The following is a 72089-nucleotide window of genomic DNA, read 5'->3' on the forward strand; positions in this document are numbered from 1 at the left end:
GTTGCAATGTGCAGTGTTGTTAGCATCCTCATGCATCCTTGCAAGGGTTAGATCGTGGATGAGGAATGCTGTATGTTCCGAAATATGTTTATGATGCAGAGTATGAAACAAGCTACTTGGCTTTTTACCGTTTTTGTGCACTCAAGCTCAAAACACATGTATTGCTACGCCAACAGTCTGGTATTATGTGATAAGCAACAACTATATGCAGTGAGAAATCTGCAATTTTTTTTAATAGGAAATAATAATCTATAACAGTTTTATAAAAGTAAGATAATTTTATACGTTTATGATTTTCTAGACTTAGACAAACAAGTATTTTCTCATGTAGCGTTGTATAGTAAAAGAATCTTAGGGTAGCTGATATGAAGCTAGAAAGGAAGCTAAAGCTAGACTACAAAAGACAATTTAAATTTCTATGCCATTCTTGTTATCAAGACATGTCTACATTTAGTGAGTCAATTCCTAAAGGTCATTTGTCTCTTATTCTAACGAAGAACATTCTTAAATTTGACAGTGAGAACTAGAACTAGAATTCGATGTAATTTTTTTTAACCATATGGACTGTTACTTTTCATGTCCGTTCAGGTATTTCAAATGTCTGCCACTGCTTTCTGCACCTCTGTTTTTTTCTGTATAGTCTATAAAATACTCGTTATATATATATATATTTGTGATTTTTTGTTTTGTTTTTTAATTTAAGTTTCGAATTGTTTAATTTGTAGATTTTTTGGATTATACATTTGGGAACCAAAAAATGTTATTTTGTTGATTCTATATATAAAATTAGTGCTAGTTTATGTTTTTATTCTTCATGGATTTTGCCAGCATTATCTCTTCTTCGTGGAATATGTTTTCTTCAATACCTTATTGAATTGATAGATACATCCATTTTGAAAAAAAAAAAACGCATCACAATAAGTTGTAATAGAATTAAAATGTTCAACAATGTAAATCAAATGTCTGTGACCCCATCAATTCATATGGCTCTCAACTTCTTTAGAAGAAAAGTAACAAAATGCAGAAACTTGTTCTTTATTTTTTATTACTGTGTCAAGAAAATGATCTCTTTATGAAAACGAAAGCATAAAAATTTCCAATACGAGAAGAATGAATTACTAAACAAAAACAAATAAAGAAAAGGAAAAAGAATAAATATACTTCTAATTATACTACCTTTAACCTTAAATGGAATTCAAACTCAAAAGACAAGAGAACACTTAGTATTAAAGAGAGAAAATATACTTTTGAAGGGTTTAAAAGACTTCTCTTATGATCTTGTATTTATAATAATAGAAATGTGTTACAATGAGAAGATGAAAGATCAAAAAGACTATACTAAACTTCTAGGAACAAAGTTAGGTACAACTCATAGATATAGTAGGAAGTAGTTCTCAGTACACTGTCTCAAGTTGTATGTACTAAATTTGGAATAAATAAACTTAATTGAATACTAAATTTTTAAGTACAAATTAGGTATAACTCATAGGTACAATAGCAAGTAGATCTTAACATAATGCTTCTTCGTGGATTGTAGTACATATTCAAGTATACCATCTCAAGTTAGAGCATACAAATTGTATGTATCAAGTTTGGAACAAATAAACTCAATCGGAGGTTCCCTTAAGGATTTGGTTAACATGTTTACAAGTTGGTCACTTGATCCAATAAACTTAGTACAAATTTATTTTGACAATATATATATTTTTCAAATAAAATGGTAATCAATTTATGTGTTTATTCTTTCGTAGAATACTAGATTTGGTGCAATGTGAAGAGCAATTTGGTTATCACAGTACTTCTTCATGGTTAGAATTTAACAAAAGTTAAGCTCTTAAAGTAATTGTTTCACCTATATAAGTTCACAACTAAAATGTCATTGCCTTATATTCATCTTCAATAGTTGGTCGGACCATTACATTTTATTTCTTACTTTTTTTGGAAATAATATTTCTTTCAACGAAAATACAATATCTTGTAGTAAAGCCTTTGTTAGTAGGAGAACTTGCTCAATCAATATCACTATACCCAGTGACTTAGATGTTTCTTTTATCTTGATATAGTAGGCCTTATCCTGGAGTCTTTTTTAAGACTTTGGTCCAAACCATGGACCCATCACAAGGAACATGGATCAAAGGGTTCAAGAAGGTTGGGAAGACTCCATAACAAGAGAAGGGTCGATCACATTACATTAGAAATTGGAACATCAACTACTAAGTGAGATCTCGCTTAGCTACATCAAATGTCGCTTAATGCAGACTTTTAGAGAGCACTCAAAAATACTTCTCACATGATCATCACCCAGAGCTTCTTGCCTCGCACCCAGCGAGTTGCTTTTCGTCCAACGGTTGCTTCTTGCGCCTAGTGCCCGCGTCAGAAGTTTCCAGCAACATGTTTTGCTCGTTTTCCTCACATCTTTAATGAGTTTTTCATGCAAAACCACATGTCTCGTAATCCTGAATCACGACTAATGATTAGGAGAGTACTTTAGGGTCGAATTGGAGGCTGAATGTGCTATAAATTCAATTCTCAACCCTTGTAAACATCACTTTTGAGAATATAGAGAAATGTTGTTAAGATTACTTCAGCCCTTCCTCTTTCAATAGTCACTTGCTTAAGAGCTTCTTAAGCCACCTCTAGCCTCCTCCCTTAGGTAGGTTATGCCTTTCAGGGAGAATTCACCACAACTGATTTCAATTTCTTCAATCACACACACACCTCCTTTATTTTCATCTTTTTGTGGCATCCATTCCATGAGTGTCCTAGCCAATTGAGGTCTTCAAGTGGTAATTAGTTTTTTAGGTACCTTAGAATATGAATGATGGTATTTCAATGACTAATACATAGAGCCTACATGAACTGACGAATAACTCCAACTACAAAAGAGAAATTAGGCCTCGTAATATTAAGATGAATTAGTTTTTCAACTAGCCTCCTACATCTTTCTGGATTAAAGAATGATTCACTTTCTTTTCTCATTAATTTTTTATTTAGGTCCAAAAGACTATCTACTGGTCTACAGTCAATCATACCTATCTCTTGTAGGATATCAAAATCATACTTTCTTTGAGAGGTTATAAGACCATCTCTTGACTGAGCTACCTTAATACCTAAAGAGTATTTGAAGCTCCCAAGATCCTTGGAATTAAAATGTTTACATAAGTACTCCTTCAATTAAGGATATTCTAGTAACATCATTTCTTGTAATGACTATATCATGAACATATATTATTAAGTAAACACATTTCCAAGAGAAATATGACAATACAAAATTGAATGATCTGCTTCACTACATTTCAGCCCAAACTTTTGAACAATTGAGCTGAATTTACCAAACGAAACATGATGGAAACCCATCTAGGGAGTTTGATAGAGATCCATCTAGGGAGCTACAACTTGAACCATGGTTAGGTGAATGGAAGAAGAAGAAGAAGGACTTTAAGAATTTCCATTCTTATAGAAGATGGTGTTTTCAAGCTTGTTATTCCCTTCTCTTAAACCTTGTAAATATGTACATAAGTCTTTTCTTTAGGCTTTGTATTTTGTCCAAGTTCTCATGTCATTTAGGCTTTCTTTTTGGCCATTTCTTTGGATTTGCTTTTGAGATAATCGATTATTTCACCTGATAATCGATTATTCCGAAGAATTTTCAAGTAAAGATGAAATTCTTACTTAAATAATCGATTATCAAATGAAATAATCAATTTTTTCAGTTAGTTTTTTACCATCAGTCATAATATCTTTTCAACATAATTTTGAGTTTGTTACTGTGTTCCATTTAATATGATAAGTGCTAAATTAACCGCCATAAAAAATGTCTACTATGGCATGTCTTCCTAGACTTGTCATATTACATTTTAAATATAATTTCAATTTTATCACTACATTGATATATATGACAAGGTCTCCAAAATTACGTTATAATAAATTTTACTTTTATTATGTCACTGACCAATTTAGTATAACAAATAGATTTCACCTATGTTTTCATAAAAAAAAATTTCCTTGATAAAAGTATGATAGAAGGAAAAGTCGAAAAATAAAAAAGCTATACACAAAATTAGGTACAACTCATACAACATGAAGTTATTCCTACTTTCTATCCAACTCTTAATACTTGTTAAAACTCCTTGTTGCGGAGGAAATGAACAAAAAGAACGACAACGGGTGAGTTTTTAATTATGGACCAGGGATGACTCTAAACAAGCAATGAGTAAATGACTATAAAATAAACCAAAAACTTTACAAAAAGACCATGTGGTCGGTGTGCACAAGGAAAGAGAAGATAACAAAGTCTTCTAAAGTTATATTTCATCAGAGGAATAATATTTTTCTCCAGTAGTTTTCCAATCTTTATCTGTTGCTTTCGACAGATTTTCAATAATAAAGATGTTACGGAATTGGTTATTTTTCTTTTTCTAATAACATTCTCTTGACCCAATAAAGTCCGACAAAATTTCTAACTTATTCTACGTATACTTTTGTGACTAACATAATTTGTAAGTTAATTATCAGAAAATTCCAAAAAATCCTACATCTCTAATTTTGACTATCTTATATGATTATCACTAGTGCAGAAACGGCTTTTTACGTCCGATATTTTGGCCTTTTGACGTCCGGCGTACGCCGGACGTCTATGCGGTAGACGTCCCTCAGACGTCCGTCGTGCCAGGACGGACGTCTATATGAACGTCCGCTGCCTGAGGACGGACGTCTATATGAACGTCCGCTCTGCCTGAGGACGGACGTTTATATAAACGTCTGCTGCATCAGGACGGACGTTTATATGAACGTCCGTTTCCTGAGGACGGACATTTATTATAAACGTCCGCTGCCTCAGGACGGACGTTTATAATAAACGTCCGCTGCCTAACCACGGACGTTTATAATAAACGTCCGCTGTCTGAGGACGGACGTCCATATAAACGTCCGCTGCTGTCTGAGGACGGACGTCTACCTTGCTGAGTTCTTTTGGTGTAGGGCTGGGGTGGGACGTCCGTATGTGCACAGACGGACGTCTATAGACGTCCGACTGTACACTAACGGACGTCTAGTGGGCGTTTTTTTTTTAAAAATTTGTTTGTTTTTTCAATAGAACCACACCTGAAAAACAGAAAAATGTCCCAGAACAATTCTCCAATAACATAAATATGCGTTTTATATAAACAAATTTCTACTTAATGTTCAATCCACTACCAAACTATTAACATAAAAATAAAACTAAAACCAAACAATGTTCAATCAAGAAGAAATATAACTATTCCTAACTCCATCTTTGTAGAAGATAAGCGGTCCACTCCTGCCTTATCTGGTTAATTGTGTCCTCTGTAATAGGCGATGTAGTCTTGAAGCGCTGCAAAATTCAAGAAAGATTCATTATTGTTTCATATATAGTTGAAGATGATTTTGATTTGTAATGTATTGAAGGTATACATCATTACCTCATTCCAGTCATCTGTAATGACAGCTCGAATGATGGTCTTAATCCAACACATCACATAGAAGCCACATTCCCATGAATCTACTTGCTGGTTACACTAAAATAACAAACTAAATAGTTAAAAATTTAGATCATTCAATAACATAAATGAATTAGAAACTATAAATGACTTACAACCTTTGGATACAAAATTTGAACCAATTGACCACGAGATTTACCAATAACTCTGTACAGATTGAAAACACAAAGTATAATTAATATGACTATTTTATCATAAAAGTTGAAGGTTAACATCAAATTGAAGTCATTTTTTGGAGAAACACTTACCCTTGAAGCATGGTTCTCAACTCAGTTTTCATCCTCCTGTGCAACGAACAAAACCATATAATTTTACATTGTTTGGGAATGATGACCATCAGCTGCCAGTGAGACCTATCACGAAGGACAAATAGTTATTCAACTAATTAAGGAAACTATAATAATAAACTGACCACATATAAAAACACGTACCCGTCAATGTATGGCACAAGGTATACGTCTCTTTTGGACTCATCCATCCATGTTTGCAAATAATGTTGTCTGTTTTGAAGTGTGTTACCAGACGGTTGAATGGTCTGAGGTTCAACAAATCCGTACATGGAAGACCGACCTTGGTCTACAACGATTGTGTCCATGTACCTAAAACAACAAAGTTAAGTCGTTAGAAACTATATAAGAATGTAAATAAAAGTAATATCAAAGACCAAATTGACTAACTTACATGCACCACAGCTGAATGATGGAAATATTCAACATCCTGTCTCCCTCAATCACCTCCAATGCATCAGAAAATGTGATATAAACTGGCACCTGTGGGGGAAGACCAAATACCCTCAAATCCCAGTATAGTTCTAATGATGCTTTCTTCAATCTGGGTAATTTTGTCACTAACTTTGATATAGGATCATCCTCTGCTTCAGCCATGTCATCATCTTCATGTATGACTGTATCATGAATTGGCTGCTTCTGAGCACGTGTGAACTGAAGATAAGAATTTACGACAAAGCTTTATAATATGAAGATAATTAACATAGAAATACTAAGGAAAAAGACATTATACCTGTGGAGTCGCGATGTGGGACATGATCAATGCTCTAGGCCAGGCAATAAATGTTCCTATGGCTTCCCCCACAAATTTTCAACCAACAAGCTAACCTGAAAAGTTGATTCCAAATGAGAAGGAGGGAAGTGGAGGACTAAACGGCCTAACTCGCAGTCCAAAAAGAGGTCAAGGAAGCCGTCCAAGAACACGCAAGAGTCTGCAAAAAAACGGACCCAAAACAATTTTTAATCGGTTCAAATCAAAGACATTTCATCACATAGCAATGTAATCGGATTAAATGTAATTTTAAACGGTCCAAAAGTGAGAAAACGCACCTGCAAATCAATGGCGCAGCAGCGTTCTGCGGAGGAAGACGATGAACAGTGGTTGCGCGTTTGCGGAGCAAGGTAACTGGTCACGTTCGCGGGAGCAAAGGTTTTATAATCTTAGACGTCCGACACTCTGGGGGACGGACGTTTATAATAGTATAGACGTCCGTTTCGTCACTAATATGACGTCTTTGACGATTTAAAAATCATATTCGCGGGTGCTTTAAACGTCCGTCCTGGGTCACGGACGTCTATTGTACTGAACAACTGAACGTTTCAACTCCCAATGGCAGCCCATAAACGTCCGTCCTACCAGGGCACGGACGTCTATAATATTATAGACGTCCGTGCCCCCAGACTGGACGTGTAAACCCTAAACCTAAACCTGCAGAGAATTAAATACCCAACCACCCCTGTCAGTACATAAACGTCCGTCCTGGGAGGGCACGGACGTCTATAATATTATAGACGTCCGTGCCCTCCAGACTGGACGTGTAAGGACTAAAGACAATTAAATACCCAACAACCTGTCAGTACTTTAAACGTCCGTGATGCGGGGACGGACGTCTATAATGGCTGCCATGGTATTTGAAACGTTCAGCTTATAAACGTTCAGTTGTCAGCATATTAAATTCATATCATTATAAACGTCCGTCTCAACCTGGGACGGACGTTCAAAAAGCTACACACAGAACAGCCTATTAACCTTATGAACGTCCGTCTCGGCCAGGAACGGACGTTCACTAGTGCACATCATTTTCACTGTTGAGCTTTTAAACGTCCGTCACCTAGGACGGACGTTCATAACACTATAAACGTCCGTCTCGGCCAGGGACGGACGTTCAAAAAGCATGTCTGTCAGTCCTCTGAACGTCCGTTCTGAGGACGGACGTTCGCGCACTCACAGGACGGACGTTCTTTGTTAATGAACATACTCGCCAAGCGCACGGACGTCCGCTCACCCAGGACGGACGTTCAGAGATTGACTCTGTCAGTCGTCTGAACGTCCGTTCTGAGGACGGACGTTCGCGCACTCACAGGACGGACGTTCTTTGTTAATGAACATGCTCGCCACGCGCACGGACGTCCGCTCACCTCAGGACGGACGTTCAGAGATTGAAAACGTACGCCTATAAAACGTCCGTCCGCATGTGACGGACGTCTATAATACTATAAACGTCCAGCTCGACCCAGGACGGACGTTCAAGGATTGACAACGGCAGCCTTTAAAACGTCCGTCCGCGTGTGACGGACGTCTATAATGTTTAAAACGTCCGTCTCGACCACGGACGGACGTCTAGAGGTCCACTTATTTACTATTATGCCACCGGTCACATATATACGTTGGGGATTCGTGGGACGGACGTCTATTGGGTGACGTGAAAAGCCGTTTCTGCACTAGTGTATGGCTAAATTATTATTGGATTATATTTTATATTTAACTTAATTATTATTGGATTATATTTTATATTTCATTAAAAAGAGATAATTAAAGAAATTAGAACTGTAACATACTATTATAAAGCTACTAGTTTGGGTGTTGTTACAATAACATGTAGGGATGAGTGATTGTAGAATAACTTATGTAGAGAGAGATGTGCTCCATAATGATGACAATGAGTTAAATAGAAAAAAAAAAAAATAAGGTGCGCAGCTTGTTTAATTATTAAATTATAGATAAAAGAAGGAAATGAATTTGAAATATATTGTTTATTAACCGTAAGGCTCATTATTTATATCTAATGTGTTTTCTCTTTAAAATAACTGTGGACATGTTTTTACAAGATTTTAAGAAAAGTAAAATAATATTTAAAATTAAAAGTTTGAATAAATTTTAGGGTTAAATATGTTTTTAGTCCCTAAATTATTGGCCGTTTCTGATTTTCGTCACACTTTCAAAATAAGGTAAAATTTGGTCCTCATTCTTTTCGAAACCTTAGTTTTAGTGCTCAAAACTTTGGTTTTAGTCCTCAAAAACTAACCTCGAAAACTACCAAATTTTTAACTGTGTTAGTTTTTGAGGACTAAAACCAAAGTTTCGAAAGAATGAGGAACAAATTGTAACTTATTTTGAAAGAGGGACGAAAATCAGAAACGGCCAATAATTTAGGGACTAAAAACATATTTAACCCTAAATTTTAAGTTCACGATAAATTTGTATATTTTTAAGTAAGTTTTTATTAATTTTTTATTGAATATTTAATTTTTTTTATATTTTTCAATTAAACATATATTATTTATTTTTTTTTCGTTTATTATTATCCTAAACTGTGAGATTTTCTAATTAATATAAAATAATAAAATTTCACATCTTTTAATACTAGAAGACAATAAAAATGATAAAATAAAATAATAGTCAAGTAATTATGAAAATAGTGAATGAAAAAAAAATCAATTAAAAATATTTTTAAAAAAATTATTTTGCAATGAAAATAATAATAATAATAAAATCTTAATTGAAAATTCTCAAATTTATGAAATACTTAAAACTTAATTAAACTTAAATTAAAATTAGTTTATATACAAATTATAAATATATATATATATATATATATATATATATATATATTATATATAATGTTATATGATTTAAATTGTCTATAAAATAATTTTAACCTATAAAAAAATTATCCAACTTTTTCTTTTGCTTTTTCTTTTCTTTAAACATTTATAAAAAGGTTTGTTAACTTTACTTAACAGTATAAGTTTTTACTCCTTAATTGTCTCCTCATTGAGGATTGCATAAAACGTATTTGCACAAGCAGATACTTTTTTACATAAATAAAACAAAAAATAACAAAATGCCAAAGTTATAAAGCATAGATAATTACAGTATTTATGGTAAATTTGACTAGTATTTTTTTATTAGATGCACATAAACTAAACAAATGTGAAAACAAATCACTAAACTCTACTCATAACATAAGCTAAACTTTATATATATATATATATATATATATATATATATATATATATATATATATATATATATATATATATATATATATATATATATATATATATCCAAGATAATTGTTTTAACCATAATTCTTTAAGATAATGATATTTTAACTTCTATTTTTTATCATTTTTAACTTCGTGTTAGTATGTGATTAGTCTTCAATTTAAAAAAAATGACATTAAAAGAAATGAATTACAAAGTATTTTCACTGAGAGTTTGAAAAATGAAATTTTTAAATTCAAAAATATAAAATTAAAAATAACAAAACTCTTGAAATCCTTAATTCATCTCTTTTCACATTTTTTTTTTAAATCAATCACAAAGTGACATGTGACAAAGTTAAATATCATTATCTTAAACAAAAATAATCCCAAAATATTAAGGCTTTGTCCACTTGAATGGATTTGGGAAAGAGTGATTAAATGCATTTGAGAAAAATTGAAGGTAAATTTTTTGTTGTTTATTTGAGTGGATTTTAAAGGTAAGTGATAGTAAATTTGAAAGTAAAGTTTGTGAAAATTAAGATAGAATTTAATTGATGTGACAGATTAAAAAAAATTACTTCTAAATTTATTCTCACTTACCTCAAAAATCCATTTAAATAAAAAAAAAAAAAAACTTTACCTTCAAATCTTTTCAAGTGAAAAGGGATAAGGCAACCATTCTTGCATTCAAGCTAACATGAGAAAATGATAAAAAACAATGAAGATGCCCTCATGAAATTTTGTGCTTTTAATAATTACTATTCTAGAACCTATAGAAAACTAAGAGCTTTGACCTAAACCCTGAAAAGAAGACTTTGGAATGAAGCAAGAATTTATTGCCTGATCAACCAACTCCGGCTGAGAATTGAATGAGTAAAACTTTAGTGTGGATTTAACATAATAGAAAAATATGGTGCAGTGCACCTATTTTAATTTCACAAGCTTCCCTACTTCTTTCATCTTTCGGAGAATTTGACATTTTCCAAATATCATTCAAGAGGTTTCAAAATGAGTTCACCACTTATTGGAGTTGTGTTAAATTAAAAAACAAAAGATCTTTCTAAAACTTTGATGAAATTGAATCTAATTTAAAAAGTTCTCACAAGTTAAAAAGATTTGGAGTGCGATGAAAGTGACCGAGTCAAAATCCACTACCAATAACTCTTTGTAATTTTTTATTAAAATTATTTACTATTAATACCTCGATTTATTTTAAACTAAAATGTTAGTTTAATAATATATGATACTTAAATTATTTATATACTTTATTTATTTATTTAATTACGTAAATTTTTGTTCGTGTTACAATAAATTTATTAAACAAGTTTGAAAAAACAAACATATACTTAAACGAGTCATCGCATTTAAATTTCTAATCCTTGAAATTTACAAAATTTTAAAGTCACTTATCAATTAATTGAATTGAGTTCAATTGACTAATTTTTATTTCAATCTATATAAATCATCTTATGTAATTGAAGTAAACTCACTTTGATACCCCCATGATAAAACAATGTTTGCATAAACATTCATATAGAAAAGTTAAATTCAATTAAATTTTACATAATTTGTAGTCATCATGATATAATCTATCTAAAGTTTTCTTACAAATTGAACAAAAAAACATGACAACAAAGTCCATTCCCTCCCACCTTTCAGTCTCACACGAAAAAGATAGTCACACATCTATTCTATCATTACATAACAAATCAACTAATATGTTAATCATTGTAATGGTGAGTGTTGCAGAAGGTAACTTTTTACAAATTATACTTACAAAACCAAAATTGCTGCCAAAAGAACCAGCTAATGAAAAGAATGATGAAATTCAGGTAGAAGAATGATGGTGTCAATTTCAGAATCAAAAGCAAGAATGCAAGCACCTTGGCCATATCTGCAAGCAACAAAAACTCAACCAGAGCCAGCCATTGGCTTAGCTTCACAAGATCTTTGAAATAAGCTCTTCCATTATGTACACAGTGCCCTCTCATGGATTCAAACTAGCACGGCTAAAGAAATCTGTGCTATAATTTTGACTACCAAATGCCATTCTCCGAAATAATCTTATCTCTTCAGATTGTTGTGCAGAGTCAAACACCTCACTTTCCCCAAGTTGCATTCCATTAGTTAGATCAGAACCTCCTAAGCTATCAAAAGCTCTAACAACCTATGAAACATAACAATTCAGGTAAACCATGTCAGTAGTTTGTGCATTTGCTTGTTGGTATAATCCAAAACAACATTTTGCAGTTTTTCCAACATCTAATGTCTACCTGTCCCATGCGAGGTCTCTTTGAAGCTGAATGCCGCACACAAGCTGCAGCAACCTCAATCATGCAATACAATTCACTCTCAATGTAATTCTTTTCTAGCCTTGGATCTGCCAAACTACTGAATTCCTCAGTATCAATTGAATGACTTAGTAAAGGCCGAGCCTGAAAAATACAGTGGTATCAATATGTTTGAATTTCACAAGTTTGGACAGTTTCTAGCTATTAAACTGTATAATTTTATGCTTTCGTTCATGCATGCAACTATTGACACAACACACTTCGACCATGTCAACCGAAATGTTCTTTTTCACAGGTAGAACTGCAATTTCTAGTGACATTAGTTCTTCATCTTTCTTCAGCTAGATTCAAGGGAAAACAAGTCATAATTTAATTGAATTATGAAGGGCCATGAAAGTTTCAGATACAAAACTGTGAACTACATTATGCATGCTAAACTTGAAACCAATACATTCCATTCTTTTAGCTTGATTGAAACCATGGCTGTTCTACAAGTTTTGCAAATAGTAAGCATTTTGTCATCCTTATCATACTTCAGTAACTATGATAAGTGATGCAATTTCCAAAGGGAAGAAAAGCAAATTCAAGAAATAGACTTTAACCCCAAACATATGTTTTAATAGACACTGATATTAGGCTTCTCTCTCAAGATTCACAAAATTATAGCAAAGCAATACTAGAAAAAGAAGCATCTTTATGTACCCATTCAACCAGGCTTTCATCTCCCAAAGGTTGGGATACATCTACCGGCTTCCGGCCGGTAATTAGCTCCAAAAGCACGACTCCAAAAGAATATACATCAGACTTCTCAGTCAATTTACCACTTGAAGCATATTCAGGGGCAACATACCTTACATGAGGGTGGAAATCAATGTTAATACAGCATTTTGCTCTTAATAGTCTGAATGGAAAATGAAACGGTGAAAAAGAAAAGAGAAGTTTGGAGACATATCAATGAATGCTCACCCAAAAGTTCCCATGACACGCGTGGTAATATGCGTATTTGCATCAAGAGCTAATTTGGCTAGCCCAAAATCTGAGACCTGACATTAAAAACTAGAGTATAAGATTTGGATTGATACAAATAGAACAAGCTATCAAACTTTGAATATGTAGAATGACAGATACCTTAGCTTCATAATTGAAATCTAAAAGAATGTTTGACGACTTGATATCCCTGTGAATGATCCGAGGGTTGCCTGAAATGTTCATGGCATTCAACAGGATTAATAATAATACAACATCTCTAAGCATTAGATGAGTCAGCTACATGCATCAGTTGATGCCATTGAGTTCTAAAATTGATCCATGCCACAAAAAAATATCTATATTTGACTGATTTTAGGAGTTTGCGTGCAATTCAAGACAGGGAAAAACAAAATAAGGATTGATAATTACAGTCTTCATGGAGATAAGCTAGTCCACGGGCTGCACCAGCTGCAATTTTGACACGGTTTGCCCATTCTAGCACAGGCTGGTTTTCCCCTGAAGATTACAATTTCAGTCAACAATCAAAGATAATCAAACTGAACTGAATCATCCCTTCATCACTGAGATGGATTTTACCATGTAGATGAAAGTAAAGGTTATTGTTAGGAACGTAGTCATAGACAAGTAGTCTTCTGCTGTCTTCAATGCAGTATCCCACTAAAGAAACCAAATGGCGATGATGTATACGACTGATAATTTCCACTTCAGCTTTGAATTCTCTCTCTCCCTGACCTCCACCAATCTTCAGTTGTTTCACTGCTATCTCTCTTCCATCAGGAAGGTGCCCTTTATACACACAACCAAATCCTCCCTCACCCAAAAGATTTTGACTTGAGAAACCATTTGTGGCCTTCATCAGTTCTTCATATGAAAACCATGACCTTGAGTGGCCTAGTCCACCAGGATCAGATGGTGTGTACACAACATCACTGCCAGAGCCACTTTGCACAAGAGGAGCTGAAGAGTGTGTCTTAAAAAACGATGAATCTGCACAAAGTCACAAACTTGAATTAAATTAAATGCTAAACTTTTTCAGAAATTCTCTGCGGAAAAAAGATGCGAATTTTTACCTGATTCAGGAGAGGAGGCAAGAGTGGATGGCATGACATAACCACCATTCACAGGAGTCTTTCTCTTTTGCCTTCTCATGCACCATATAAGAACACCAATGAAGCCAAGAAGCAGAAATCCAGCTACCACACCAATAGCTACTACACCAACAGTGCTGATACTACCTCCAGGAGAGCCTGCATCTGCTGTCGGGTTCGGAGTAGGGGATGGGGGCGATGAAACTTTTGACGGGGATGGCGGTGGCGGGGTCAATTGAGTAACTAAAGGTGGTGATGAACTTGGCGTAGAATTTGAAGGGGGAGCTAGGGACGAACTTGGTGTGGGAGGAGGACTACTCCTAGAAGGTGGGTTGGATGGCTCAGGTGCTGGAGGCGGCGATGACCTCGCTGCCGGAGGCGGCGGTGATGACCTAGTTGAGTTTCTAGGGGGCGGTGAAGCCGGAGGAGATGGTGAATTTCGTGGTGGCGAGGCTGGTGGCAACGTGGTGGCCGGAGGTGGTGGTGAATTTCGGTGCGGCGGCGGTGTTTGGGTGTTGTTAGGTGGGGGAGCTGATGGTGAGGGTTGTGGCGGTGGTAGTGGAGATGAGCTATTAGGAGGGTTTGATGGTGGTGGCGGTGGCGGAGGGCTTCTTGATGGCACTGGTGCTGATGGTGGTGGTGGCGGTGGAGAGCTCGGTGGCACCGGTGCCGGTGCATCAGGAGAAGGCGGCGGTGGAGGAGATGGCTGCGGCGAAGATGGCGGTGATGATGATGGAGGGACTGATGGAGGGGGTGGCGGTGGAGGAGATGGCTGCGGCGAAGATGGAGGTGGTGATGATGGAGTGACTGATGGAGGAGGTGTTCCAGACACTGGGGGAGGTGAAGAACTAGGTGGTGGTGACGGCGGAGCAGGCGGCGGAGCCGCCGGAGATGGGGTTAGCGGAGGCGGAGATTCTGCTTGTTGTGGCGGAGAAGTGGAAGAAGGGGTTTGTTGCAGCGGAGGAGTGGTGGCGTTGGACGGTGAGGGACTAGTGTTGGAGGAGGGTGGTGTTTGTGGTGGTGGAGATGCCGCCGCTGACGGCGACGCTGCCGACATATCACGTGTCAATCTCAGCTCAAAGCAAAGCTCTAAACTTCAGATCCCATAATAACAACCGAAATTCTTAGACCTCAAGCAAAGATGAAAACTTTGGATGAAGATAGTTATACTGCAATAATCACCAAACTTTACCAACCAAGAAACCAATGCCTCAGGTGTCACACCTCAAAATCTTATGACAGCAGAAAACCCAGATCACATAACAGTGCCAATCTCTGCATCACATTTCTGGCTCAATAAAAACACTCAATATTCCTTCTTTAATTTTCAACAATATGGTTATCTATGGTACTTTTGTTCCCCACAATCTATGAAGATTCTGTTGTTGTCAGATTTTGTTGACGTAGTGGAGCACCCAAAGCACCACTACGAGAAAGAAGAAGGAAAGGGTCCTCCCTCAAACCTCAGACCTCAAACTTCAAATACCTTTTCTTTGCCTTGTTTGAACAGTACCCATGTTCTCTTCTTCCTCCTGAACGCGTTTTCTTCTTCTGAGCAGAAGACAATAAACATTAATGAATTTTCAATCTAGTATAACATGTTTGAATTGAGGGTGTGTTTTTGTGTGTCGTGTCTGCATAGGCTAGGCTTCAATGGGGTCAGGAACACGGTTACACAGATTGTGTTGAGGTGTGGGGTCGCAAATCCAAAAGCCACGTGACAGTGACTCCAAAAGAATGCTACCTCCCAATTCTCTTTTATTATCAACCTCAAAGCAAATAAATCAAAATCAAAATTTTCAATCATTTTTCGCCATTCACAGCACGCCAAGTACAAAAGAGCCAAAAGTCCTTGTGATTAAAGCTTCATTCTCTTAAAAATAAAAATAAAAAAAGCTTTGTTTTCTTTTATCATATCCACAAAATTAATTTTTAAAAATTTAAATCTTATTCTATTTTAACTAACAATTTATTTTTTTTACAACACAAAATGTCTGTTATTTGTATATTTATATATTACTGGAAGAAACATATTTCATTTTAATTTGTTTCAATAACGTAAATGTTATTCAATATATATATATATATATATATATATATATATATATATATATATATATATATATATATATATATATATATATATATATATATATATATATATATATATATATATATATATATATATATATATAGAATTCAGAATTGTGCTCCAACTAAATTATAATATTAGTATAGCAAACAATAAATAAAAAGGGGCACGCATCCTAAAGGCGCCGTTCATAGAATCGTCAGGTCAGGTCTATTATTTTCCATTTTCTACACTTTATCATAACTTGCAAAGTCTATAATTTTTCATTTTCTAAACTTTATATAACTTGCAAAGTTTATAAGTACGAAGTTAGTGTTATCAAAACGAATTATTAATATGAATTTATTTGGATATTATAAAATTGACTATTTAATGAATGAATTCATTTAATTTACTTATTAATAAATAAAAAATTTGAATTTACCACAATTTATTATATTAAGTCAACTCGATTCACCATTTATTAGGTAAATCGTATTTTTAGTTATCAAATTCAAATTTAATTCGTATCAAAATGTTATGTTTTATTTAATTCAATTCGACTCAAATATATTGTGTAATAAATTGAATTTGACTCACATATTTCAATTCATTTTTATATCCGCAAATTATAGTAAAATTATTTGATTAATCAATTATAATTTCATTTAATTAAAAAAATAAAATTTTTATTTATTATTTAAAGATAAAAAATAGATAAATAACTATTTTAATATAACTAATATTAAAAAATTTCATTTTTAATCTAATAAAATAAAATTATAGTTTCAGTATACAAATTTTTAATTTTAGTAATTTTGTTTGATATTTAGTATTTGTTTGATTCGCTTCTAGTTTAATTTAAATTTTTTAATTATTTCTTCAAAATTAATTATATAACAATATTAATTTTTCTTGTGTTTTAATAAATATATATTACAATTACTAAATATCAAACATGTTTTTAATTACTTCAATCAACACTGTTGAAATGTATTAAGTTTATGTTGTTTTGTGAGTATGTACCCAACTTAAGAGGTGGGTTGTATTCTGTCATGGTATTCTATATATATAGAATATCAAAACCTTGTTAGAGTGAATGAATGAATAAAATGTCTCAGTTAGTTCTCTAACATGGTATCAAGAGCCAGACCCAGTGTGCCATTACTGTCGCCGTCACTTTTCGCCGTCGTCGCTGCTATCGCCACCGCCGTCCGTCGTCACTGTTTGTCAGGCAAAGTTAAGGGTTAGGTTCGCCCCGAGAAGCGCAACCCAACCCTGGTGGTCGCTTCCTCAGAAACCTCTGCACGCTCCTCCACGCGTTGTTTCTCTCCGGCAAGTCTCCGGCGCATGTTCCTCATGCGCCGCTTTCTCGGTGTCAGATCGACATTGCGCTACTGCAGACAGTTTCGCCGGAGCTTCCTGAGCGTGTTTTGGCCCTTGCTTTGCTATTTTGGTGGCTGTTGTTTGCACCTAGGGTTTTCTCTCTCAAGCTGAGTTTCTCGCTCAATGCTGTTACGCTACATTCTTGTGGAACCAGATTCAGTTTTCCATATTGAGCCTTCTTCCTCATTAATACCAGATTTCATAGTCTACTGTTGATGAGCTTCATTTCTTAGTATGGTTGGACAGGGATTCTGATTTCCCATAGTCATAAGACCTTGTCTCTGTTTTGGATCCTAAGTTCTGATTCTTCTCATAGATTTAGAATGACATCCTTTCCTAAAATTAATTTCTCCTTATCTGCCACTTCAAGGAGAGGAGCTAATCGAGGAGGTCATGGTAGTCGAAGTGGGTATGTGCAATGCTCATACGGTAAGAGAATTGGTCATACCCAGAAAAGATGTTATTCATTACATGGTTTTCCAGATCAAACTGTGCATCCTCACAAATTTGATAATTCGGAATCAAGAATCTCAAATGAAGAATATCAAGAATTTTTGAGATACAAGTCTGACAAATCCACTGGCCTTTGTCAGTTTCCTTCAGTGCCAAGTGTGTCAACTGCATGCATCTCACAATCTGTGGAATGCTAAGGTTCATGGATTCTTGATTCAGGTGCCTCAAACCATTTGTTTGGTAACACTCGTTTATTTTCCTCCATTACCCCTCAAAAAGTTCCTCAGTTAGTTATTGTTGCCAATGGATCCAAATTGACATCTCAAGGAATTGGCAAAGTGTCATTATCTCCTTCATTAAACTTAAATTATTTTTTGTATATTCCTCATTGTCCTTATAATTTAATCTCCTTGAGTCAATTGACATGTTCATTAAATTGTTCTATAACCTTTACTGCTACTTCCTTTGTCATACAAGAACATGGTACAGGTCGTCGAATTGGAGAAGGATATGAGTCAAGAGGACTATATTTCCTAAAACCTAACTCTTTTGTTTCTTGCATTTCAATTTCATCTCCTAAAATTTTACATGATCGTTTGGGTCACCCAAGTTTGTCTAAGCTGAAGTTGATGGTTCCAAGTCTTAAACACATTCCTGTCTTAGATTGTGAGTCTTGTCAGTTAGGAAAACATGTTAGATCTTCTTATCCAAAGAAATCTGAGACATGATGTAAGTCTATTTTTTTCTACCATTCACTCTGATATTTGGGGACCGAGTCGAGTTACTTCCTTTGGTTTTAACTATTTTGTAACCTTCATTGATGAATTTTCTCGGTGTACGTGGGTTTATCTTATGAAAGAGAGATCTGAACTTTTAGTCATTTTTATGTCCTTTGTTAATGAAATTAAGAATCAATTTGGAAAGACGATTAAAATTCTCAAAAGTGATAATGCTAAGGAATATTTTCTGCTGCATTTTCTTCATTTTTATCTTCCAAAGGAATTTTACATCAGTCAACATGTCCTCACACTCCACAACAAAATGACATAGCTGAGAGAAAGAATAGACATCTCATTAAAACAACACGTTTCCTGATGTTAAATACTAATGTTCCAGTTCATCATTGGGGGGATGCAATCTTCACTTCTTCTTTTTTATCAATAAGATGCCTTCTTCATCTCTTGACAATAAAGTTCCTCACTCCGTAATTTTTCCAAATGATCCTCTTTACCATGTCTCTCCACGTGTTTTTAGGAGCACTTGTTTTGTTCATAGTGTCTCCCCAGGTCTTGATAAACTTTCTCCCAAGTCTATTAAATGTGTCTTTTTGGGATGTTCTCGCATTCAAAAAGGATATAAATGTTATTCTCCCTCCATAAGAAGGTATTATATATCTTCTGATGTCACCTTTTTTGAGGATACACCCTTCTTCTTATCTTCCAAGGCGGATCGTTCATCTGTTGAAGAGATGCTTCCTATACCATCATGTGATCCCTTGGTCATTCCCGCTTCTCCATCTTCAGCTCAAACTCAGAATGCACAAGATATTGTTCAACCACCCACCTCTTCATCACCTTCCTCCTTGCCTGAAGATCCTCGAGACTCAGCTCCTTCTCCATCAGATTCCCAGACCATGGATCCTTCATCCTCCTCGTCCTCTCTTGACTTAAATCAGGCTTGGCCTATTGCTCTTCGAAAAGGTATTCGATCTACTCGTAATCATTATCCTGTTTATAATTTTTTAAGTTACCATCGTCTGTTTCCTACATATTTCTTCTTTGTTTCCTCCCTTTCTAACATCAAAGTTCCTAATAATGTTCGTGAGACACTTGATCACCCTGGATGGCGACAACCATGATTGATGAAATGCAGGCACTTGACAATAGTGGAACTTGGAAACTTGTACCTCTTCCTCCTGATAAGAAACCCGTGGGATGCAGATGGGTATATGCTATTAAAGTTGGTCCTATTAGTGCCATTGAACTTCTTAAAGCTCGTCTAGTCGCAAAAGGCTATACTCAGGTTTATGTCTCGACTATTGTGATACTTTTTCTCTTGTGGCCAAAATCAGTAGTGTTCGTCTATTTCTTGCCATGACTGCCATTAGACAGTGGCCACTTCACTAATTGGACTTTAAAAATGTCTTTCTTCACGGTGATCTAGAATAGGAGATATACATGGAGCAACCTCCTGGATTTAGTCGTGTTGCTCAGGGGGAGTCTAAGTTAGTTTGTAAATTACGTCGTTCACTCTACGACTTGAAACAATCACCTCGAGCTTGGTTTGGTAAATTTAGCCATGTTGTGCAACAATTTGGATTGAAACGATGTGAAGCAGATCATTCAGTGTTTTATGGGCATTCTACTTGTGATAAATGTGTTTATCTTATGGTTTATGTTGATGATATTGTGATTACAGGAAATGATGTTGCGAGAATTGCTCAATTAAAGGTTCATTTGTTCAACCACTTCCAAACCAAAGACTTAGGTCGTTTGAAATACTTCCTTGGTATTGAAGTGGCACAATCAAAAGAAGGAGTCATCATTTCACAAAGACAATATGCCCTTGATATTTTGGAGGAAACAGGTCTGACAGATTACAAGCCCATTGATAGTCCTATGGACTCAAATAAAAAATTAATGAGAGACCATGGTGAACCTTTCTCAGATCCAGAAAGATATAGAAGGTTGGTTGGAAAACTAATCTATCTCACCATAACAAGACCTGATCTTTCTTATCCAATGGGAGTTATGAGCCAATTTATGCAAAATCCTCATATTGATCATTGGAATGTCGTGGTACGCATCCTTAGATATGTAAAAGGGAATCCAGGTCATGGACTGTTGTATGAGAACAAGGGAAGTACTGAGTTAGAAGGATATTGTGATGCAGATTGGGCTGGTTGTCCGAATGATCGAAGATCTACCACAGGATATTGTGTACTCCTTAGAGGGAACCTTGTATCATGGAAAAGCAAGGAACAAAGTGTTGTTGCTCGATCTAGTGCAGAAGTTGAATACCGATCTATGGCCATAGTTACATGTGAACTTATATGGATCAAACAACTCCTTCAAGAATTAAAATTCTGTGAAAATAAGCCTATGAAGTTGTATTGTGATAACCAAGCAGCTCTTCACATTGCCTCCAATCTAGTGTTCCATGAGAGAACAAAACATATAGAAATTGATTGTCATTTCATCAGAGAGAAGTTGTTGTCCAAGGATCTCATTACAGAATTTGTCAATTCTAATGAACAATTTGCAGATATTCTAACTAAGTCTTTAAGAAAGTCTAGGATTTAGTTTATATGTTCCAAGCTTGGTGCATATGATTTATATGCTCCAGCTTGAGGGGGAGTGTTGAAATGTATTAAGTTTATGTTGTTTTGTGAGTATGTACCCAACTTAAGAGGTGAGTTGTATTCTGTATTCTATATATATAGAATAACAAAACTTTGTTAGAGTGAATGAATGAATAAAATGTCTCGTTAGTTCTCTAACAAATACAATTTAAACAAAACTAATAAAATTAAAAAAATTATACATAAAATGTATTTTTTTAATATTAAAAAATATATATTAATACTTATTATATAGTTTATAATAAAATGGTCACACCAGGAAAAGAATATAATTGTTGTACCTTTTATCCATTTAAAGACAAAATAAAAAATTGGTTCTTTGTGTTCGCCTCACCTAATTGTTACTTTTGTCTCCACCCTCGTGCAGCAACATTTGATACTATTATTTATGTTTTGCAACATTTTTATATTAGTGAAGAAACGTAATTTGACAGTTGAACAAGTAGTGCATAAAAATATATAATTAATAATAACTAGGTCACTGTAAGACACCGTCACCAATTATAATATTATTTAATATAATTTGTCATTATTACTGACTTTTTGATTCTTGACTTCAATTTTTACTGGATAATCTCCAGCTTTGGTATCGTAGACAGCTTATTTTATGTTTCAACAATTATGAACATTAATGAACCACATTTTACTAATATTATTCAACAAATTGGGAATTTAAAATTGAACTTGGACATGCATGGAATTAAGAATAAAAGTATAACTATAACATGAACATGTTTACATTGTTAATTAATGAATGCAAAAGACAAACCAATAGGCTCATTTATTTTATTTTTATTTTCTCGTTCTTGTTTTAATGTTATTACATCATCCAGGAACGTAGTCATGAGTTTGTTTTATGATAATTTTATCAGTTAAGGAAATTATTGTTGTACGTAGGTTGATTATTGGAATTTATACACTAAAATTAGCAAGTGAAATAACTGTTTTGGTTTCAAAAAAGACTACCATATTCTAATAGCACAATGAAATAAACAGGTTTCATAATGTATATAGAGAGTCTTTCTTAACTATCCATTTATTAATTTAACAAATAATATTAAATTTATTAACAATTTTTTATTTCTTAAATTATTTTTTTTATCTAAATGTAAATGACTGTATTGTATGATAATCTTCATTTTTAAACGTTCTCATATAAAAAGTAATTCTTTTTTAGAAGTTCGTGTTAGGCATTATGAATTATGTGTTGGAAATATTAGTATAATTTAAAAAGAATTATTTTAGTTACTAATACTTTTTATTATGTGTGATTTTTAAAAATTTTATTTATTTTGTTTTATGCTAATAAGATTAATTATTATTATTTACTTTATTATTTTATGGATGAGATATATTGTTTTATTTATCCTGGAATGTTTGTTCTATATATAATGACAACACTTTGCATATATAGAATTCAAGTGTGAGTCTAAGTCTTACATTGGATAGAAATGAAAAAAATAGAACAATATATAAAGATAAAAGACCTCATTGTCTTAAGGTTTTGAGTAGAGAGTGGTGTCAATCCCTTATATAATTGGATTTATATCTTAATGGTATTGTGTCTCCCCGAAAAACCTCCTCCACAATAGACCTAACTGTGTATCAAAGTCGATAATGCATTGCCTTAAGGTTTTGGGTAAAGAGTGGTAATAATCTCTTATATGATTGAATTCATATTTCATTGGGTGAACCTCCTTATTGATAAACTCAACAGTCTTATAAATTTTTTTAATTTTTTATTTATTTATAATTTTTATCTTTATTATTATTATTTGTTATAGAAATTGTTTTGTTTAAATATTATTCTCTTTTATTTTTTTTAACACTATGACAACTTAATCAATACTAACATTTCATAAACAATCACGTGCAACAATTTATTAGAAAGAAAAAAAGAACAAAAACACATAAGTAAATCTTTAGAGAAAAAATATGACTTTATCATGTTAACTTATAATATTTAATATAAAGTAGTCAACATTCTAATAATTTAAAGTAATTAATCTATCAAACAATTTAAAAATAATATCTTTGTGTAATGGTAATTAATAACTAAGAAAATGTTAGGAGAGAAATATAATTATTTTGATGGAGAAAATTGATTAGGAAGATGTTTTGAATGAAGCAAAAGTGGTTATTGGTTATGATAGTGGAAAACCTAGATGTACTTGAATTAGAAAACAATGATTGATTAGATGATGAGGTGGAGCATAGTGAGAGGAAGTGGGCATGTGGACCACCTTTTTCCTTCAAACTATGTTTGTTTGGCTGCCCGTGAAGATCAAATGTGCTGTGACAGAGAAAGATCCATTAAATTATGGTAAGATTTGGGATCAAGAGCTTGGAACACTGATTGGAAACCTTCAAATTTGTCCAACTTTTCCCCTTTTTAGCTTTTCTTCCTTTTTCTTTTTTTCTTTTTTCGTTATCCTTGAAAGGTGTGTTTCTCTTACTTTCTTTTACTGTTTTTGTGATTTTTATGTCTAAGTAATTTCTTAAAACAATGGTAGCTTTTAGTGGAAAAAAAAGGTACGTCTTAATTAGTCCACATAATGGAAAAAAATTATTGTTATATAGTTGGAATAGTTGAGAGAAAGTCTTAAATGTGCTTTTATTGGATGTTATTAGAATCGAATAGCTTATTAATCCGGTCAAATTGTTGGTCCACGAATCACTAGTTAAATCATATATTATTATTATTATTATTATTAATAAGCGTAAAACTTTATCTTGCAAAGTAGAATGTAAGAATTACGTTTTTCATTTATTTAAAATATTTTAACTGGTAATAGTTTTAAATATTAAATTCAATTATTTTATTCATGAAAAGTTTTACTATAAATATATTTAATGTTAATGGTTTGTTTTTATATAAAAATCATTATTAATTAAAAACATCTTTTTTAAAGTTTTTTATTTTTTAGTTATATGAAAAATTTTACATTTTTTACTTATATTTGAGTTAGTTTAGCGTTTTAAATTACTCATGATTTTAGAATCTATGTATGTGACTCAATATAGCTCAAAAGTTAATTTATGTTTAAATGTAATTATTATGATATGCTTAGATATGTCATATGATATTTGTGTAGGTACATCTACTCTAAGAATCGAGAGAAGCATGTTGAACATTTAAGAACGACGTTGGAGATTCTAATAGAATTGGTTAGATGAAGTGTAGTTTCTTGGCACGTGATTTTTGCTTAAAGAATCTCAGTTGGTTCAGCCAAGGTTGAGGCAATGTTGAAGTGGGAGTGTTCTACACAGGTGATCGAAGTGAGAAGTTTTGTCGTGCTAGTAGGTTACTACCAGAGTTTTGTTGAGGGATTCTCCAAGATAGTGGGTCCTTTAACTCAGTTGACGTGTAAGGACCAGTCGTTTGTGTGGACAGATAAATGTGAGGCTAGTTTTGAAGAGATGAAGAAGAGGTTGACAAATGCCCTGATGTTGATTATTCCAGACACAGATAAGGCTTTTGAAGTGTACTATGATGCATCATATAAAGGTTTGGGTTGTGTGTTGATGCATAATCGGAGACTAGTAGCGTATGCATCTTGTCAGCTAAAGGTGCATGAGAGGAACTATCTGACTCATGATATAGAGCTGACAGTTGTGGTGTTTGCTTTGAAGACTTGGCGACATTAGCTTTATCGAGCGAGATTTCAGTTTTTAAGCGATAAAAAAAGTATGAAATACCTGTTTGATCAAAATGATCTAAACATGCGTCACCGCAGGTGGATGAAGTAACTGAAAGACTATGACTTTGAACTGTAGTATCATCCGGGGAAAGCAAACATGGTTGCAGATGCTTTGAGTAGAAAACGGGTGCAAATATCTGCATTGATGATCAAGGAGTTAGAGCTGATAGATAAGGTGGGTGCTATGAACCTCGGTGTGTAATTAGGGCAATGTCATATCTGGTGCGGTCATCTGACAATCACGAGTGACTTTTTAGAGCAAGTGAAGGCAGAACAAGAAACATATATGGAGTTGCAACGTGTTGTTAAGACGTTGGGAACTGAGCATACCAAAGACTTTGCTTGGGGAAGTGATAACATTCTTCATTTTTGGGGAAGAGTATGAGTTCCAAGCAGAGTTGAAAACGCTTATATTGGAGGAAGGTCATAAGAGTGGTCTCAATATACATATGGGGATGACCAAGATGTATAAGGACTTGAAGGAATCTTTTTGGTGGAGCGGGATGAAGAAGGATGTGGTTGACTTCATAGAGCTATTAAGTCAAGGAAGTTGTCACCTAAGATTTGGTCCCTATGAGATTCTTAGGAGGATTGGACTAATAGCATACGAAATAGCATTACCACCATAGTTGGCAAACCTGCATAATGTGTTACATTTGTCACAATTGAGAAAATATGTCCCTGATTCAACTCATGTGTTGGAGTTAAACTACATACAAGTTCGTAAAGATCTCACGGTTGAAGTTAGACCTGTAAGGGTGTTAGACGTTCAGACAAAGAAGCTTCCAAGAAAAGAGATTAGCAAGGTGAAGGTGTTGTGGAACGAGGAACCCAAGAGACGACTTGGGAGCTAGAGGAGTATATGAAAAAGGAATACCTACACTTGTTTGAGTACTAACATAATTTTCGAGAACAAATTTTTTTGGAGTTGGGGAGAATGTTAGACCCGTATAAAATAAAAATATCTTTTTATTTTATTATTATGTTTTATGATATTCAATAAATAATTATATGTGTGTAATTGGATGAAGAAAGTGTTAAGAAAGTGAACACTGATTGAATATATCAAGTTTAGGCTTTAAGTGTTTTGTTCTTATCAAGGATAAATATGTTAGTTTCAGCACACAAGAACTTATCCTAACATTTTTGCATGACTTCCTTAGGGGATGCTTGTTGAATTTTATCTTTGTAAAACATATTTATGCTTGATAGCTTCTCACACTTATTGTTTTAGAAGATTCTCTTAGACATTTTTTCACTCATCACTTTTGTGAATGTGTTTATATTTTAAGCACAGTGTCTCACAATTTCATGTAGACTTTTCCTACTGATCAAACGCTTCTATTTAAAAGTGTATCATATCATTTTAACTCATTTCTCTTTCTAAGCCAATACCTTTGTAAAACACTCTCTTTTGTAATCACTCAATGATATATCTATGTTTTCTTTTTTATGTATATATGTTCTTTTTTTTCAAACACTTGTTTCCTACTGGGTTCTTAAGTAGTTTATTGTCTAAGTTTGTTTTCTCAATGTTATGTCTATGTTAATTATCTTTAGACGCTCTTCTTCCTAAGATGATAATTCGTTTAATGTTATTGTTAAACTTCAAAACTTAAAGTTGTTAAACGATTTATTTTTTCAGACGATTTTGTCTCAAATATTTTTAAATCACAAAATTGGAAATGAAACCTACTAAACTCATATTTATAAGAATCTTTAATTGAAGTAAAAGTTATAAAATGCTCTTAAAAACGATGTGATACTATATGACCCACACAATAAAATGAAGACTTTATGTAACGACTCTTAGAACGTCTTTATTACAAGGATCATACTAAGGGTCACAACTTAAGATCTCCAGGTTTTATAAGAGTTCTCCATAATTACGCTGACATGACATAAACATTAAAATTCAAATTACAAAAATAAAAGATATACTTTAATATCTAAGAAAGATATATATTTATTACAAAAAAATAAAATGAGTTAGAATATAAGTCTTATAAGATCTTAAATTGAATTAGAAGATAAAAATAATGTTAAAAATGATGTGAAACCTACAAAATTTGGCAAAGATATCGTCAAATAATCCTTGAACATGTACTCTAAATCAATTTTCACAAAAATAATTATATCAAGTAACATTCACAATCACACAGTTTAAACGTTTTCACACCTACTAAAATTGCTCATTAGTTACTTTAACTTAAAAAATATTGTTATTGACTGAATCATGATGCCGACTGACATTTGAACTCACAAGGAATGACATTTTCATTTCTTCTGCAATACTCAAGATTTGATGGCTCACGGTTATGTATCAAAGACTATTTGTGCACATCATGATATCATTTCTTCAATCTCATTCAATATCTCTTTCTATTGATCATCACTCACAAAGTCATATTACGAAAAAAAAATGCAAATAAAAAGCATCTCCATAAATTTCTCCTCTAATTCCGTAGTTTTTTATTTAGATTATTTAATTTAAAAGTATCATTTCGTATTTTCAAATAATTTCGAATATATTTTTATTTTATACTTCACAATATATAATTTACAATACATTTTTATATTTTGAAAAGCTCAAAATTATATTCCATATTTTACAATCCAAAATATCAAAAATAGTATTATGGAATGTAATCTCCAAAATACATTTGTATTATGTAATTTAGAATGCGTTTTTGTTTCATCTTTTAAATATATAATTCAAAATATTAAAAAATTGTAATATAAATTATACACCGAAATACAAAAACTTGTGATAAAAAATGGCCCTGTGCATTATCTGTGAAAAAAACCAACCTATAACACTTTAGGAGTGTTTATTTCTATACCTCCACTACTTTTTCCGTACATCTCTAATTTTTTAAAATATTTTTTATTAAACTAAAACAAGTAAAAAAACATATTAAAAATTAAAACAATGCAAAAGAATAAAAATTAAAAAATTAAATAAAGTCATAAAATGGTAAGAGATTTCAAATTTATAATAATTTTATTTTTTAACAGATTTCAGAATCTATTAAAGTTTTTAACAAATTTTAAAATTTATTAAATTTTTTAAGAACTTTAACTAATTTTGAAATTTGTTGAATTTCTTAAAAGATTTTAAAATTTGTTAAATACTTCAACAATTTAAAAAAATTTAAAAGAATTTATTATTTTTTAATTACTAAAGGACGTTTTCCTCTATTAAAGATGCAGGAAAAAGTGATTGGATATGCAAGGAAAAAACACCCACACTCTATATACAGATTGGATTTGGCATAATGATTCGAGCAAGGAATAGTAATCGGTAGCTTCTTCCTGGACTACCTAACATTTCTTCCTCCACTCCCATGTAAAGAAAATGTCAGATTTACCATTTCTTGATTATGTTATTAAAAAGTGAAAAATGATTTTCGTATTGGGAAATCTGAAAACTGAAAATGACTTCTGAATTGTACATTCCAAAAATAATTTTTTTCTTTAAAAATATACTTTTATGTTGTATAATTTTAGAAACAAAACCGGAAACCAAATGAATTCCTGTGTAATCAAGAAATTATTTTCTTCTTAACCCTCCCTAATTTCTATAAGTCATTTTCTAAAATCAATTTTAACTTTTGAAGGCATTTTTTTGAAAAATAAACGACTTTTAAATTTTGTAATCTAGAATTAAAAAAAGAAAATTTATTTCTGAAATAGGAACAATCTAAAAGTCCTTTTTAATATACTCCCTAAATTTCTTTGTCCTCCCTCAAAAATTTGAAGTTACCATTTTGTCTTTCCAAAAGGTGACTTCTGAATTACAGATTCCGAAAGATTTCCTAAAAATCTAGAACAACATTTTTGAAACAAAATTTCCAAAACATATTAAATGTGTTCCTAAAAATCTAGAACAACATTTTAAATATATGAATGTGCATTATAGCAAGCCCTCTTTATGGTTGAATTGCTTTTTTCAGTGCCATTAACCAATTATTTTTCTAACCATAATATTCATATTGATTATTTATTTATTATCTGACTTTCTTAATAACAAATCTTCACTGGGAAAATTTATTGCTTTTGCTTTTTTTTAGTGAATATCTCCTCTCATTTTAATCATATATTTTATAAATTCAAAATTTTACTTGAAGAGATCGAATCCAATATTTCTCGGGCATTAACTAATTCGTATATGATAATACTAGTTATAATGGAAATTAACCTTTATATTATAAATCTGAGATCTCATTTCTTTTAATGTGTTTGGACATAATATTACTCATTTTATACATATTCTTTTGTATCTTTCTATCAAATCTTTCATGTTAGTTGTTTTTTTAATTTTCTTTTGCAATAAGATTTAATTTTCCTGTAATACGAATTTAATTATTTTTTAAAGTTTATCTTTATATCAAACTTTCCAATTTTTTTTTCAAAATCGTGTCACTTATATTTTCAATAACCCTGCCATAGAAAGAATAGTGCAAATGTGTAATTAAAACAAAATTATTTTAGCTTCCCTGAAAAATAGTCATTATTTGTTCAAAACGTTCAAACTAACATTAAATTAAGATTTCAGTGCCTGACTATTTGATTAAGAAAATATTCCTATTCCATTTGACTTCTAAAACATCACTAAAATTACATTATTACTTACATCTTCTAACTATTTTAGACAAATTACAAAGTTTGCCTAAATATTTGATATTAATTTTACACTACCATGTTGAAAAAAAAGAAAGAATGAAGAGAAAAGCTAAGTTTAAAAGTGTCACCAAGAAAGACAAAATGATTGCAAATTCAAAAAAAGAACTTATCAGGCAGGGATAGCAGATAGATGTCATCCTAAATTATGTTAAAATTCCAGAACCCAGTTCTGCAAAAAATCATGCTTATTGGTTCTGGTTTAACTAAGCTTATCTGTTAATCTGGCCAACCATAATCAGCCCTACATCAACTTACCCCTTTTTGCTGATATAGATTTTCTTCTTGACATGATCTCAGCTGCCCAACTTTTTCCTATTTCAGTTTGAAACTTCCCTGAAGAGCAGGTAAAAGAAAAAGTGGTCAAAGGTTCAAATAAAAGTTATGAGCATTTCATTTATAGCTAGAGTTTCAATTCTACCTGCAGTTGAAAGGAAAAATTCATCCAAAACTTTTCCATGTTCTGCACAAGTTTTAATTACATAGCATTACAAAGTGTATCGTGAAGAGCATGAAGCAAAAAGCTAATGTAGAATTCACTTTAGGAAGAACTATCAATTATCAACTCATTCAATAATAAAAGAGCTGGAGGAGTTCATCTGTCTTAAGAATTCCAAACTTAAGGTGGTGTCACAGTAAGAATTCAACTATCACATGCAATATATCTATTTATAACGTACCTACTTCATACTCCAGCGCTTGTAGAATCAGTTCAACCTGATAAGAATGTCAGGAAAAGGACAAAAATACAATTAGAAATGAACCACAATGCCATGAAAGCATAAAAAGTAATGCTCTTTACACTTTAACTATGATATTTTTTTTGTCTAAATTTGTTACTAAAAGTTTTAAACCCCTTGTGTATAACAACTCTCAGGAGTCTTTGTACCTTTTTACACTTTAACAAATTCATACATGAGTCTTTGTACCTTGTCAAAATCCTTCACAAGATTGGCCTCTAAAGAAGAATTGTTTTCATACTCTTCCCAAAGTTCTTTAATCTCTTCAGCTGTAATAGGACAAATGTGACCTTCAGTAAATTTGATGCAAAATTTAGAATCTCTGTAAAAAAAAATTCAAGAAAAATAATTCATGAAACCTCTCATCCCTCCACCAAGAAGTTCACACATTTTATTCAAAGCTTCCTGCTCCCTTCTGCTCTTTTCAGCCTTGGGCACACCGTCAGAAGGTGTTATATCTCCTACAATAGCTATTGAATGCAAAACCAAACTCAAACTTCAGTAAGTTATAATACATTAACGAAATCCTATGTATAATTGAAGAAAAACAATGTGTTCAGTAATCACAATCACATACAACTAAGTGAAAGTTCATACAACAAAGTTAAATAATCCAACATCCTCTATTTGAACTTTGCCTTTTTATTTTACATATTATAAACTCTATCTTCCACTGAAAATGAAACGTGTAATACCTTTATCAAATGTTTATCAGGCTAGGTTTGGTCCACTTTCTTTTATGGCTTAACAATTACTGTAAAATTAAAGCTTAAAATATGCTTTTAAAAATAAAGTAGAAGTTGTTTAACAGTTTTCACTTCTTCAGCAATTCATCCTGTTAAAAAAATTTCCATTAAGGTTTAATATAAGGATATGCAACAACAATTCAATCAGAAGAAACGAGAAAGATACCTTCTGCAATATCATGCACGAGTGCTATTTTAATACACCTGTACAACAGGAAAAAAGAATTTAAAGAGAAACTCAAGGGGATAACCTAAAGCAAATCTAATAAATATAAATAACAGGAATAGGGGCAAGAAAACTGATAGGATATGTGATGTATTGGACATTGTAGACAGTTTTTAGATAATTCGGCAAAAATAAAACATAGAAGTTAGTATGAAGTGGTTAGGGGTAGTTAGGAGAAATTTAAACAGCAGATAGGGGAAGTTTTAATTAGTAGTTAGGCAGTTTTTGTCTTTTAAGGAGGGGGGTGTTCTAGTAATGGTTGTGGAGTGTATTTTGTTTCAGAACAGGGCTTCTCCTGTGTAAAGGGAATTTCTTCCCTTGGAAGCTGTTGGATGTTTTCTTGTATTATGTTTTTCAGAATTAGAGTGTTATTTACATTGTGCAGTAAGATTTGAGTGCTTATTTCTTTATTGAATCTGAAAATCTGGTTTCTTGTTCCCAAGAAACCTAACAAAAACAAAGTAACTTACTGCAATAAAAATGAATCTACAATGAATCTACAGAGATAAGAAAGTTTTGGACCAAAATCAGTGAGGTGAGATAAAAATATACTTATACTATCACCCGACTAGACAGATAATATTGACAAGGCAAATTACAGATCTCACAGATAGAGAAGTATCTGACTTATCTGTGACAACAAGAAATTACCTAGCAGCTTTGCAAATGGATCAGAGGGGCCAAGCATGCACAGGAACTTTGGAACGGGAAATTCATTGTTCAGCCATGATTTAATGCAAGATTTAAAAAAAAAATAATAAAACAGCACAGCAGTAGAATGGTTTGGTCCTGGCTTAAGTCAATATCTCTAGCAGCACAAATTGTTTCTTATTTTAGGTTACACTTTCTAAGAAAGGCATGGTCCAAAGCAGGATTTGCAACTTAAGCCATAAAACAACCTAATAGCTTTGAAAATTTAATAATTAGTACAATGTTCCAAACATTGGATGAATGCACAAATCCATGTAATTTACCCTTTAGTCTTTAAGGACATTCTAAAGATTTATCAAAGAGGCCAATAAAGTAACCAAACCTAATATAACATAAGCATAGAATAGTAAGGAAATAATGTAAAAACATAAAGGCCACGACTATTTAATAGAAGACATAATTCACTGAAACCTTTCAACATTCATCAAATAGGACATATGTTCCAAGCTAAATGGTTTCTATATCCAACCAAAGACAATACTAAAGCAATGTACCCTACTTTCACAGCTTCAATCATGGAATATAAGCATGCATCTCACAACAAAACAGAAATGACCATCACACAAGTATATATATTGAGAATTTAAATGAGAAACCTTTCTCTATTCAATCCTGGAACATCACCAGCAATCAACGCCATTAAAGCCATGCGGTACATATGATCAGCAATCGATTCAGCACCTTTTATCCCATGATTAACCCATCCTTTCCTTTTTGTGGTCTACAAGGCATATACATGACAAAGAGAGACCATATTATTTTTCTTCAGCATAAAAAGTCTAAAACATACTCACATACAAATGTATAGTAAGAATATATACAAAAAGAAAAATATTAAGCTTCCTAAGTCAAAATGTGCACATTTAGAACATGTATATTGCTTTAGGAATATGAAAATGACATGGGAAAGAATGTATTACTGACAGTGACAATAATCACTCTATCGTTAGTTTATGTGCTTTCATAAGAAAATGTACTGATAGTAAACCTCAAATAGCCTATGATTACAAGAATAATGAAAGCAGTGGAGTAAACCTTAGTGGCTACTGATAAAGAAATAACAGAAACTGGTAACAACTAAGAGTGCTGGATCCGGGTACATAATAAACCTTTACAGTTTAAAAGGTTTAATATAGGAGAAAAAAAGGATTAAATAGAGGACAGATATAGTGTTTTATATCCGTTATTATTAGTTGCAGATTTTTGCTGTTATATTTGTTACAGAAATTTATTTCCAGTAATACAGGTGTCCTGGTTTCACCATGAAGAGAGTAGGAAATTTTTGACTTTGTATAAAATGGAAATTCCAATGTAGAAAAAGAGATTACTCCTTTTGGGGGTAAACTTGTTTATCTCGGTCTTTGTAATTCTTGATACTCGGAGAAATAGAGGTATTCCAATGATCTATTCTTGAGAAAAGGAGTATTTGCTTTTCCCGCTACAGTTTGGCAATCTCTGAGTCTATCCTAACAAAGTGTATCTATTCTTGATTTAAATTGAAGTATCTCAATATAACTCAATTTATATCAATGATGATAAACTCATCCTTACTTTCTCACTTTACACAGTATTCGTCCATTAGAAGAGTTAAATCCTAGACTTCTAGTGTTCTCGCCCTAAGTAAATTTCACTTTAACGTTAATGAAATCCAATTGAATATCTCTTTCATTTTCTCAAGCTTCTTTACCATCCCCCTTTTCGACCCTCATAAACCAACCCAATAGTCTAATTTGAAAGTAGCCACCTACCAACAATAACAAAAGGCAGCCAATTCCCCAAAAAACCCTTCTCATGCAATGGTACTACCAATAAAAAAATGCACTCACTTTCATCCACAGAAGCATGCGTTTCCTTAACCAAAACAAAAAGAAAACATTTTGATGCTTTCACCATTTCCAGTACAAGGGGCAATTTGAAAGCGTTGATTCCACCATATAGAACAGCATTAACAGAAAACAAAAAGGGAAAGTGACACCCACAAACCTACCCAACCGACGCAACATAAAGAAATGACATCATATATGATACAAGATCACAAAAACCGTATCTTTTTTTATTCTTTTCCACCAAAAGGGGGTAAATTGGGAACTCCGAGATCACGCACACAACAGAAGATGAAACCAACGGATCAGAAATTTCACAGAAAACTTGAAGGAAAAGTGACTGATTGTTTCTGTAGCAGTTGGAAGGTACCTTAAGCCGGTGGCAGAGAGTGAGAAAATCAATCACCGACGACGAAGATGATAACCCAACTGCAGCATGAGAGTGTTTCTTGGCCGAACCAACGGCATCCGAACCAGAGGCCTGGGACCGAACCGAGAATAGCCTGAGGGTCGGAGTGGGGAAGAAGACCGATGGCGTGAGAACCGAGCGAGAGGGCGAAGTGCGATGCAGCGCCGGAACGCAACAACGAGGAGTGGGTGAATAATGAATCGCCATTTTCTTGGTTCTTTTTAAGAAAAAGTTATTTTTAAAAAATTTGATGTCCGGAATGAAGAGAGAGATAATAGGACACTACTGCTTGTATTGCGTTGCGTTTTAATCTTATGTGGACATTTTTCTAATGTGTTTGGAGCCGCTTGATGTTGGTTTGCGACTACGTTTATGATTGGTTAACGATGAAGCTTTCTATGGGGGTTGAGTGGGAGTGGTGGTAGAATGTGAATGGTACGAATTGTTGGAACCAGACTCGATCTTGATTGAGACCAGAATTTGGAGAAGTGTTTTGTTAGACTTTGCCTTTTAGAACACAATTTACAACTTTTTACGACATTGTTTTATTGTTGTTTTGATATCAAGTTCTTTAGATGATATTCTTAGGGTTAATAATATTAGGATTAATAATTATATTTGAAGTATTGTTAATTTTAGGCTTAATACCCTTTTTTGTCCCTCTTTATAAGAGAAATGTTCAATGTCGTCCTACCTTTTTTTAAAAGTTCAATGTGGTCCCAAGTTGTGAAAAAAGTGTCCAATTAAATTTTTTTGGTCATGGCGTTAAATATTTAACGATCCAGCTAACAGCGTGGACTGATGTGTGCAACGTGGTTGTTTACATTCATAATGTGGCAGTGACAGTGTTTTTCATTAACTGAGAACGTGGCAGTGGGTAGTGATTTTCATTAAATAAAGTGTTAGGGTTTGGTTTCCTCCGACTTGGTCTTTGAGGATTGGGAAGTGTTTGGGGAGACATAGGAATGAGTTTCCAAGGGTGTTCTTCGTTTTCGAAAAGTTGGGCCAAAGGATCTTCTCGTTCGTCCCATGGTGGTGCTTGTAGGGGAGGTGGGTTAATCCCTACTTGTTACTGTGGTGATATTGCAGTAATCAAAGTGGCTAGAACTACAAAGAATGCTGGGAGAAATTTTTGGAGTTGTCCTCATTACAAGGTTTGAAGTATACCCTTCTCAATTAATGTTTTCTTGAGTTGATTTGATGCATTTGTTCATAGATTCCCTAACATGGTGAATAACAGGGTGGATCTTCAATTGGGAGTTGCTGTAACTTTTTCAAGTGGTGTTGTGAAGACAACGTGGATGAAAAAGATTGCACAATTCTGAAGAGAATAAGTGAGCTGGAAAATGCAGCGAAGGATTTGCAGAAAAGGATGAAGTTGTTAGTTGTAGCTTTGTGTGTGTGTATTGTGGTTGACCTTGTAATTTTCAAGTTGTGTTTAGGTTGATTTAGTTAGATCGTGAATTTGGGTATTTGTTATAAGTTGGCTTAATACCTGTTATGTATTTGGATGCTTGAAAAAAGTACGTTGATAATGCGAATGTGTTTTGGTTGGTGTAACATCATGCAATGCAATGTACAAAATGTTGGAATCAGTCCCCCATTTGGTTTAAAAATTCAATAGATGAAGTTAAATTCAATGGAGATTATTCGAATCAGTCCCCCATTTGGTTTTAAAATATTGAAATAGGTCAACCCAATAATGCATATGAATGAGGACTAATGGCACATATTACAAATCTAAGTACAAGCTTTGACCAAAACATGATGAAACCACTTTGATTCATTAAATAAAGGCAGTACAGGTTTGTCATCAAAGTACATGATAGTGAATACATATAACCTCCAATTCATCTAAAAAGACAATACATGTTTGTGACCAAATTAAAGACAGTACAGTACATAATAAACCAATTCATCTATCTATCTATGTTTTCTTCTGACTCTGAATTTTGTTGGACAGGATGATTGGGAACTTGGAGGTGGCTGGGTTGGTTGTGTTGTTTCTGGTGACTGGGTTGTTTGTGTTGGCTGGGTTGCTTCTGGTGGCTGGGTTGCTTCTGGTGGTTGGGTTGCTTATGCTGGTTGGGGCCGTAAAGGGCAGTTATTCCTGTTGTGCTTTGTTTGACGGCAAATGCTACACTTTTTCCTATGCCCTCCAACACGCATTTAAGTGTCGTCCTTAGTTAACTCCCATGCCTCCAACTTCCGTTTTTTCTTTGGCCTCCCAGGCAACTTCCTTATCAGTGGTGGTAGTACATCATTGAAATTTGTGGATTGCCATAGTTAGGGACCATTGAGTGGAAAAATTATGGACGCATACATCTCTTCATATGTGGATCTTCTGAAGCAAGTGGGTATAAAATTGTCTGGATGAACATTACAGTAGTTCATTGCTGCAATTACATGACAGCATGGGATGCCACTGATCATCCACTTTCTACAGCTACACTCTTTAGTGTCCAGATCCACTGTGAACTTGTTCCCAACAGATGAAGTGTGCCTAACCTCAAAAATCTTTCGTGCAACCCAACTGAAAGAAATAAAGCACATCAATGAACGTAAATAACAAAATGTATATAAATTGTGGTGATAACATTACCTTGGCAGCCAAAATCTTGACAAATTACATTCTTTTTGAAGCCTCTTCTTTATCTTTGGGCATATTGTGAAGTCCATAGATGCCACCTTGCTTCTGTTGGTGGCCCACATTTTCATGAGATACACTCTTATATCCTCCATCATTGTGATAATTGGTTTTCATCTTGCGTGAATGAGGACACTGTTGAAAGCTTCAGTGATGTTGTTATCAAGGGTATCACACATTGGTTGACCTGTGAAGCAAGACATTGACCAAAACCTGTTGCACAAAAGAATTCTCAAATGGGTTACAATGCATCTGTGACACTAAAGTGTATATAATGGCTAATGGGTTACCTTGGGGGAATGGCTATGAGGTATTTATATGCTTCAACATTGACTTCTTTAATTTTCAGCATTTCTCTCTCCCAAGCCTGGGGATATGTAATGGTTGCAGCACTCCACATGAGATTTTTTAATACCTGCCCACCAAACCACTTATCATTCATCAGTTTAATATTAAGTTGCCTACTACAACTATGAGTATCAATTATCTTCCTCAATTGCCAAATTTTTCGTGACGGCAAATAACCACAATAAGCTAGCCATGGGCACTTACCTTGGCCACCCATGCATGTCACCCTCACCCTACGGTTATCATTTTTGATAAATTTTAGATCCCTCCCAGCATGAACAACATACCTTCTAATAGCATCCTTAAACTCTTCCCTATCACTAAAAATAGTGCACACTTCCCACTTGTAATCTGCCATGGACTTCTGCTTTGCATATTTTGAGAAAGGACCTACATATATTGTATCATCATTGTCATCCTCCTCACTTGCACTATTTTCAGGAGTTAAAAGCTTATCAGACTCCCAATCATCATCTGACAAACCCCTACATTGTTGGGTTTCTTTTTCACTGTCTTCATCATCCACGTATTCATCACCACTCAGATCATCCATTTCTGCTTCATCATCACTGTTCCCCTCCACTTCCACTTCCACTTCCACTTCTTCTTCACTATCAACCTCCCCTTCATCCTGAATTTCCACGTCAATTACTTGTTCACTTTCGACCTCAATTTCAGCCTCATTATCCACTTATAATGCTTCTTCACTTACATCCTCAACTTCATCATCATTGTCAACCTCCACTGCAACCTCATCATCTTCTGCATCCTCATTATCCACTGAATCCTCCTTCTCAACCTCCAATGCATCGTCATGCTCAACATCCAACCAATCCTCATTGTCAACATCCAGTAAATCCTCATTTTGAACCTTCAATGCATCGTCATTCTCAACATCATGTGCATCCTCATTGTCAACATCCACTGCATACTTATTCTCAACCTCCACTACACCCTCCACTATGTCTGTAATTCCTTCTTCACCACCCTCAACATGTGCTTCGTCCACCCCATGCACAACATACAGGTTCACTTTCCCCAAATACTTAGCCACATTCATCATGTTCATAGCTCCTTTATCATCATCAACCTTATTTAGAACATCTTGGACACTGTAATATAATTCTTCTACTTGCATGTAACCCATATGGTTAAGTGAACCTAATACTCCAAAATAACACCATTTATCGAGGTCTACGTCCCAATTAACTATCTCTTCGCCTATATAATTAAAGGGGACTTCTTTGATCAAGGTCTCACCATGGTGGACCACTACCCGAAACATGTCATCAGACATCCCTACCCGAACCCTGCAAATGCAAACGGGGGACCACTAATTTCAGTTAAAGTAAGACCTATGGGACCACTATCATGCATCAAAAGAAGACAACTTTTCACACAAAATAATTTCACCCATAATTAAACTCCCTCAAACGCGACAACAATGAAAACATATCGAAAAACCTCAAAGACTTCAAATTATCAAATGTAAACTCTAACCTGATTTGATTTGCGGAATTGGATTTGCTCTGCAGATTTCACCTTCAAGATCACCCAATTTGGATTTGCAGGTCCTCCAAAATGCTTATCCCCAAATCGCGATTTCGAATACGCAAACCCTAACTCAGAATTTTAATCACTACCACTGCCACGTTCTCAGTTAATGAAAAACACTGTCACTGCCACGTTATGAAGGTTAACAACCACGTTGCACACATCAGTCCACGCTGTCAACTGGATCGTTAAATATTTAATGCCGTGACAAAAAAAGATTTAATTGGACACTTTTTTCACAACTTGGAACCACATTAAACTTTTTAAAAAAGGTAAGGCGAAATTGAACACTTCCCTTATAAAGAGGGACAAAAAGAGGTATTAAGTCTTAATTTTAAAAGTTGAAACTTTATCAGTGTTGTCTTTAAAAAATGTTTGAGGTCCGAAATAGTTATCATAGACTTGAGAAGCCTAATTTTAATGGATTATTCAATCCTTAATTTTTAGGCTAAATCCAAAATAGTTTTTTTACCAACGAATAACTTTTCACTAAACTTTTCGCTTAATTGTTTTCTTTGTCCCAAAATTCAGTGGTTAAAGTTTAGTTGGTATCCGCTTTTAAAAACGTCTCTATTACATCCTCAAGTGGTATAATTGCACCAATCACGTCCTATCTGGTTAACGGTGTTTAAATCGATAACATTGACTTCTTTGTGAATGTGTGTTGTGCAACCATTGGTGTCGTGGCATTTAATTGGGATATATCAGATTGACGTGTCAGACAGACATTAGTTACGTGGAAATTGGATATATTAGGGGTTTTAATTGAAGAAAAAAAATTAATTAATACAATTAGGTGTTAACAAAATTAGGGTGTTTGATGAAAGAAAGGGAGTTTGGGGATTTTTGATTGAGGCTTGGTGAGTTCGTGATGGCTTGCGATTAGGGTTTTGTTGGTTGAAGAAGAAGACGTGCAGCGTTGGCAATGAGCTCATGGTGGCGCAATCTACTGATTGCTTTTCTAATTTCTTGGTTTTGTGTTTGATTGGCATGGTTCGCAGGTTGGTTCATCTTAGTGAAGATGAATATGAGTCTTGATGGAGGAGAAGTCGCGATTCAAATTGGGGGTTTTCTCTTGTTTCTGGTTGCACGAGAAAGAGATGAATTCGTTATGGGTTTATGTTTTTGTGTTTTTTTCTAGGTTTCAGGTGACGACACGAAGAACTTTTGATGGAGAAGGCTACCATGTTTGTGCGAGGAAAAGCTTCTGGGTGCGAAGAAGATGAACTCACCGCTATTAATGGCACAATGGGGGAGGCTCGTGTTTGGGTGGTCTCTACGGCGACGACGATTTAGGTTTCAAAAGATTTCAAATAGATACGCGCAAGGACAAAAGCGCACCTCGTAGGAACAACCAACCCCAAAGTGCAACAACCAACCCCAACCCAAAGCGCAACAACGAACCTGAACGAAAGAAGATAAGAAGAAGACTTCATCAACAACCTCCCAAAGATGGAAGAAGACACTATGTTAAAAGGAAGAAGAAGACTATAGTTAGGACACCCACCTAAGCTCCTTAAAAAATTTGCTTTTTCCATGTTAGCTCAGTGTTTTGCCACAACACCAATCATTTAACTTTGTTGCTACTAACTTAACGGACAAGACTTGATTGATGCAATTATACCACATTGGGGCTCAATAGAGGCGTTTTTAAAAGTGAGTACCAACAAGACACTAAACGCTAAATTTAGGGACCAAGAAAGCAATTAAGCCTTATTTTTACAATACTTTGTTTTGTAAAATAGGTTTGTGCCTCCCTTTGACAACCTTCGAGAAGGAAGTGTTACTATTATTGAATGTATTGCTCTACTTGCTATATCCTAATGGTTTGACAGTTTTGCGTGCATTCCAGATTATGTGTGGGACTTTAAACATGCGACCAACAACCAACATGTTCTTTTATTTGTTTCTATTCCAAGCTACCAAGAAGTCAACTTGAGTATCCCTTAAGAACATCGCAAGTCGAGGCTTATTGTTTCTTTTTCAATTGTCTTACAAAGTTGGAATCAACATTTTTCCAAAGTGCGTCAGTCACCCTCAATCCCTTCACAATTAACCAGCTTCCTCCTATACTCGACTAGCCAACCTAACACTGAGCATCTACGAGAATTAATCAATTTGGATGATGAGGATTGAAAGTATTATGAAAAGTTAGAAGGCATGCATTGTGTGTTTGACATAGGTAAAATATTAAAGGTGGAATACAATGGTGTATATCTAAAACAGTATATAGGTAGGGATTGACTAATCGAACTTTGAATTAACTCTTATTTATACTTGAACTTACACATTTATGTTCTTATACGAAACACGTTCTCAACTTCGACGCCATTTCTCATGAGAACTCAAGAGTTGAAGAGAGCATTCGAGAAAGTATGAAAGCGAGAGTGAGAGATTAGGTTTTTCACAGGACTAAATAAGTTGGGAATGAGAGGAGTATAGTCAACTTTAAATAGAGTGGAATGTTATTCATAGCCGATTGTGATTTATCTTGTCCATTTAATGCACTTTGTACGACTTGGATTTGGAAAGAGATACGAGATATTTTGGATAGAAGCACTGGTACAGCGTATAAGTATCGAAAGAGTGGTAGAGTTAGAGAATTTGTCTTCTTTAGGAAGAGAGAGATGGAGGGTTGATACTAAGAAGTAATGGCTTGATTCACATGCAAGAGATGATGAGAAGATTTAGCAAAAGATTTAGATTTTAAAATATGATGACCTGTTATTTGGAGATATTGGAAGTCCTAGAAGTCCTAGAAGTCCTAGACAACTTTGTTAAACTGATTTTTTGTCTCCTAAAATCATAACAAAGTCTGGTCCCCACTAATGTAGTATAGGGATGACTAGAATATCAATCCGAGGACTCATTTTGTTAAGTTTCAAAATGTAGAGTCAACTCTTGTATTATTTACTAATTACCTAGACTATTAAACTAGGTGGGGACAAGAAATGAAAGAATGAATTGTAGTCACTCCTGTAGTCCACCTGTAGCCTCTCCTATAGACATTTATAGTCTCCCCTATAGATCATTTGTAGCATCCCTTACATTTGTAGTCTCCCTTATAGATAATTTGTAGCCTTCCCTTAAATACTTTTTTTAATTCAATGGGAAAAAAAAAACTTATACGAGTTCAAATCTAAAAATTTATTATTGTTTGCACAATTGAACGAATGCTTATAAAGTAAATATGACTTTTGGATTTGGATGTCTTTATTATTAAAGAAACACTCTCGTTCTCATGTAGGGAGTGACAAAATGAATAATGACTTGACCCACAAAATATAGATGGAACTAAACTTACGTACTATAATAAAAATAAGCTAGATTTTGAAACTGGTCTTATTAAAGGGTAGATTAACCTACAATTTTTTTAATATATATATATATATATATATATATATATATATATATATAAACAAATAAATATTAAAAATATATTTAATCATAATTAATTAATGCTTTTAATTAAATATATTAAAGTAATTATTATATTTACATGTTGAATTATTTTGTTATAATTAATAATTAAAACTTAATTTGTAAGTGTTAATAAATTAAATTATATAATATATTTACATTTTAAAAGTTTATAATATAAAAAATATTTTTTTAATTATTTTTTATTTTAATTTTTAAATGTGTAGCATATTTGGGCTGTCTCATTTTTGGCCTCCCAATTTAGCCAGTTAAGCCGAAATAGGTTGTCATAATGAAAATTTCAATTTGACCAACCCTATTGTGGATGAACTAGCAGACCAATCTATAAACTATAACCCATTTTACCATTCCCATCCCTATCCGCATGTCATTTCCATATTACACAATTTAAAATATTGCCGAATAATATTTTCCAAAATATTGAACAATAAGAAAATATCACATACCTTTCGGACTACTTCAAGATGATATAAATAGGTTTAGGGTCAATTTTGTCTTTCAAATACCGATAGGGGTGGAGAAAGAAAACCCTGAGGCCTTGGTCTCATCAGCCCATGATCTACTTGGGTAATTTATCCTTTGACCCAGTACAAAACGACGGCACGCACCTTCTCCAAACGACAATGCGTTCTCTAGTATCAGTGGATGAGACGAGAAGAACAAAGCGAGCAGCGTGTGCCATCAGATGCTTCGCTACTGAGGTAACGGTTTCTTTCGTTCCTTCAAGACATGTTTCATTCCTTGTTCTTATTTACTCTTTTTGTGGAGAAATAGTTGTCTTGAGTTGATATTGTTTTTGGGTATAAGAATTTTGATTGTTGGTGCTAAACATGCGTGTTACAATGTTGCCTATCTTATTCATTTGTCAGAAAACTAGTTCCACATGTTTCACTTGGGGATTTTGTTTTGTTTTAATAATCACTTTATGAAAAGAAAGTGTTAGTGGAAGGATTTTTTTATTTTTAGATGTGGGCTTGATTTTTTTATAAATTTTTGATGAAAATGATTCTGGAGATATGTCATTGTGTCTCTTGTTGCATGTTTAGAAGTGTGGTGGCTAGTTTTTAAATATTTGACTGAACCGATTTGAATTGAAGCTTGATTATGTGAAATGCTAGTGTCTATGAGCTTACACTTGTTTGGGGATTTTGTTTTAATAATCACGTCATGAAGCTTGATTATGTGAAATGCTAGTGTCTATGAGCTTACACTTGTTTGGGAGTTTGTTTTAATAATCACGTCATGAAAAGAAAAAGTGTTAGTGGAAGGGATTTATTTTTCAATTTTAGCTTGATTTGATATACATTCTAAGCTGCGTTTTAAACCCTAACTGTTGTGAATTGTTTTCTGGGTCCTATTTGGAGGGAAGGAGGCCGTTATGTAATGACTATTTTCATATGTTCTTTTTCTGTGAGGTTTTGGTTATGGGAGCTGGTAAGTTGTTGAAGTTGACAGTGAAGGTTGTGCAAATTTTTGTAGAAAATGATGCTAAAAACGTGTCATTATGTCTCTTGTTAGCATGTTTAATGGTAGTAACTAGTTTTTAAAATTTTTGACTGAACCTATTTGAATTGAAGCTTGATTATGTGAAATTGTAGAATGTTATGTTTGAAACTCGGGGGTAGCTGAGCTGTTTGACAAAAATGAACATTGCACAAGTTACTGCATGCCAGCCCGGGAGTTCTCTGAAAAATATATCTCAGTTGCACAAGCTTCATTCAAAACCATACGGTTTACCAAAGAGTTTTGGTCCTTGCTCTTGTGTTCTACTCACCCTAAGAGCAAGACAATCTTTTGGCCTGAAATGTCGGCTTATTTCACAATCTCGGAAACCTCTGCATATTTGCTTAGCTGGTGAACAAGGGATGATGGGAAATGATGAAGAGGTATTGCACGTTAGTTTGACTTTCGCTTTAGTTTGTTGTTGTTAGAATGTCATAATTTGCTAAGGTTTAATGTAAACATGTATATAGTATCCATATGAAATGATGGAGTGTAATCAAATAGTTGGGATACATGATCTTTTCACGAAGAGAAATCCCCGATCAAGTTACTGCAACTTACTATTTTAGTTAAAGAATTGTGTTCATAAGTGATGAAGCTAAGCTGCAGGATGCTGTGTTTTCTCAAAAATATTTTCAGCAGTAGACCAAACATTTAGAATAGAATAGAGTAGAAGCCACTCTCTTCTTTTCAATGCATCTGAAGCCCAAAATAGTCATTAATTTTGTCTATCATGAATCTGTGGGAAATGAATGAGAACTACTCTACTAGTTATATATATTTTGATTGGGATATTCGTACATTTTACTGACATTATAAATGTAATCAGAATTCCCCATGGAAATCTATTGAGAAAGCTATAGGAAAATTCAAGGGTCAAAACTCAATAGAGGATGTATTACGGCGGCAAATTGAAAAGGGTGAATATTATGACAGTGGTGGTGACGGGGGAGACAAACCACCAGGAGGAGGTGGCAACAGTGGCAGTGGTGGTAGTAGTCCTGATGGCTCTGGTGATTCAGAGGATGAAAGCCTTGCTGGGATGTTGGAAGAAAATCTCCAAGTGTTTTTAGCGACCCTTGGCTTTATATTTCTGGTACTCTCTCTCTCTCTTTTGATGTGTCATGTGTGCACAAATAAGTTGATTTTCATTCAGCTCAACTCTTAAGTATTACTTTTTAATGGGTGTGAAAATGAAGATTATGAAAACGGGAAGTTTAAGTTTAGGTGGGAATAACATGAGGAAAAAGAAAATCATATTGTGATGTGTATTATTAATGAAAGAAGACCTACAAGTTGCACTGGTGTATGATGCAGAATAATGATAGAAGTAGGTAATTGCAGAAGTACTTGAGAATGCAGTAGGCTTTTAAGTTTGCACTAGAAGTCCATGTGCAAACTTCTGATACTAGAGTCACCTTGGACATGAAAAATGATTAGAAGTTAATAGGACATGCCATTCCTCATTTCTTACGTATGCTTTTTGCAGTACATTTATATCATCACTGGCGAGGAAATCACAAAGCTAGCTAGAGACTATATCAGGTATCTATTCGGTGGATCTCAGAGTGTTCGACTGAAGAATGCCATGTATCAATGTGGTCTAATCTACAATACCCTGACGGCACCGAAAGAAGAGGAAGATGAGGACAGCGAGTTTTGGTTGGAGGAGGCCATTCTGAATACCCCAACTTGGTGGCACGACCCTGATGATTACCGGGAAGTCCTTAAAAATTACTTACTATCAGGGTCAGATGAAGCCATGGCCATGAGGGATCACTTGGGACTAGAATCAGATGAACATGTTAGGTATTACTTGGAATCAGACTATGAAGATGATGATGATGACAATGATGATGACAGTAATGAGAAAGAAGATGACAACGAAATAAATTTTCCCTGACTCCAGAGCATCCAGTGTTGCTCCCTTTCAGCTATTTTCCCTCAAGTTTAATGAAGCTCTGTAAGCGTTGTATCATCCTGGTTTGTGTGTTACCCTTTTTTTCATTTAGGCTTTACTTTATATGAACCGAAGTTGTTTCTCTATAAATATATTGGAGCCCATTTCATTGCATTTTTTGTGCTAATTTTTCACAGTGGAATCACCACTTGTTTAGTACTAATAGCCAACTCATAAACTATACAAAATGAGTAACTTGCACTAGTACTGGTATTAGGCTTCATGTAATAGTTTCGTTATTCCCTTGTGCTGGTAGATTCTTTCTGGATATTTATCTTCTTTCAGCATCACGTTAGAAATTGAAGTATATGTTTGGTTGTACAAAGCTTCTTACCAGACCATCTATTTTCAAATTATTATGGTTACTAATACTAAATATTTAAAATTAATGAATAAGTTAAAAATATGATACAAAATAATGTATACTTAAACAGAGTTATAAACTTAAAAAATAACATTTTCTGCCAACTATTTTTATTTTAAAGATATTTACATCATCTAATTAACATCTAAGTTGCTTATTCGTGATTATTTTCTGTTATGAAGTTTTTGAGTTCATTTGTCTTGCCATTTTCGTTATGTAGAATAGACATATTAATTGTAAAAGTTATTTCTTTTAAAAGGGTTGAAACTAAATATTTCTTTCAAGTGAAATTTTTTAGAATCTTTAAAAAATTGAGTTACTTTTCTAAAGCAAATATTTTTGAAGAAATTTCTAAAAATTCTTAGAATCTTCTACAAAAATATTGTAAAAATTACCAAGTGTCATCAGCTAACTCTTTTTAGCACCAAAAAAAAATTTAACATTTTTTTATCATTATCTTTAATTAAGGAGGTTATAATTTCTTAACTCCACTTATTGTAATATTTTTCTTTTTATTTCATAGTTATTTATAATCTTCAAAATAAAAGTGGAGATATATGAAATTAGTTGTTTTAGTGTGGTATATATAAAATTAGTAAAGGAGATCAAATAGTCTTATATTCTTCTCACACATAACTAGGTTATACTACTTAAAGAATAAGTAACACAAAAACAATATAAAATAATTTTATACCAATTTACTCTAACATATAGATTGTGTCTAATTCTCTTTTTGACACAATTTTTTAAGATATTTTATTAATCAAATTAATGATTAGAAAAAGTACAAAAATAACCATTAGTTATATAATGAGTGTACAAATTACTTTTAACTAGTTATAACGAGCATACAAATTACTCATAGTTATAATGAGCATACTAAGACTCAAAACATGTAACAAGAAAACTCTTAAAAAAAAGGCAATTTACATTCATTGGGTTATTTTACAAAGTGAAGTATTACAAAGGTTGCATTCACCCACAAAAAAAAAAATACTTAGAAGCTAAAGAATACTAAAAGGTTATATAATACTCGAGTAATTATTTTTATCTCATGTTCTTAAAGAAAAGGCAATTTACATTCATTTGGTTATTTTACAAAGTGAAGTATTACAAAGGTTGCATTCACCCACAAAAAAATACTTAGAAGCTAAAGAATAATAAAAGGTTATATAACACTCGAGTAATTATTTTTATCTCATGTTCTTCTTCAACTTGATTCCTTTATATTGACATTTGAAGATTTTCATTGCTTCATCACATTGATTTAGCATTAATCTCTTGATGTGCATTCTCCAGAAGCTTGATATGGAAGGTTTGAATACATTGGAGTTTTTTACTTCTCTTTTGAAAGGAAATAATTCAATATCACACAACAATAATCAAATTTGATTGGACTTAAGGCATATCACATTTCTTTTGATTCCTTATTTATGTTTTAATATAAAAATTGTAAGATATAAACTTCTATTTAAAACATTTCCCCAATAAGAACATTAACACATGAATGATTATTGTCACCATTGATGTTTTTCGTTTTACCTTTCATTAACCTTTGTTATTGTGACTTTATTGAGCAAAATAAGCATAAACAAAGAATAATGGTTACACCATATGGTAATAAGAAAATTCATGGGTGCATTTCAACAAGCATAAAACACATATTAGAAGGTTTGCACACATACACACATGTAAACACACACCGCTTATCATTTTTCATATTAAAACCATTCTTATTCTTTAGACTATTTGATGAACTTCGTATTATATGCTTGGTCTTATGTCTTGTACATATGATTTGATGAAAAAAAATAGACAAATTTGTAAGAAGAATTAAGGAACTTTGTTCGTTGGAGTTCAAAAGCTAAATAACAAACAAAATAAAGAACTAATGCCAACATAAAACACACATTAAAATGCTCATTTGAATATAACATTAAAATGATCATGTAATCTTGTCGAGATTATAATGGAACCCTTTAAGAGTTCTTAGAGAAGATATGGACATAGCTCAATTGAGTGAAAAAATATAAAATAATTGTGTGTTTATTGTTTTAGCTTTACAAAATACCTTATTTATAAACACTGCAATTGCTTACAAAGTTAACCATTGATAAATGCTCTTGTCATCACATGTTATTTTCCTTAAGAGTTGACTTTCTTAAACGCTGCAGTACTATTGCTAAACGCTTGAAAAAAACTCTATCTTTGAATGTTGTGGTTTCCAAGGTTGTTATACTCATTGGCAACACCCTCATCACGCAACCCCTTCGAATAGCCTTCCTCACGAGAATGGAAGCTCTTACGTCAACCACCAGCTTCCTCATGTGCACTTTCATTCCACGACAGAGGTGTAATGGAGAAAGGAAAACATTACGATTAGGAGGAAAAGAAATCAAGAATGGGAATGTCAGACTTCAACTGCAATGGAGAAGTAGTAAAGACTGAATCACGATGATGGTTAAGGTCGGGGGTAGTGAACGAAGGAAGGAGACTACGGAGGAGAAGTTCTGAATATCGGAAAAGAAGGATATTTGTCAAATTGAAATTGGGAGAGGAAAATCTCAATTTCTGATTTCATATACTCGATGCACATACCAACGGTCATATTCTCTCGATAATGATTTATAACATTTATCGACAGTATACGGTATTATCGGTGGATATATTCGCCAATAACTTACCTATACCATTACCAACGAATATATCCATCGATAAGGAATCATTACCAAATCTTTCAATAAATCCATCCATAAATTCAATTTACCGATATAATATTGTCTGTCAGTAATTATCCGTCGAAAAATAACTTTTTTTGTAATAATATTAAAGTTGCAATAGATTTATTATTTTAAATAAGATATTCTATTTCTTTCCAAGTCAAACTGAACTTTAGATTCAAAATGATGAAAAGAGTTGCTAAGAAATGAGTAGAAGACATGAACTTTACATATGTGTTTTGCAGCAATTCACAATAATTTTTTTCAGCAACAATTATTAAAATTGTAAAACTGGAAAACTGTAATACATAATATTTCAATAACAATACGTATATTTTATTTAAAATTTCAAAATTTATTAAGAAAACATTATCTCAACAAATTGGGATATTTTTTATTTAAATAATAAATTAAAATTAAGTTTCTAGTCAAAATATGGAAAAACAAAAAAAAAAAAAATAGGGGGCCCTTACTGAAAAAAGGTATCGGACTAATTATGTAAGGAACGAGTATATTATACGCTAAATTTGTTTAACTATACTTTTCCTAGAAACATATATATATATATATATATATATATATATATATATATATATATATATATATATATATTAATATTTAGATTATATATATTATGTTATGTTTTAGTGTTAACTTTTAGGATTGAACATGATCCTTAGAAAAATCAAATGAACCATCCAATTGCTATTTCTTAAAGTTTGTACCACAAGATCAGACAAAAGTCGATTCCACGAAGATGCTATAGAAAATGGGACGGTGATGTGAAGAAATCAACCACCATCTCCTATTCAAAATAGTGTTGTATTGTATGACTTTGTTCACTTGTGTTTGCTTTTCTGTTCAAGGATATTCCTCTGGTCCCATCTTCTCAAACATCGATAATGATCTTAACATAATATTACAAAATAATATTGTGATGGATTTCATAAACTGAGTAACAGTAAAAAATATTACAAAATAATAAATTATACTATTCTATAAAATATCATGTATAATGTGATTATAAGTAGATTCCAAAAGATAAGAATTGGAAAAGGCAATACGCAATTAGTGGACTTTGATGACTCAAAAGCTTCAACAGTAGATAATGACAGAATGACCTCATTGATTGGGGTAAGAAAAACGAACCTAGAAAGGGATGAGTCCTACAATGAGTGTGCTCAAGGTCTGCTTGTCCAAATATAATAACAATAATAGGGTCAATTATGTCGACATGAACCAAATGCATGCATGTGGATCACATATGACGTGTTTGCTAAAAACTTATCCTACCTAAAATTTATAACAACATTTTATTATATTTAATTACAGTTGAAACTTCTTTAATATTATTGATACGGAAGTATATAGCTTAACCTTGACTAAAACATTTGATAGAACGATTTTGGTAAAGTTTACCTTTTCTCTTCTTTTAACTACTTTTCATTTATTCTTAATGATTGAATAAGAATTTTACTCAAAGGAATTCTTTCTTATATCTTAAAAATCTAGCATATACGTAGGATTATCAATTTGGCCTAATTTATTGGGTTTGGTATTGACCTATAGTTAAGGCCGAAAAAGTTTATTGGATCAAAAAGTTTGGCAAGGTTAAAATAGCAAAAAACGTTGGGTTAGGAGCCACCATGAGTTGGTTTATGTAAGTCAGTCTTAGGTCAAGATCTACAGGTTGGATTGAATCCAAGTTAACTATGTTGTTCGTGCTAGATCAAAATCAGATTACACCCAATTCAAGTCAAGTTGATAGATTTCACATCGTGTTCAGTTGAATTAAACCATTAGACCAATGTATATTGAATACACCTCAAAGTGAGTTAATTAGGTATCACTCAAGCCCAATTAAGTCAAGTTAAATCAAATTGGACCCATGTTGGACCCAATCGAGTTAGGTTCAGATGGAATCATGTAGAGTTAGACCCACATTGATTTAAGTTAAGTTCACATTTAACCCATATCAGAACATGTAGAGTTTAACCCACCTTAGGCTTTGTTGAGTCATGCCTATCTCTAGTTGAGTCAATTCTGACCCACCTTGGGCTTGATTGAGTTGGGCACACCTCGAGTTTCATTGAGTCGTGCACTCCTTAAGCTCAATTGATTTGGGTCAGCCTTGACTTAATTGAGTTAGTCATACCTCAAATCCATTCAAGTTAGAGTCACCTTGGACTGACGCAAGTCAAGTTGGGTTTGGGTCGAGTCAAATTGAGTGAGATCCATGTCCAATTGAGTCGTGATAAGCCTACATTCGATCGTGTATAATTAGGTCCACCTTTGACTATGTTGACTTGAGTCCTTAATGAAATCTTTTAAACAAAACCTCCAATTACAAGAATTTCCAAATTTTAAAAATTTAAATTGTTCTTACTTGGTTGAATAGGCATATTAAAAAACATGATCCAATATGTCCCTTTGAACCTCTTCATTATGGAGCATCCCAACTTACTCCTATTTAGGCTATATTATCATATTATAACTAAATATTAGTAGTTGGTATGCTGATTATTATTTATCATTTTATTATTATTTATTATATAGTTACTATACTTTTAGGTAAGTATTATTGTAATAGAAACATAGGTTCATGATTCATGTTGATTCTATAAATAAAACTAGTATTTTTCAAGGAATACCCACTTCATAATCACTTTCGCTCTCACTAATAGATCTTAACTCTATTATTGACTTGAGTGTTGGAGAACCATTGCACATTCCTCTCTCATCAACGAGGAGGTCCACTCCAAACAGAAAAAAAAAACAATCAAACCAACATTAAAATTTTGTAACCCGTCCATAAAATTCAAAGTAAAAAAAAACGTAAATGATAACAAATTGTTTTTTTATTTATATGTTTATTTTTTCATATTACTTCAAGTTCACAAATAAATATTGCTAATTAATTAGGTCAATTATAAAATTCAAGTAAATTTTACTAATATAATATAGTTAATTAAGGTTATTTATGATATTTAAGGTATTATATGTGTATCATTTTAAGGGAAGTTAAATCAAACCACTTTCCCATAATCATAAACAAAACATCATAAAGGAGTTACATTTCATAATTGGAACAGAACTCTCAATTATTTTAACATAATTATTACACATGGATCAGCAATACATCATTTTAAATTATAAAATTTTATGAAATTTCCTTCTTTGTTTTTTTTTCAACATTTTTTGAACGTTCAGAATATGTAACTTGAATAATCACTAGTGCCAACTTATGCCATAAAATTGAATACTTAAAAAAAAGTTATGCAACGAATTTTGGAATGAAAAGGAAAGATGTTGAATTTTATATATATGTATATATTCAATGGTCAATGATAGGGTACTATCATTTGATCCCAAAATCATGTGGCCACATGCAGATCGAATACCTATGAAAGAAGATTTGTCATGTGAAGCTAAAGAAGCTTCACAAAATAGAATACACATAAAAGCTTCTGAAAATTTCGTTTTCCAAGGAAAAAGAACTTACTATCATCTTGAGAAGCCTCACACTTTGGCGTACCTTTTGCTGCGCCTCATCCTACTACGGCGTCTATTTTGATTCAAAAGTTTGTGCAAAACCATTTTTCTAATATTTAATATGCTCATTTACATTTTTTTAATATATAATTTATTGCTTTTTTTTTCATAGTTTTCTATTATATCACATATTTTGTTTCTCATTTTATGGAAAGAAAATTATAACTATTACTCAGTTATAAGTATTTTCATTTTAGATAAAATTATAAATGTATTATTGTGTTGAAATGGAGATAAACATTTTGGTACTGAGTTGGTTTAATAATCCTAAGTTAAACTTAATTTCACTATATTAATGGGTATTCTGAGTTAAGGATTACGTCTATCATTCTATTTATTATCTATCTCCCTCAATTTTCATTTATAATGTTTTCAATGTAAATACAAGATATTTTCAACTTGATGAGATATTTTAGATATCTCATATTAAGATTAAAGTAAATAATATAATAAAATAATTAAATTATACTATTTTAATAAAATAAAAAATATAAATTAATTAATCAAATAATCATGTGCCAAAACTCAACCACCTAAAGTGGCTTATATTAATGCTAATTATTGAAGTCTTTATGGATTTGTATGCATGGTGGAACCCACGGTACACACTAATTGCCACATGGTAGTGGAAGATTAGATTCCACATGATAGAGTGACTCTTACTAGAAAGGACCACGATAGCAAGTGTCATCCCCACTTTTTCCTCCTTAGAAAACCAAATTAATTATCATGCCCATAACCTAAAAGGACCCTTTACCGATAGTTTTACATTTCTCATGCACTATCTCTAGTGTAAGAAATCCTTTTGCTATCTACAATTAATCCTCTCTTCAAAATCTAACTAAAAAAACCACAATTCAAGGCCACAATTCCATCTCCAATCAAAACCAACCCTACACCATGCCAGCAAAAACTCATCAAACTAAACCATCAAAGATCTTCACTTTGATCCTTGTTCTTATTTGTGTCACTACTCCCATCAACGGTGAGGAATCAAGGAAGCTTGATGAGACCACAAATGGTAACGAGAAGTGCTCACCATGTGAAGGTGGTTCCACCCCATCACCACCGATAATAGAGTATTTATCACCACCACCACCAATAATCTATCCCTCACCGCCGCCGCCATCGCCGCCGCCACCGTACTTGTATTCATCACCCCCACCACCGTCACCCAAGAAACCACCATCATCGTATTGCCCTCCACCACCGTCATCAGCATACTTGTACATGACGGGTCCACCAGGGGACTTGTACCCAGTGGATGAGAATTTCAGCGGAGCTAGTCCAAACCGCCACCAAAACTTGGCTGTGTACTTGCCACTTTCGGTTGTTGTCGTGTTGAGCATGATGATCTTTTGGTGATTTGCTTGTCAAGAAATTAATTCAGACCATTCACATGTGTACGAGATTATTCATGGAAAGGTAATAAGGAGGAGAGTTTTGTACTCTAATAATTTCATTGTTGCAAATTAATGTTCCCCAGTTCTTCCTTTAATTTGTGATCCCAATTTGTACAATATAATAGCAATAATCACTATGAAATTAGTTTCTGAGGTTTTCTGCTACGTTTTGCATTTGTATTTTGTTTTTATTAAATGGCCATATGTTTTGGAAATATAGTGACAATTTAATTTTTGGAGAAACGAAAAAAATGATTTAATTTCAAAAAGATACAAATTGTTCCTAAACTTTAACGAACCTTCTAGTTTCATACACTAAATTTATACCAATTTATATTTTCAAGGAGTATATATATATATATATATATATAAATTGTTTTCATATATTATGTATATAGTGATTATAAGTATAGTGATTTCCTAATTGTACACAATTATTTAAAAGGTCATAACCTTAATAATTCGCAAACGTAACTAATTTATATTCTTCATTTCTAAAAAGGAAATTATATTCTCACCCTTAAGTAATTGAGGTCTGGTTTACAACCGAGTTTTAACAATGACAACAATTGTTATTAAACCGGACCGGACTATATCCAGTCTGTCGTTTGACGGTTTTTGCAGCTAAGCCCAGCTAACCCGGTCATCTGTCATTACACCATAGAAGATAAAAATTGGGTGACTGAGAACTACCCATATCCGGCGAACAATTGTAGAGAAACACAACTACTAAAATTTTTAAATAAAATTAATATATATATATATATATATATATATATATATATACATATATATATATATGTATATATATATATATATGTATATATATATATATATATGTATATATATATATATTTATTAGTAAGAAAATAAGATTATACGATGACGTATGACGTATGAAAATCATTTATCATAATAGGTTAATTGGTAATATTTTTATAATAATAAACGTAAGAGTTATTACAAAGTAGTTTTAGAGATAAATTATGTTTTTTAACAAAATGACAAATTTGAAATATATTATGAGAGACTTACAAAGATATATCATAATATATTTTTATATAGCTGTTGATTGGGTAATTGTCATAATATATGAGATGATGTTACGATAAATTCGAAATTTTGTTGATATTATATTATGACTTGTTTTGATGAAGGACCCAAGAATATAGAAGATGGTTTATCCATAATGTTAATTCCCTTCATCTTAAATGATGTTTATAGTTTTGCATTTCTTGTGGCTTTGTCATTGCAGAGTAGGAGTATGGATAGTTTGGTAGAAGTCTGTTATCTTAGAACTTTTGATGGCAGTAGTACTAGTACCTTGGATACTAGAATTGGAGTTTAGAGTAGTTCCATTCTTTTGTTTATTTCTGTTGAAATGTTTACTTTGGAAATTTGGATGTGTCTAAAGATTCTGTTGGAGCACTTAATCGTTTTATCTCTGTACTTTTGGCACTTTCCTGCAGATAGTTTTGGGGGAAGCCTATACTTATGCACTCTTTTCATTTCAAAAAACTTTCTTTATTTGCAAAAGGATTGCCATTGGTTTACTGGTATCATTTTAATTGTTCATCATTGAGTGGAGTGGAGGTAACTTATGTTCTTTCTCTTGTAAAATAAACTGATTCTTAGTTCTTGTTTACAATTATTTGATGAAAAATTTCATATATGATTTATGATTTACATGCTTGTGTATATTATTTAAGAACTTTTTTTTCCCTTGTATCCAAAAGGTTTTCACTTTTCTGGTTTTTGTTGCAGCTAATTTTTTGGGTCTCACATATTTAATAAAAGATTATTAAAAACCCTTTTTAACAATTTTTTACTATAAATTATGTGTCACTATTTTGGTTTATATATTTGAAACAGACCCGTCATAAATTATCCCATATGGTTTATATATTTGAAAAAGACCAATCATAAATTACTCCATAGACTGTTGTAAAAGAGTTGTTAAAAAAAATTCCTTTAATATACCTATTATTGGAAGAGACAAGTTTTATTAAGAGATGATAATTACTTGAGAATGGATTAGTGTAATTTTTCTTATAAGTTTTAATTAGTTTCGATTGTTAATTTAGTAAGTTCCAACATTGGCTGAAATTAGTTTTATCATATTGAAGTTCTTGACATGTTACAAATCTCATTATTTGCTTCAATTACGTATTTACACTAGAAAAAAGTAGATCTCTAAAAATAGTTTTTAATAGCTTAAAATTAGCCTGACAATATAAGAAATATACTCTTTATGATAATTTTGAAAAAATTAACGGGGCTATTCTAAATATAATTTACAAAATAAATTACTAAAATATAGTTTGTAATTTAACTTTCTCTTTTAACTCCAATGCAAGAACAAGTTACAGTACTAAACTCTTACTAGAAACAAGCTTAATAATTTTGTTTGACCACATTATATATTTTGTTGTACAAGCTTTAAGGGAAAAAAACAACAAGAAAAAGTAAAGTAACTTTTTATATGCTAAAATTAGCAGTGTGGAAGAAAAGAGGGTATTGAAAAGGAAAACAAAAAACAAAAGTGGGCTGGTGATCTTAGAAAGAGATAGAAAGACAGCGAATTTGTATAGAAAAGAAAGATAGGAAGTGCATTTATTAATAATTGGGAGCGTAAATAGTAGTATCCTTTTCTTTATTATTGTCCGGGTCAGTTCCTTTTTGAGCCTTATGTATACAGGCCACATAACGTAAGGAGTGTTTTATTTTAAGATCTCATTTGCACGTTTAAAAATTTCATCTTTAATCTTTTAACATCTCATCATACACTTTTAAAAATTTTAATACTTTTATTTTTAACTTAAATAAATATTTTTTTATCTTTTTTCTTTTTTATTAAAAACAATCACAAGCTTAATAATAATTTAATTTAATTTAAAATCTAAATATTATTTAAAATAATTTTATATTTTAATAATTATTAAAATATAATTTATATTATAATAATAGTTATATTGAAAACATAAAAATAAAATAATAAAAATAAAAATAATAATGATAATAAATAATAATAATAATAAATTTGATTTAATATATTCAAATATATTAAATTATAATAGAATATTAAAATAAATTAAATAATTATTAAATTTTAAATAAAAATGAAAATTTTTAAAAACTTATTTATGTATTAAAATCTGTAAAATATGTTAATATTTTTGCTTTTTATTTAAAATTTAATAAATATTAAACTTAAATAAAAATTATAATATTACTTCTTATATTTTAATAATTAATAAAATATAATTTATATTTTTAAAATAGTTCTATTAAAAAAATTAAAAAATAATAACTAAAATAAAAATAAAAATAAAAATAATACTTAAAATCATATTTAATATATTTAAATATATTAAATTATATTAAAATATTAAATTAAATTTAATAATTATTAAAATTTAAAAAAAACAAAATTTCAAAAAATTTGTTAATCGGATATATCCGATAAGTTATAAATCGAATATCCATCCGATAAATGGTTTGTAAAATTTTGTTTTATATATAAATTTTAATAATTATTTAATTTAATTTAATAGTTTAATATAATTTAGTATATTTAAATATTTTATTTAATATAATTTTATTTGTTATTTGAAAAAAAATCTTTTTAATTTTTTTTAGAATTTTAATAATTATTTAATTTAATATTTTAATATAATTTAATATATTTGAATATATTAAATATTTTATTTAATATAATTTTATTTTTATTGTTATTATTTTTATTTTAATTATTTTATTTTTATATTTTTAATATAACTATTATTATAGCATAAATCATATTTTAATAATTATTAAAATATAAAATTATATTAAATAATATTGAATTTTAAATTTAATTATTATTAAGGTGGTGTAGAGTCTTTTTAACAATAAAAAGAAGAAAATAAAAATATTTGTATTAAAGTTAAAATTAAAAATTTCTGTAATTAGAGGTGTAGGATAATGATGAGATTTCATAAGGTTAAAAGTGAAATTTTTGAATATTTATTATTTTCTATTAATTTTTGATTGTTTTTTCCTGGACCCATCAAATTTCTCCTCCTGGATTTTATTTTCCAGAACAAATCAATTTTAGAACATCAGTTAACAATTTTTTTATAATAAATTATGGGTCATTATTTTATTAGTTCGTATATTTGAAACATGTCTGTTATAAAAATTTGTCAAAAAAATTATTAAAAAAACATTTTCCATTTGGAAAAATGTTTTTGAAAGGCACTCTTCTACTTTTGTGGAAAACACTGGTCGTATTTCGATAATGATAATAGACATAAGAATATAATGCTACAAGTGGATCATGTATGGATAATCAATTAATTAATATATTTAGAGATGATAAGAGGTAGTTTATTTATTACTTGATTAGCATGAAAAGTCATATCCTAAATACATAATAAAATATATAAGAAGATAAAACTCGTAATATTTTTTCTTTGCTTTTGAAAAGAGGTTATTTCTGAATTTAAACAAAGGCCAATTTAATTAAACTTGTTAGGCGCTTCCTTCTCTCACCCCTAACATAATGGAAAGAAGTGTTTGTGCAAAACAAAGATGGACAATTATGCAAGAAAAGCCCTTCAACGAGCTTTCTTTGTTTTCAAAACCATCTTCTCTTGTCTATCTTCACACCTAATTAAGCTCAATAAACTTCCATCTTCTCCCAACAAATTCTCCTTCTCGTTTTTATTGTAAATTTCACTTTTTTTTATTGTACAAGTCTCTTTTTTTTCAATCTATAGTGAAGTATCACATCGGTATAAGTTTGTGTGAATGAACTCAATAGTTAACATAACATAGCGATGTGTTAGGATTTAATATTTGTTATGATTTAATATCTTGTTAGAATTTAAAATCTTGTTTGTTATTATTTCTGTTTGTTATTATTCTGTTAATATAACTGGTAGATTAGATATAATTATAACTAATTTTGTTATAATCTTAATGTATAAATATTTGTATCTGCATTATGCAGATATGGGATAATACACAAACTATTTTTGCTTCTCTATTTTTCTTCCTCTGCATTGCAATCTCAATACTTGATTTGAATGATGATTCTCATTATTTAAGATGGTATCAGAGCCATGGTTAGAGCCTATCCTAGTGACTTCTAAGTGGGCATTCTATTCTTCTATTTCACCCGCTATCGGGCCGTTATCGGACAACCCAATTTCTACTATTACGCACAAGATGTTTATACCTCGGCGTGAAGGGGGTGTGTTGGAAGTCCCACATCGACTAGAGATAAGGCCAATTCTCACTTTATAAGTGGGTGCAAACCTCACCTTACAAGCCGGTTTTGTGGGGTTGAGTTAGGCTTAAACCTACTTTCTAATATGGTATCAGAGCTCTTCAATTGAAGAGTTCTGTTGTGCCTCTGATCTTCATTCGGTTCTTGCCCCTTCTTGATTTCTTTGTGTTATTTTTACTAAACCAACTCATGGTTGCCATTGATCAGAATCTTATCATGAGTAATATAAGTATGTTAAATGCAGCCACAACAAATGTCAGTAACAAGGTATCTTGCACATTCTGTGGAAAAGATTACCACACGGCTAAAAATTGTTACAAAAAGAATGGCTATCCATCAGGATCTTCAGGATCCTCATACAACAAAGGGATAAAAGGAGGTCGAAGTTATTCATCAAATAGAGGAGGCTTTGGCGGAAGATCAAATTTAGGTTCATACAACTCAAAAGTTTGCACTTTTTGCAATATCACTAGACACACTATTGATGAATGCTTTAAGAAGCATGGTTACCCTCCTGGGCATAAACTGTACAAACCTGTTATGGTGAACAATGCTGTCACAAGTAACACTGAAGGACCCATTGATCACACTCAAGTATTTGACTCGAATGAGTTAAAAATCACTCCTCAGCAATATCAACATTTGATAGTCCTGCTGCAACAACAAACACAATTGGGATCCTTTACAACTACTTCCCACATAAATCAAATTGGTACAACTTTCTCTCCAAATACTTCTTTTATAGGTAATGTGCTACCAATTTCTCATGCTACAGACCATGTCATGTGGATTATAGATTCAGGAGCCAATGATCATGTATCTTCTTCCCTGAATCTATACTCATCCTATAAGGCTATTGATTCCATCACAGTAAAACTACCAAATGGACAACAAACCACATCCTCATATTCTGGAACAGTAAAGATTAATGATTCTTTGTCTATTTCTAATGTCCTATATCTTCCACAATTTAATTTCAATCTTATATCTGTTTCCAAGCTTACTACAATCCATAATTGTCAACTAATATTTTTTAACAATCAATGTTTTATACAAGACAGACACAACAAGAGGATGATTGGTATAGTTGATGCACAAGATGGATTGTATACACTCAAGACTTCTTTTAGCTCCATCAACACCACAATTTGCAATAAGGAAGCCATTGATATTTGGCATTACAGATTAGGTCACCCATCCCATGATAGGTTACATGTAATGCAACAATTATATCGTGTGATTAATTTTGATCACTCTTTTATATGTACTCCTTGTCATATGGCTAAACAGAGAAAACCTTCTTTTCCTCATAGTACTTCTCATGTTTCTTCTATTTTTTCCTTATTACATGTTGATATTTGGGGTCCTTGTGCTGCTACTTCCATTCATGGTCATAAATATTGTTTAACCATTGTTGATGATTTTTCTAGATATGTATGGGTGTTTCCTTTAATCTCAAAAGCTGAAACTCAGTCACATTTACAATCTTTCATTACCTATGCTGAAAGACAATTTAAAACCAAGGTCCTAACCATTAGATCTGACAATGGAATTGAGTTTATTATGGCCGAATTTTATAAAAATACTGGAATTTTTCAGCAAACAACTTGTGTTGAAACCCCCCAGCAAAATGGCTTAGTTGAGAGAAAACACCAACACTTATTAAATGTTTCCCGCTCTCTTCTTTTTCAAGCACACTTACCAAACATTTTTTGGTCTTATGCTCTTATTCATGCCTCTACCCTCATTAATTGCCTTCCCACTCCTTTCCTAAATAACCATTCTCCACACCAACAATTATAGAGTTCTCCTTTTGATATCACCACCCTTAAAGCTTTTGGTTGTCTTTGCTTTTGGTTGTCTTTGCTTTGTCAACACCTTGTCAAACAATAGACATAAAATTTATCCAAGAGCCTTACCTGCTATTTTTCTTGGCTATAAACCACACAAAAAAGACTTCATCACCTTCAACCTCAAAACCAGGGCCATTAAGATTTCTAGAAATGTTGTCTTCCATGATAGTTGTTTTCCTTACCACAATGAATCATACACCACTTCTAATTCCCACCTTCTCACCCACCCACCTTTGCTCTATATTGACCAATGTATGCCCACACCTCATACAGATCCTTCGCATCCTTCTCCCCCCAGTTCACCTTCCACTATACCAGCTCCTAACATTAGAAGATCCACCCGACAGAAAAACAGACCTTCAAGACTATCTGAATTTGAAACTTCTTATGCATCAACTATTACCTCTCATTCTTCAGGTATCAAACATCCTCTTGCTTATGTCATTTCATATAAGAAACTTGCAGCACCTTATTATTAATTTATTATGCATATCTCTGCTAACATTGAGCCTAGATCTTATTCTGAGGCATCTAAATATCCTCATTGGGTTAGAGCAATGGATGATGAGCTTGTTGCATTGGCCAGAAATAACACTTGGGAAATCACATGTTTACCTGTTCACAAAACTGTTGTAGGCTGCAAATGGGTTTTCAAAATCAAGCACAAGGCTGATGGAAGCATTAAAAGATATAAAGTCAGATTGGTAGCCAAGGGTTACACTCAAATTGAAGGTCAAGACTATCTATACATTTTCTCCAGTGGTTAAAATCACAACGGTTAGACTGGTTATAACTCTTGCGGCACCACAAAATTGACATCTTAAGCAACTAGATGCTAATAATGCTTTTCTTCATGGTACATTAAATGAAGAAGTTTATATGATACCTCCTCCAGGGCTCAATTGTATCAAACTCAATCAAGTATGCAAGTTACAAAAATCACTTTATGGTCTTAAACAAGCAGGCAGACAGTGGTATGCTCGTTTATCTGATTTCCTCTTATCTAATGGCTTTCTCCAATCTGCATCTGATAATTCCTTGTTCACCAAACATTCTGATTCCAATGTCACTATTTTAGTGGTTTATGTTGATGATATAGTGCTCACAAGAAATGATCTCACAAAAATCACATAAATCACTCATATTACTCATCTTATTGACGCAACATTTAAGATTAAAGACCTTGGCAATCTTAAATTCTTTTTTGGTGTTGAAGTGGCTAGAAACAAAGAAGGTATTTCCATTTCCCAGAGACCATATACTCTGGACATTCTCAAAGATAAAGGTTACGTAAACTCTAAGCCCGTTTTCACTCCTTGTGACTATCATACAAAGCTCAGCACAAATTCTAGCCAACCTCTAAATGATGCACCTTCATCTTCTTATAGACGATTGATTGATATATTGTTATATCTCACCAGCACTAGACCAAATATTTCATTTGCAATACAACAACTAAGTCAATTTCTCTCAAATCCCAACACAGATCATCAACAAGCAGCTTCTAGGATTCTTAGATACCTTAAAGGTGCTCTTGGAAAAGGGATTTTCTTTCCCAACAATAACATCATACAATTGAAAGGCTTCAGTGATTCTGATTGGGTAGGCTTCATTGATACTAGACGAAGTATCACTGGTTACTCTATCTATTTTGGCTCCTCACTTATTTCATGGAAATCGAAGAAACAAACCACTGTATCCAAAAGTTTCTTAGAAGCTGAATACAGAGCTCTTGTCATAACTACTTGCGAAATTCAATGGTTAACTTTTCTTCTACAGGATCTTCACGTAACTTTTCAACAATTAGCAGTCATATTGTAAGGGAAAAACTTTCTTTTGGCTTACTTAAACTACTGTCGATTCCTTCTGCATGTCAGTTAGCTGATATCTACACAAAAGGACTTCCTTCCGCAGCTTTCAAATTTATGGTTTCCAAGCTGGGAATGATTGACATTCATTCTCCAGCTTGAGGGGGCTGTTAGGATTTAATATTTGTTATGATTTAATATTTTGTTAGGATTTAAAATCTTGCTTGTTATTATTATATTGATATAACTGGTAGATTAGATAGAATTATAACTAATTTTGTTATAATCTTAATGTATAAATATTTGTATTTGCATTATGCAAATATGAGATAATACACAAACCATTTTTGCTTCTTTATTTTTCTTCCTCTGCATTACAATTTTAATACTTCGTTTGAATGATGATTCTCATTATTTAAGACAATGACAATAGAAAACAATAAATAAAAATCTCAACCACAACTTAAATCTTAGAGGAAATAAAAACGTCAACAAGAACTAAACCTTAAATCTAGGAATAAAATGTAATTTTATTTTGTTAACAGGTGAATACTCATAAATACTCGTGAATACTCATAAATACGAATATTACGGTATCCAAATCGACCCATTAATGAACCTCTATATTAAGTTATCTGTCACCGGCTTTGTAGTATCAATTCCCAAATTTAAAATTAAATATAAAAAGACAAATTTGTATAATTAGAATATTTGAAAAAACTCACAGTGAAGTCACAATGTCTCGCAACATTAAAATAATACTTATTTTTCTTAATTTTTTAATAAAATTACAAGCATATCTTCACTACTCATTTTTTCACGTGTCTAAATAACACTCTTTTTTTTTATATTTTAATAAACTTACTTTATTTATTTTATTGATAAATAATAGGTTAATTAAATTTTTTAATTAAGAATTATGAATTTAAAATTACAATTAAAAATTTTTAGGAATAAAAATTGAATAATTTAGGTATGCGAAAATTATATCTAATTTTTTAAAAGATATTTATATTGTTTTCTAATTCTAAGATACCATTCAAATCCACTGTACTATTAATAAAATAAGACCCATGCACTTTATTTTATTTACATTCATACTAGTACATGTTTACAATTATATTGAATTAAAATTATATTTAAAAAAATTTAATAAATTTAATTATAGATTTAGTAACTATTTTTACTTTTATATTATTTTTTTACTTGAGTAAGGATATAATTATATATATATATATATATTTCAATTTTATATTATTTTTTTACTTGAGTAATGATATAATTATATATATATACATATATATATATATATATATATATATATATATATATATATTTCAATTAAAACTTTAATTTTTGTATTTTTATGGTTTTTTATTAATTTTTTGGTATACTGTTTTTAATTGAAAAAAAGTGAGTAACACTTTACTTACTTTTTGTAAAATATTCATACCTATAAATATCTTTTTGTAAAATATGTAAGAAATATTAAATGAATATTTTTAATGGATACTCATAAATTTTAATTAGATACTTGTAGATAAGAGATACACAACATCATAATATCTAATATGTAATATGTGGATACTCACTACCCAATAGTCATACTTAATAAACCACATTTGAATATTTTTGAAATAATAAATGATTAAAATAAAATTATTGGACCAGAAATATTAGTCTTTAAGAATTGTTTAAAATTTAACTTTATATATGTTTATTTCTTTTATTTAGCGGTATGAAATTGATGTTTTTATACTTTATTGCCGGGCTTATATAAATTGATTTCTTTTTAAATTAAATTTCTTCACACTGATACGTGATTTTATTTGAAACATTATTTAAAATAATTTTGTTATCTTACTTTATTATTTAAAAATTATTTTTAAATAATTTTATTTAAAATAAAAATTATTAATATGTATCAATAAATACCTAAATGTATAAAAAATTTATTGAATATTTTTTTTGTCGTGAAACACCTGCAAATAACAAGATTTTTGTTCAAATAGCGTACGTATGAGAGTTTACTCTCCACCATACACAATGCTCCATACACCTTCTCATTTCTCTTTTATCCTTCAATAATATTTAAACAGATGCGAGTATGCGTTGAATTCTTAAACGAATGTCAACATTCATAAATAAATATTGACATTCGTTGAAAAACAAACAAATGTCGATATCGTTTAAGAAGGTCCTTATTTAAAAGAAGCATAAGTTAGATTTTCTTGGTCACATTTATTTTCTAATCAAGTCTATACCCTTCTGGAAGCTTTTTGCTAACTCTTTCTTTGCTTTTTCAACCTAATCCTGTGAAGTATTACACACCAAAAGTTTTCCTTTTTTACTGCTTAGTGTATCCAAGAAAATAGGGAATAGATTCATAAACTATGATACCTTTCATACTCGTTGAGGGGGCCTAGTTGATATACCTCTTCTGCTCCAGCAAAACCGAGACGTACCTTCGTTGCAAATAAGGGAAGTTATGTAACCTAATAAAGGCATATGATACTGTTAAACAAGATAGAAAACAATGCAAGGAAAGGACGTTAAAATGGAACCAGAGAATCAACAAAAGCATACTCCACCACCCTAGTTTCTCCTTTCACCAGTGTAGAATTGGGCTTTAACATCACCCCGTAGACGTCAGACCACAAAATAATCAACGTAAATTATTGACCGGTGACATTTTCATAAATAAGTGGGCATATACACGTCGGTTAGGATGGGTCCTGACGTCTATAATATTATAGACTCCTAATCGACGTCTTAATGCTTGACAGGTAGGTGAAAACTCATTTTTTTTTGCCTTAGAGACATCCGATCCCGCCACCCGACGTCTATATTCGATTATAGATGTCGGTGCCCCTCCTAACGGACGTGTATATGTCTGACAGTGAAAAGTTATTTTTTTCCGACGTACAAACGTCGGATCACGCCATCCGACGTCTAAATGGCCTGATGAAAAGTTGTTTTGCACGTCATATTGGTGAGGGCCCCGACGTTTAGGCCAGAATAGACATCAGTTCACTTGGGAGCCAACGTCTAGTTTGCTGTTAAATCAAACATCAAACCCACTGTTACGAGCACTTCATCGTCTTCCTTCTCGTATTTTCTCTCTACGACACTGCTTTTTCAGGTACGTTTTTGTCTCTTTTGAACAGTTTAAACATACTTTTATTCCAATTATATTAGTCTTTAGTTGATTATCTTTCTTTTGAACTAATTAAAATGAGTTTTTGTTGTGTTTTGGTGCAGTCTTTCTCGTGTCTTTGGGTAGCGTTGTACCGCATTCTCCCTTTGCTAGTTTCCTCGTAAGAAAAACTTGCGTCTTTTGGATGTCTTATAGCATTTCAACCCAAAACCGAACTTCGGTCCTTGCCTTGTTCTATTGTCACCATTCGTTTTCATTGGCGGTTTTAATGGAACTAGGCAAGGACCCAGATTCGGTTTTTGGTTGAAATGTCATAAGAGGTTCAAAAGACGCAACCTTTTCTATGACGAAACTAGCAAAGGAAGAAGGTGTTACCCAAAGACATGAGCTGCAGTAGACGTTGGTTAATGTAATGTCTGAAGTCTGTGGAGTCCTTTAGACGTCAGAGTCATGCAGTAACCGACGTCTATAAAGAAGGGGGCATGTTTGAGTCCGACGTTTGATTAACGTCACCCACAAAGACGTTGGTTCTGGAACTCACGTTAAAAGCCCAATATAACAAACATTAAATGTCCTTTCTGCACTAGTGTTTTAGGCCACGGCGGCATGCGTCAGCAAACTTGGCATCTGCATATGCCTACACAATTAAGAGTGAGATTTCAACTTTGCATTTTTGTCTAACACAATTGACACTTGATTTTGATGATATATATGTAGAAATATGAAGATAAAGTTGATAAACAATTAACCATGGATAATGTGGCCGAACCAGAACCAGTTTTTGCCTGTAACATGAATAATAATTGTCAATAGATTATGATGAACATTTAATCACAACCAAATATAGACCAGGAAATGAAAAACAAAATAATATCGAAGGCATATGAAGAACATAGAAGAGAGAAAGTAGTTTGTGTACAATCAGAGAAAAATAAAAGTAAAAGAATTTAGGAAAATTTAGAGTTTAAAAAAAAAATTAATGTAAGATATTTTTGGAGTAAAAAAATAGAAAAATAATGTTGGGAGTATTTGGTGGGGTAGAGGAAACAAATTCTCCGTAAGTATCATGTACTAGCCTCTGCCCATCTCAGCCCATTTGGACGTAAAATCATTCACTTTTCGTCAAATCCATAGAATCAAACATGGATGTTTAGGTTTGCAGACACTGATAGCTAGTCTTCACATGTTGGCTTTAGCAACTTGCTTCGTCATTAGCAAGTTGTTGTAATCACACCAATAGTGGCTTAGCAACGGTGTGCTTCTCGAGATCACCAACTTGTGCCAAAATTCTTTCTTTATTCAGTTTCTCAAACTTGCCCATTATCATTTTTGTTATATATATTATTCCTATGCGTCCTTCTAGGAATCGAGATGATTCTCCTATGTTATAATGGCCATATGTCCTCCTTCTAATGGAGATGATTTTTTCCTTGGTCTCAAAGCTAGTAAAGTTAAGGTTTCTAAGGTTTTTCTTCTACACTTTGAAGACCCCTTAAGCTTAAAAATAGAAGTGTCTCCCCCAATGTAAGTTAAACCTTTGAATTGAATATTGTTATGCTGTCAAATTTGTATCATACTACTCAACTTAGGTTACCAAAGCTAGAACACCCCTTCTAGGATTCGTCTAGCCACCCTTCTTCTTAAGTTGACCCAACATATCTTGAGAACATGTCAAACACCAAAATAGTCTCTCCCCTTGCTTGAGTCATGATATGGAATAACATGCCTAGATAGAAATACAGCTAATTAAAGACTAAACAAGAACAATTAAGAAATGGAATTAAAAGACTAAAAAATGAAAAAGAGAAAGGAGAAGAAACATGAATTTGAAGACATGCCACTTAGAAGGATCCAATATAAATCTCAAGGAGGATCGCTACTTATTCTTCACAAGATAGGACCCAAATTTAGACTAAGAGAAAATTTTGTATCTCAAAGAAGTAATATAATTGAATGCAAAACACTTTTTATATTCAAATTTTAAGGTGTACTTACAAAGGAGACCTTGGGTTGCTTATATAGCACTACGAGATGAAGTAGGTAGAGAAAACTAAAGGATGTGAAACTTGGAAGCCCACAAGTCTGGATAACAACTCTCAAGGTTGTTTTAAATCCCACATCTCTTAATTCTACAACCTCCTAAGGGTATATAAACTACCTAACAAATCTAAAGACCAAAATTAAAACTATACATGCGATATCTTGCATTACAAACAACTAAAAGGAAAAGAGACTTATTTATTGTTCTTTCTTTTAAGCCCAAACTATGTGAAGTCCCACATTGCTTGCACCTTAAAGAAAAGAAAAATATATAAGTTTTTTTACAACCAAACTAAGAAAGAAACTAGAATAGGCAAAATACAAGCCTAAGAAAACTTATGCTATTTTTTTTTATGTTTCTTGTCACTCTTTAAACTCTTCATCCTTGCTCTATCTATTATCAAATCAAGTCTATACCTTAGAGGAGGAACTACCATCTTTCCACATTAAACCCACCATATGTGCACCATATTCCACTACCATCAAGCTTCCATAACCACTAACTCATTTAGAAGTCTCCACTTTGCTTGAGTCATATAGCTTGAAAGAGATTATTCCATAATTTGGTATCAGATTTATGCCATGGTGAAGGAACGATGGAAGAAAGAAACACTTGGAGAGGAGTAGTTTTTCCTTGTTTGTATTTGTATATTTGATTTCTTTAAGTTGTAATTTACTTGCTTTCTTTAGGTGTCTTGATAGAGTCTTTGGTGTTCAATCACATCTTCTAATCAAAACCTTAATTTCTTATAGTGAAGTGCATGCATCTTAGTTGGTAAGTGCTTTGAAGGTTCTAAGTGCCTTCTAGTCTTACCATTAGGCAACATAGTTTAGCTTATTTGCTTTCTTTATTTGCTTATAGTTTAGTGTGTGTGTTCACTTGCCTTTCAAACTTAATTTCCTTTTAGAAGTTTGGTGTAAGAGGACTTAAGGTAAACTTTGGCAAGTAAAAACTTAGTTTCTAAGTAATCCTTAGTGTTTGACCTCTCTTTCTTGAAAATGAACTTGAGTATTCTTGCAACCTTAAGTCTCCTTAGCAATTTCTTTTTGGAAGAAAAGGTTTCTTAATCTAAAATTCAAAAATAGGATGCATAAACATGTCTAGGGATCCTTTTTACCAATATGATAGTGACTCTAGTAAAAAAGATCCATAAAGTTTAAGACAAAATGCTCAAGAACTAAAGTCACTAAAAATTTGGGGAAAGCAAGAGGTCGTACAAAAAGAAGAGGAGAAAATTTTAAAAAAAAGACTCAACTGGTCATTCTAGAGAGGAGGAACTTAGAATTTTAAAACAAAAAAAAATGAAAGGATATAAGAGAAGATTGAGAAAAGAAGAGAAGAACAAAGTTGGCCCAAGTTGAGCAAAACCCTACACTACTTGACTTATAATACAAGGCTCAAAAAGGAAATCCTATATTACTTGACCCATGATATAAGGCCTAAAATAAACACAATCTATTAAAAACTCACTTATGGCCCATGATGATAAGAGTTTGGGCTCACCTTCTGTAGATGACTCCAAATCTTCTTGAGTATGTTTGGTCATGACTAAGGGGTATAGTATCATCTTTCTATCCCTTAAAACAAACAACATCACAATCATCTCTCTATTCCTTCAAATTCATTCATTCCCTCTTCCTCAAATCCACCATTACTTGCAAAATAAGTTAATTGTCCTTTTGAAAACATGTAGTCAAAAGATTATAAAAGTTAATCCTACTTATTAGATAGAGACCTTCGTATAGCCATTTCACTATAATAAATTACTTAATTATATATGAAATTTTATCTATGAAAAAAATTATCAATAAAAATATATTTTATTGATGCATTTTAGATTTTTTATTATGAACATATATTTTTATAGATAATAGATTATTTAATAAATTATAATTTTTATTATCAACATATATTTTCGTTGATAATGTGTTCATCTCTAAAATTTATTGACAATTTTGAATTAGTATTGTCGACAAATGTTTTCGTTGATGATGAATTTTTTAATACCATTAGTAAATTTAATTGGTAAATTAGATATCAAAATTTTCACTTTGAACTTTGACCCTTTTGTGATTAAATTCATCAGTTAAATTTGTCGATAATTAATTTTATTTTAAATGTGCTACTAAATGAGTTTTCTTTTTTAAATTTATTAGTGATTAAATTGTTTTAAAAGGTTCTTGCTAAATGCATCTTTAAAATGAATTCCAAATGAGAGAAATGAGAAAGTAGATAGCAAAAGAGAAAAATGAAAAAGAAAAAGAAAAAAAATCACCTTATTCACCACCGACTAAAATTCATTATAGTTAACCATAGTATAAAAATTCATTGATAATTGTTTGTCGGTAATTCTTGAAAAAATTTTCTTATCTATCCATAAAAATTTTATTTACAAATATTTTATCAATAACTTTAGATCATCAATAATTTTATTTTATCAACAACTTTTCATATTATTATGGAATTTAACTGGTGGCAATATTTCAATTTTTTTCTTATAGTATTTCGTACTAATTTTCATATCACAGTTGCGAAAAGAACCAATAGAGGTTTTATCATATGCTAGAGATTAATTATGCCAAATGTAAAGATTGTGGTCGGCTCTTTCCTTCCATAACGAAATTTTTTGGGAATGAGATTTAACTCTTTACAATTTTTAAGATGTTTAGGAAGTTTTGGATTGAGTTTGATCAGTATATTCTTTTAGTTGTGGATGAGTGACCAATACATGATTAATTAGATTGAGAATAATTTCGGAAGAAAAATATGTATATGGATTCCTTAGGAGATAAAAGAATCAGTCAATTCGAAATATTTTTAGAAAGCTAAAAGTGTAGTCAATTTGAGTTTTATCCATTAAGTAAAACTCTTATACATTGTTGTTTTAAGCACACCAATAATAGACCCACTTGCCTCACACCAGTGGACCAAAACTAGTTATACATTGTCGTACCATGAATTTGTAAACCAAAACCAGTACCATGTACGTATGAACCAAAACCAAGGACAGATAAGACAATTAGGACAGCGAGGGACAGACTTATTCTTATCCGGAGAGTTTTCCACAGCAGCCACTATGGACGACTTATAATCTCAAAAAATTTGATTTCTACAAAGACGGATGATTTTTTTCTTCTTTGAAATAAGTTTACTTTTGTTTTTATTTTGAGTTTTTCTTCTCAAAACATATTTTTTGGGTTCTATTTAATTGTATTATTTATTCATTTGCATTATTTATAGATAACCCTCTGTATGATGCATAGAAAAGATCCATGATGGTTTTTTCTTGGATTATTAAGATTCTTTTTCTTACAAATTGCTGAAAGTGTTATTTATGTAGGAAATGCTAAGGATTTTGGGATGAATAAAATTGTCAAAGGGGGCTAACTCAAAATTTTAGATTTGTTCCGAGAAATCCACTTAATAAAACAAGGTAAGAGAAACGTAACTCAATATTTTACTTACTTGAAAATTCTTTTGGAAAAATTAAAGTTTCTTATATCTATACCATCTTTTGCCTATAACATGAATAATAATTGTCAATAGATTATGATGAACATTTAATCACAACCAAATATAGACCAGGAAATGAAAAACAAAATAATATCGAAGGCATATGAAGAACATATAGAAGAGAGAAAGTAGTTTGTGTACCATCAGAGAAAAATAAAAGTAAAAGAATTTAGGAAAATTTAGAGTTTTAAAAAAAAATTAATGTAAGATATTTTTGGAGTAAAAAAATAGAAAAATAATGTTGGGAGCATTTGGTGGGTAGAGGAAACAAATTCTCCGTAAGTATCATGTACTAGCCGCTGCCCATCTCAGCCCATTTGGACGTATAAACTCACAATGTCTTCTTTAGCATTTCTTATAATTTGAAAGGGTGACGAAGACTTGAGGTCAACGTAAAATCATTGACTTTTCGTCAAATCCATAGAATCAAACATGGATGTTTAGGTTTGCAGACACTGACAGCGAGTCTTCACATGTT

The 72089-nt window shown here is 32.3% G+C and overlaps 5 protein-coding genes across 10 annotated transcripts in view; 3 read left to right on the plus strand and 2 right to left on the minus strand.

The window, feature by feature from the left end:
- LOC124829613 (RNA-binding CRS1 / YhbY (CRM) domain-containing protein) overlaps positions 1–140 on the plus strand; it is a 2608-nt gene extending 2468 nt beyond the window's left edge. For 3 of the 5 annotated variants that reach the window (XR_015784663.1, XR_015784664.1, XR_007028094.2), the window contains exon 7: positions 15–140. The gene's annotated coding sequence lies outside the window, so the exon portion shown is untranslated. The other 2 variants (XM_047303158.2, XM_088108349.1) reach the window with 1 other exon arrangement.
- An 11282-nt stretch (positions 141–11422) lies between these two features.
- On the minus strand, positions 11423–15842 carry LOC124829614 (proline-rich receptor-like protein kinase PERK9). Its single transcript, XM_047303159.2, has 8 exons — positions 14148–15842; positions 13654–14064; positions 13486–13572; positions 13216–13286; positions 13054–13130; positions 12790–12937; positions 12070–12231; positions 11423–11963 (listed from the first exon to the last, which is right to left on the minus strand). The coding sequence occupies exons 1-8, from the start codon at positions 15220–15222 to the stop codon at positions 11784–11786; spliced, it is 2211 nt and encodes a 736-aa protein (XP_047159115.2). The 5' UTR covers positions 15223–15842; the 3' UTR covers positions 11423–11783.
- A 14043-nt stretch (positions 15843–29885) lies between these two features.
- LOC124829615 (uncharacterized) lies at positions 29886–34940 on the minus strand. Of its 2 annotated transcripts, XM_047303160.2 has the most exons (8): positions 34437–34929; positions 32840–32964; positions 31473–31510; positions 30920–31030; positions 30750–30829; positions 30501–30537; positions 30242–30283; positions 29886–30156 (listed from the first exon to the last, which is right to left on the minus strand). In XM_047303160.2, exons 1-8 carry the CDS (start codon positions 34680–34682, stop codon positions 30065–30067), a joined length of 771 nt encoding a protein of 256 aa, XP_047159116.2. In that variant the 5' UTR covers positions 34683–34929; the 3' UTR covers positions 29886–30064. The 2 variants fall into 2 exon arrangements, with proteins under 2 accessions (XP_047159116.2, XP_047159117.2); XM_047303161.2 differs by lacking the exon at positions 30242–30283 and having other exon boundaries at positions 34437–34940.
- An 8113-nt stretch (positions 34941–43053) lies between these two features.
- Positions 43054–46042, plus strand: LOC124829616 (uncharacterized). Its single transcript, XM_047303162.2, has 4 exons — positions 43054–43166; positions 44064–44351; positions 44798–45064; positions 45458–46042. Exons 2-4 carry the CDS (start codon positions 44109–44111, stop codon positions 45869–45871), a joined length of 924 nt encoding a protein of 307 aa, XP_047159118.1. The 5' UTR covers positions 43054–43166; positions 44064–44108; the 3' UTR covers positions 45872–46042.
- A 7212-nt stretch (positions 46043–53254) lies between these two features.
- On the plus strand, positions 53255–54132 carry LOC124829617 (uncharacterized). The gene has a single exon (XM_047303163.2). It carries the CDS (start codon positions 53465–53467, stop codon positions 53927–53929), a length of 465 nt encoding a protein of 154 aa, XP_047159119.1. The 5' UTR covers positions 53255–53464; the 3' UTR covers positions 53930–54132.
- The last annotated feature ends 17957 nt before the right edge of the window (positions 54133–72089 follow it).

This window comes from Vigna umbellata, chromosome 3 (assembly GCF_029865625.1).
Source record: "Vigna umbellata cultivar VRB3 chromosome 3, Vumbellata_1.0, whole genome shotgun sequence".
Taxonomy (NCBI): Eukaryota; Viridiplantae; Streptophyta; class Magnoliopsida; order Fabales; family Fabaceae; genus Vigna; species Vigna umbellata.

Bases quoted from the DNA above. Each gene is read 5' to 3' on its own strand.
- LOC124829615 (XM_047303160.2), bottom strand. From the start codon at position 34,682: ATGGCGATTCATTATTCACCCACTCCTCGTTGTTGCGTTCCGGCGCTG. The intron at 31,031-31,472 runs GTATCTTTCTCG...TGCATTCAATAG, and splicing joins CGTGCATGATATTGCAGAAG to CTATTGTAGGAGATATAACA. The intron at 30,538-30,749 runs GTACAAAGACTC...CATTCTTATCAG, and splicing joins TTGTGAAGGATTTTGACAAG to GTTGAACTGATTCTACAAGC.
- LOC124829614 (XM_047303159.2), bottom strand. From the start codon at position 15,222: ATGTCGGCAGCGTCGCCGTCAGCGGCGGCATCTCCACCACCACAAACA. The intron at 14,065-14,147 runs GTAAAAATTCGC...GACTTTGTGCAG, and splicing joins TGCCTCCTCTCCTGAATCAG to ATTCATCGTTTTTTAAGACA. The intron at 13,573-13,653 runs GTAAAATCCATC...TGTAATCTTCAG, and splicing joins CCTTTACTTTCATCTACATG to GGGAAAACCAGCCTGTGCTA.
- LOC124829616 (XM_047303162.2), top strand. From the start codon at position 44,109: ATGAACATTGCACAAGTTACTGCATGCCAGCCCGGGAGTTCTCTGAAA. The intron at 44,352-44,797 runs GTATTGCACGTT...AAATGTAATCAG, and splicing joins TGATGGGAAATGATGAAGAG to AATTCCCCATGGAAATCTAT. The intron at 45,065-45,457 runs GTACTCTCTCTC...TGCTTTTTGCAG, and splicing joins CCCTTGGCTTTATATTTCTG to TACATTTATATCATCACTGG.
- LOC124829617 (XM_047303163.2), top strand. From the start codon at position 53,465: ATGCCAGCAAAAACTCATCAAACTAAACCATCAAAGATCTTCACTTTG.